At 42.5% G+C, this 72,089-nt stretch overlaps 2 protein-coding genes across 10 annotated transcripts in view; both read right to left on the bottom strand.

Annotated features, from left to right (window-relative positions):
* Positions 1–13,350: 13,350 nt before the first annotated feature.
* Positions 13,351–38,515, bottom strand: LOC106821914 (arylsulfatase F). Its single transcript, XM_044768207.2, has 10 exons — positions 37,832–38,515; positions 36,791–36,940; positions 34,845–34,966; positions 34,054–34,176; positions 30,633–31,056; positions 27,198–27,334; positions 19,556–19,690; positions 18,487–18,649; positions 14,266–14,387; positions 13,351–13,865 (listed from the first exon to the last, which is right to left on the bottom strand). Exons 1-10 carry the CDS (start codon positions 37,840–37,842, stop codon positions 13,351–13,353), a joined length of 1,902 nt encoding a protein of 633 aa, XP_044624142.2. The 5' UTR covers positions 37,843–38,515.
* A 29,598-nt stretch (positions 38,516–68,113) lies between these two features.
* The window catches only part of ARSH (arylsulfatase family member H), a 54,932-nt gene continuing 50,956 nt past the window's right edge, over positions 68,114–72,089 (bottom strand). For all 9 annotated transcript variants that reach the window (XM_014826784.3, XM_070501814.1, XM_070501812.1 and 6 more), the window contains 3 exons: positions 71,114–71,276; positions 70,179–70,300; positions 68,114–68,612 (listed from right to left, as the gene is read on the bottom strand). In XM_014826784.3, the coding sequence (XP_014682270.2) occupies positions 68,245–68,612; positions 70,179–70,300; positions 71,114–71,276 (653 nt within the window). In that variant the 3' untranslated portion in view covers positions 68,114–68,244. The remainder of the gene's footprint in view (positions 68,613–70,178; positions 70,301–71,113; positions 71,277–72,089) is intronic.

Genomic DNA, 72,089 nt, shown 5'->3' with positions numbered 1-72,089 from the left:
GATATTGACAATGAGGGAGGCTCTGTGTGTGTAGGGCAGAAGGCGGATGGGAAGTTCCTATATTTTCTGCTTAATTTCTCCATGAACCTAAAACTTCTCTAAAAAATAAAGTCCATTTAAAAAGATAATAAGCAATTTTATGATCTAGGAAAACCTTGATGTACATTAAAAAATGTTGTATTGCACCCTGTGGCAAGCAACATACGGATTATTGTCAGTCGTTTCAAATGATTTCTTTGTTCATTCAACAAACTCTACTTGAATGTCTGTTATGTGATATGAACCCCAAGTGCATGGGATCCAAGAGAGAAAATCCCCAATGTTTTCGCATATCTGCTTGGAAGCAAAGCTCTAAATAAATCAGAATCACACATTTTTTAAAAATTGCTTAACTTTTGAGTCAATGGCTGTTTTTTGTCTCAAAGCAACTGGTTCAATGACTCAATCCTGGTTCACCAAAAGTGATTTCTGTGCAAGGCCAAGACGTTGCACGTTTGAGTGTGTTCGCTTCAGTCTGGCTGCCTTGTGAATGCCGTTATGAAATACGATGCCCGATGTTGAACGGGACATTCTAGGAGGTTGGGGGAGGTGAGAAGGTTTGCTGAAATCACACCCTGATGGGGGAGCAGAGCCCACATTAAGACGCAGGTCTAAACCGCCTCAAAGGCCTGCTCCTTGTACATCTCTCACGGGGTCGTCAAGCTTTGCCACTGGCTGGATGGAGGAAAGTGGGGGTTCCTGGCATGCTCTTGTGACCCGTAAAGAACAGGAAGCCATGTGGAGGTGAGTAGGAAAGGCTGAGGTCACGCAGGGCAGAGACGCAGCCAGACAGCTGCCACTGCCGCCAAAATGCAACCCCTCCTTGTCCCCGGTCCACCTCATGGCAGCTTTTCAATTCTGCTTTTATGGTTGTGTCCTGACTGCAGAGGCCTCGGCATTGGGGCTGGCGGTTCTCGTGTAAAGATACCCCTCGCTGCAGAGAATGGTTAGGTCTCAGTGTGAGAGACACGGGAGTGAAAAGCCTGAGACCTCCCCTGGCACCTGAGAGGGACCACGGCTAGTGCTGTTTCCGATGCAGAGGGGCAGTTTAGGTCCAAAATGTTTATTCTGTCCTTCGTCCTGTTTCCAGACATTTTGCAATACTTATTTATATCTATTTATCATCTATCTGTCTGTCTGTCTATCTATCATCTATCTATGTCTATCTATCATCTGTCTATATCTATCATCTGTCTATCTACCTATATCTACCTATCTATCATCTATATCTATCTACCTATCCATCTATCTATCATCTGTCTATTTCTATCATTCATCTTTCCGTCTATCTATCATCTATTTATCCATCTATCAATCTATCTATCATCTATCTACCTATATCTATCTATCTATCTATCATCTGTCTATATCTATCTATATCTATGATCTATCTACCTATCCATCTGTTGATCTATCTTGATCTAACCATCTACTGATCTGTTGATCTACCCATCTGTCTATCATCTATCTATATCTATCTGTTTGTCTATGTATCTATCATCTATCTACCTATTACCTATCCATCTATCGATCTATTGATTTGTCTATCATCTACCTATATCTATCTATTTGTCTATCTATCATCTATCTATCTATCTACATACCTATCACCTCCCTCTCTCTCTCTCTCTGTCTGAGTCCGTTCCAGCTTCCATAACAAAATACTGCAGATTGGGTGGCTGATAAACAACAGAATTTACTTCTCACAGTTCTGGAGGCCGGAAGCCCAAGACCAAAGTGTCAGAATGGTCGCATGCTGGCGAGGGCCCTCTTCCTGGTTCATGGCCTGCCCCTTCTTGCTGTGTCCTCATGTGGCAGAAGGGATGAGGGAGCTCTCTGAGGTCTGTTTGACAAGTGCACTAATCCCAGTCATGGGGGCACAACCTTTATGACCTAATCATCTTCCAAAGGCCCTAAGTCACAACACTATCATATTGGGGGTTAAGATTCAACTTAAGAATTTTGGAAGGACACAAGGATTCAGATCATAGCATTATATGATCTCTCTCTCTCTCTGTTTCTCACCTATCTATATATCTTCTATCTACATCTATCTATCTATTTTTATCTCTATCTTTCTATTACCTCTCTATCCATCCATCTATCCAAGAATCCATTCAACCAACCACTTTCCCATCCATCCATCCATCTATCAACTATCTATCTATCTATCTGCAAGGTTTCATCATTTTTCCAAGTCGCCACATGGATGCGATGGTGTAAAACCAAGTAGCCACTACATTTTCAACAGAATGTGCTGTGTAGGAGGCATTTGCAAAGGGTTCACATTCCTCTCACTCCAGGAAGTGATCAGAGCCCTTTGACGTGGAGGCCAGCTAAGCTGTGATTCCATTTGGACTTAATCAATGTTTCCATGTAACTCTGCAAAAACAACAAGTGAGTCCAGATTTCATGCACAGTGTCACAAGATCTGGGATATGCATTAACCAGAGGCAATGATTAACTTAACATTTGTCTGATATAAATAAAATTTGCCATAGGTCTTTCTTTGTGTGTGATCCAACTATAGTTTCATCATCAGATTTTAAAATGACTCTCTCCTGCTTTTGATCAGGGTCATTGACCATATGGTTTGTGGTCTATCCATCTGTTCAGAATTTCTCCAGATTTTAACAATTTCCGTTAATATTTCAACTCTACAACAGATGATTAGAGAGCTAAAGAGTTTAGACTGAGTTGATTCCAGTGTGTCAAAAGCACCAGTTGGGCTGACACTATTTGAAGGGGAAGAACTCTTTTCATGGGAGTGGAATTTCCGCATGGTTTTAAAAAAGCATTTGGGATCCCTCAAATGCAAGATAATAGACTTCCTCTAGAATCGAGGTTGGGTGTGCACCAAGCGTTTGCAAACCCAGAAAGACACCGTAACAAGGAGTGCTTGTTTAATTTTACCGACAACCAGAACCGGTGTTGATGGGCATGTTTCTTCGTACGCAGAATTCCGTGTGGATGTGTAAAATGTGGATCCCTATGCATTTCGTGAGCTCCAACATTGCACAGCTCGATCAGATGGACATGACCGAAGGGGAGTTTCAAAGAACCATTTCAGAGCTGTCTTTTACAAAGATGCCACTTTCATATGTTCAGCCATACTTTTGCTGCCAATATTAATCGATTCACTCCAAATCTTAGAATTCCTTCCTTTACCAAAAAATGCATTTCACATTCCTTTATCTCTGAACCCACAAGCTTTGTTTTTAATGAAAGGAAATCTTGAAAATCACTCTCTATTCATTTTCTTAGCCTTGTCCATTCAGCCACTTTTTCCAGTGATGTCGATGTGTACATGGAAATGTGTTCTCTCAGAAATTATATTTCTTTTGCTGCTTCTGAAGCATTAAAGGCATCTGGTGAGCTGGGAGGAGGTAGTGAGGTTTTTAACGATTTTTAACTTTTCCCTCTAATTGATCCAAGTCTCAAACCAAACCTTTAACAGCCGATTCCCTGCTGTGCATTGTAAAGATTCGTTAAGCAAATCTAGGGAATTTTAACTTTGCTAAAATACCAAGTGGTATGTCAGGATTAGCAGTTTAATTACTGCTCCCTTTTCAACCTTTAAAAGCACACAGAAACCCAGTTTAATCCACTGGCCACTGGGCAAATACCTAACATAAAATCTATAGCGGGTTTCAGGGTGACTTCTAAAAGATTTGTCCAAGTCCTGACCCCAGAACCTTTGAGAGTGACATTACTTAGACAAAAGATTTTTGCAGATGAAATGAAGTCAAGGATCTTGAGATGAGGCCATCCCGGATGAGGGTGGCCCTTCATCCAATGACTACTGTCTTTAGAAGGGACAAAAGAGGAGAGACACAGAGGAGAAGCCACGTCAAGATGCGGCCACCAGCCAATGGACGCCTGGAGGTCTCAGAAACTGGAAGAGGCAGGAAGGACCCTCTCTTGGAGCCTCCAGAGGGAGTGTGGCCCTGTGATACCTTCATCTCAGACTCCTGGTCTCCAGGACTGGGGGAGAATGAATTCTTGTGGCTTTAAGCCACTCAGTTTGTGAAACTTGTTACAGCAGCCACAGAAAACTCAAACAGACGCTTCCTCAGGACACCTAGCTTCTTTTTAGCAGCACCTATCTCCTTGGTCCCTTAATGCAGGAACCACTCCTGGAAAAGGAGAAGTCTGGGCACCTGTGTGTGTGTTTGGAAGTGTGGCTATGCGAGCCCGGGCCTCATGTGCATCACAATATAGCTCTCAAAGAACGTGTGTGGGCATCCACCTGAGTCTTGTTTTCATGGCATGATAAAATTGTTCCTTGCAGCTGCTCCCCTCTCCACTATATCTTGCCTGCCTTGTCATCTCTACTCTAGAGAAAGCCAAACAATTGCACAAGTGAGAACAGAGTTGGCACACCCATCTACTGATTTTCAACTGTCAGAGTTGCTTCACGTATGAAATTAACCCGTGGGGTGGAACGTCTTCCCTTTATCAGAAAGTAGGAAGAGTAGAGGCATATGGGAAAAAGAATCCAGTTTAGAAATAGTAAGGATGCTGTGTTTAGCATAAGAGTGTTTCCCAAGTGAGTGCATTTTGGGGGAATTTATAGATGGAAATGACTGTCATCATGCTAATGAAAAGACTGGCTTTCAATCCAAGAGCAAGTCTGATTTTGAAACTACTTCATTAACGCTGGTGCACGCTCTCTCTTATTCTTGTGCCCGCTTGTGCTTGCAGCAGGACAATTGGAGGATCCTGCAAACCCTTCTTCAAGTTTGAGAGGGGCCCCCAAGTGGTCTCTCCTGGGCTCACATACACAGCAGACAGAGCTGTGAACATGCTCACAGAAGACAGATGAGAACATGCTCCTCTGTCTTTGCTGTTTGCTCTGTGAGGGGGCCAGGGGAATCTAGCCCAAGCCCAAGGTTTTGCATAGCTCTTTCTTCCCTCCTCTTGGTTCTTGCCTTTCCTCATGAAGCCTGTAGATGGATAGGTCAGAACATGTAGTAATGGGATGACCCCATTCGCTAAATATCTTGACAACGTAGCTTTCGGGATGTCCAAATGATTAACACTGCGGGGCGTTACATACACATCGGAGGCATAAAAGTCAAGGTACAACTCTTAGAGCCTCCTCACATTTTGGTAGACTCTTATTCAACATTTGGTCAAGGGCGGATGCCTCCTTTCAAGAAACAGTTGGATGGAGAGACTATAGAGAGAACACAGAAGAGGTAAAGAGGTGGAGAACACAGTTCAGAAGAGAAAGAACTCTGAGTGGCGAATGTCGCTTCAAAGAGCAGAGTCAAGCCATGTGACTGAGTCAAGAGTATCGTGTGAGGGCCATTGAGGGATGATCTTAGGATCATTATTTTCCATCTCCATAGGCGTTCGAGGCCGAAATGAGAGGAAGGTGCACTCTAGCACGAGGACGGAGCAGTCTATGGAAGCGTGTGGGTGATTTCCTCCATCCAAAGCGTTAAGTAGTGAGCTCCGCAGAGACCTTCCCACCGAACATTTCCGTGAACTTGCCTCAAGTCATGAAATCAGCTATAGAGCCAAGACTGGAGTTCACAGTGCCCCAGAGCCCAATTAGCTGTGCATTACAGGAAATGACAGCAGTCCTTGACTTGACATTTGGAAGAGAAATATGGTCCGAATTAGACTAACTACCGGTCCAAGCCAGAACTTTTGCTCATATCACCCTGACAAAATGTGTTATGAAAGGACAACCTCCAGATCTGGAAGCTGTTTCTCTATAATTCATTGGGTGACCACAGGTTTCATCACATCAAACTACTTTCCCTCCAGCATCCCACAAAATTCCCCAGGAGATGGGCTGGCCGCCGTGGTACAGTGGTTAAGTTCACGCACTCCGCTTTGGTGGCCCGGGGTTCACAGGTTCGGATCCTGGGTGTGGAGCCCCACATCGCCAATCAAACCATGCTGTGGTTGCATCCTGTATACAAAATAGAGGAAGATGGGCACAGACGTTAGTTCAGGGACAATCTTCCTCAAGGAAAAAGAGGAAGATTGGCAACAGAGGTTAGCTCAGGGCCAATCTTCCTCACACACAAAGAAAATTTCCCAGGACACCAGGGTGAGGATCAGCCATTTGCCAAGCCTTGATGTGGTTCCATATTGCCTTTTATTAATGGAAGAAAAGCTCAAAGGAGACCCCACATGATGGTACTAATCGCTTCTCAAAGACGGTCCTGAACAAGGAGACAGGAAAAATAATATTGAAGTCGATTTATCCAAGGATGTGGATATCATCTAATTGTGTTGCCTATGGCTTTAATCTAAATGTCTCCCTGGACCAGGCTACACCCTTCCAGCTCTAGTGCCAACACCCAGGTTGAAGGCTGCATCATCTCTTACTTTTCTGACTACAATGTCTTCCTAACTAGCACCTTTCCCCTGGCCCATCTTGGTCCCAAACCCACTCGACAGCCAGGAGGACGTAATTGTGGATCTGTCTAGGTTGCATTCTGTGTAAATACACTTCTCCCAACGCGAATTCAGGAGGAACTGCTGACTTCGTTACCATCGCTCCCCCTTATCCTGGGGGGTTACATTCCAAGACCCCCATTGGATGCCTGAAACCACAGATGGTACCGAACCTTATATAGACTATGTTTTTTCCTGTACATACATCCCTATGATAAAGTTTAGTTTATAAATTAGGTACAGTGGGAGATTAGCAACAATAATTCCTCTTTGTCCTATCCAAATTGCCAGCATCACTTCTCTTGTGCTTTGGGGCCATTACTAAGTAAAATAAGGGTGACTTGAACCCAAGCACTGCGATACTATGACAGTTGATTTGATAACAGAGACGGCAATTAAGTGACTGCGGGTGGGTGGCATCTACAGTGTGGATCCGCTGAACCAAAGAGATGACTCACATCCCAGGAGGGACGGAGCAGGACGGTGCGAGATTTCACCCTGCTCCTCAGAACGGCGCACAATTTAAAACCTATGAATCGTTGATTTCTCAGATTTTCCGTTTAAGATTTTCGGATCATGGTTGAACACAGGAAACTGAAACTGCAGAAAGTGAAACCTTGGGTACAGGAGGACAGTACTTGTCTGTTCCTCCCTTCGAATGTAAGATGAAGACAGGGATGATGTCCGCATCATCCCTCTCATCTTTCAGGGTCAGCCTAAAGACAGCTCTTCCCTTAAACATTAAGCACCTAAGGACAGGTTCATCCTTGTCCAGCCCCACCCAAAATTTCAGAGATGCTTTCGATAAGCACTGAAGCTTGTCCAAGAACGCCAGTGCAAGTTCAAGAAGAGATTCAGAAGGATATCGCCCAAAATTGGGGAAGTCTTCACGACGTGCTCCCTGATCTGTCATGCAGAGCCCTTCTCGTGGAAGGGATGACCACGCTTGGCTCAAGGCTCTGCAGTCACCAGCTCACAATTCTTAAGAATTTTGGAAGAAGGAGCCCGGCATTTTCATTCTGCACGGGGCCCCGCAAATTATATAGCAGTCCTGACCGCAGAAGAGACAGCCCCTAAACTGAACTCGCATAGGTCATTATTACCCAGACTGAAAACCCACAAGGGTGGGTTTAGATATACGAAGCACTGCTCTCAAATGTGCACATTTCTTGCATCTAGATATTTGGGACATTCCCTCAGCAATGACCGAAATTCGGCTCTCAGGGTGAAAGTGAGGGCGTCTGAATCAATGATTAAAATTCTGCTAAGAAGCAGCAAGGATTTCTTCCAAAGGAAGGATCCAAGTGAGGGAGATGTGGGGGGATATTTAGCATTTTCCTAGTGGAAGTTTTCTTAATGCCATGGAAAATTGAGTAGGGCATCCTTGGGGAGGCAGGAGCAAGCTGTCTGCATCAGAAATCTACATTTTTCTTCATGTTGCCCACCCTGCAAAATGCCACTGGAAAAATGTCCTTTGCTCCGTTACCATCACCCACAGCTTGCTGCACAGCTGTCCACACCCAATAGCTTTCACCCCGAGGTATCCGGCAACCCATGTAGATTGCACTTCTAGGAGATTCGAGCTGTCTACATCTCCCACTGTTTTCTGGAACCGTGTTAAGCAAACTCACTCTGGCCAGAAGCTGGGTTTCAGGAGCTCCTCGCTGACCTGAGTAACAGAGATCCCATAACCCTAGCCAGAGGAGTCTTTTACCATCTGTAAACCAGCCCAGTTAGCCTTTTCTCCAGAAAACCAGTAGCACCCATGGTCAAATTTCAGAAAAAAATTCTGATTTTAAAATGCCATGCTAGGGTGACGCACTGTTTCCTTAGATAAGTTATACCCAAGATTGAAAGCACGGGTGCTGTTGGCAGCACAGCATATTGAAATTATTAGCGTGCATATCTCAACTCTAATTCTCTTTTTATTTCCATTCCTGGAGGAAAATGGTCTCTGGACAGAAGAAACGATGCATCTTTGCTCCACAGTGAGCTCAATGCCTGAATTCTTCTATGTGTTCCATTAAGGCTCACCATTGATGGGATGGATGAGTAAAAGAGATCAAGCTGGAATCCACGTATTATTGCTTAGAAAATCCCAGGTGGTACACTGTGCGCTTTGATCGTTCCCTCTCTGTCTGTCTGTCTTTCATTTTTGCTTTCTGCTGTTCCCGTCAGAAAATTAAGGCTACACACACCATCCCATCGGTTTGAGGGGCGTATGTAACATGCTCACCCTTGGAGATGCGTAAGGCAGATGGGGGTGAATTCCTTGATCCCATCAGAGGTGATACATTCCAAAGGGGGTCGGTCCCTTGCAAATTCCTTTTTCAGGAATGGAAACTTAAACTTATGCAACTGTCGGGGCCCAGGGCAGGCCACCCCAAAATGTCCCACAAGAGCAGATTGATTGTTTCCAATTTAAGTTACCTAAGAAGCAAGAGGGGCATTCTGACCCTCCTGTCTCTGTTCCTTCTGAAAGCGAGAAATAAACCTCCCACGTGAAAGACGCTCTCTTTACATCCTCATCTCCTGAGCTGAGGAATTCAGCGCTCCGAAGTCTGTATAAATAAACCTTGCTGACGTACTACCTCAAGCCTAGATTCTGCTGAAATGCCTCCCTGATTACGTAACTCAAATCTAAATTTCTCCGTCCTGTCAATTCTTCACAAATTTATTGCTTCTTTGTGTAAAAGATAGATACACTCCTTGCTTTGTTCACCCTCCGAGCATCATTTCCCTACGGTCTCCAATATGGACGTATTAAACCGGGTTTTCCTTCTGTTAATCTGCTCTTGTGTCAATTTTATTACTAGCCCAGCCGTAAGAACATGAAAAGGGAAAAAAAAAAAGGGATTCCCCCGCACCCACGCACACTACTTTTATAAAAATGAAAAAGATGTATACATTTAAAACATTTTTTGGTTTTTAGAGATCTTGATTCAGCGGTGCACACAGCTATATCACTGTGCCCCCTCGTGGTTAAATTATTCTAATGATTAAAAACATCTAATGTTCAGTCAGCCTTAGATTATTAGATATTGGGATGGGAGAAAGGAAAGAATTTTTTTTTTCCTTTGTGAGGAAGATTCACCCTGAGCTAACATCTGATGCCAATCCTCCTCTTTTTTTTTGCTTGAGGAAGATTAGACCTGAGCTAACATCTGTGCCAATCTTCCTCTATTTTGTATGTGGGATGCCACCACAGCGTGGCTGATGAATGGAGTAGGTCTGTGCCCAGGATTTGAACCTGTGAACTCAGGCCGCTGAAGCAGAGCACACAGAACTTTAACCAGTCAGCCACAGGGCCAGACCCAGGAAAGAATGTTGTGTGTATACAAAGACTTTTTCTCAAAAGCAATTTCAGGTTTACCGCAATATTGATACTGCCATATACCCCTTGTCCCCACACATGCATAGCCTCCCCAAGTATCAACACAGAATTTTTTTTTAAGTAACTGCATATGTAGACAGAATTTTATCATTGATATCTTCCTTTGGGGACAATGGTTAATTAACTACCCAGTTTGGTGTGTTTTGATGAATGGCAAAGGTTTGTATCATCCTGATATTGATGCGAGATCGGTGAGCCGAGGAGTCGAAAGAAAGATTTCTTAGACTCTCAAGATCTGGCAGTAGTGCTCTTTTATTTAGAGAATAGTGTGGAATAGCATGGGGACAGGACCCATGGGCAGGCAGAGCTGGTGAGTGGGGACAAGACCCACGGGCAGTCAGAGCTCCTGCTGCTGCCCCCGCTGGCATGGGGACAGGACCCATGGGCAGGCAGAGCTGGTGAGTGGGGACAAGACCCACAGGCAGTCAGAGCTCCTGCTGCTGCCCCGAGTTGAGGGTTAGGGCTAATTTTATAAGGCATGGGTACGTGACTTATTTTTACTGGAAAAAAAAGAAAAGATGATGTAAAAAGTCATTAAATGATTTCAGTGCAGATGGGGTCTGGTTATTGTGCGGTCATATAACTTTAGATACGAATCTGGCCATATAGATCGGCATGTAGGTGAGGATGCCCTGGGCTTCTCTCCCTGGGGCGGTCCTAATTCACACCATTAAAAAAGTCCACTGGGTTGTATAGTTTGGCATGTAGGCCAGGTCACCTTGGGCTTCTCTAGCTGGGGCAGCCTTAATCCACATCAATAGGACATACCTTCCATTTGCAACTCAAGATAGCTTCAAAACAGCTAATAGCAAAGCAAAAATTTACCTAGTGTTCTACATGCGGCTGCGTGCTACGTCTTTTATAGGAACTGTCCCCGTGAACCTTCACAACAATCTCGTGATGTTGGTACAGTTATTATTGGGGGTTGACAAATAGAACAGTCGAAACAAGAAGTAGCCCAAAGATATCTAGCTGGCAGAAACACAACTGCTATTGAATCCAGGTGTCAAACCCTGTAGACGATTTTTTTTCATCTCTATAGATACTACTGGGCAGAAAAGAAAATGTTTCTTGGCTCTATATGGCTTGCTTTCCCTGATAACCTTCTGTTCAACCGCTGACTAGGGGAAGTAGAGTGAGTGAGAGGAATTTGGAATTAGATGCCAAGAAGCTGGGGTCCGGCTCACTGTACCACGTGGCCTGGGTTAAGCCCCTTCATATCTCTCCACTCTGTTTTCTTCATCCATAAAATAATGAGATGATCTCAGAAGTCTTTCTCAGGTTAAAATCCCAAGATTCTGCGCTGTGACATCCTAAATTCTAAAAGAATGCTCTCCCAGGATGCACATGAAAAGATCTTCAACGTCGCTAGTTATCAGTGAAATGCAAGTCAAACCCACAAGGTGCTAACATCTCACGCCCGTCAGAATGGGTATAATTAATGACGAGAAACAACAAATGTTGGAGAGGATGTGGAGGAAAGGGAACCCTCATACACTGCTGGTGGGAATGCCAAACTGGTGCAGCCACTATGGAAAACAATATGGAGATTCCTCAAAAAATTAAAAATAGAAATACCTTACGACCCAGCTATCCCACTTCGGGATATTTATGCAAAGAACATGAAAACCCGAATTTGAAAACATTTATGCACCTCTATGTTCATCGCAACTTTATTCACAATAGCCAAGACTTGGAAACAAACGGAGTGCCCTTCAATGGACAAATGGATAAGAAAGTTGTGGTATCTATATTCGAGGGAATACTACTCAGCCACAAAAAAAAAAAAAAAAATGAAATCTTGCCATTTGCGACAACATGGGTGGACCTTGAGGGTAGAATGTTAAGCAAAATAAGTCAGATGGAGAAAGACAAATGCCGCATGATTTCACTCGTATGTGGAAGATAAACAAACACATGGACAAAGAGAACAGATTGGTACTTACCAGAGGGGAAGGGGTTGGGGGACGGGAGAAAGGGGTAAAGAGGAATATATGTATGGTGATGGATGGAAACGAGACTTTTGGTTGTGAACACAATGCAGTCTATATAGAAGGTGAAAAATATTTAGTTTACGCAATATTATAAGCCAATGTGACCTCAATGAAAAAAGGGAAAAAAAATGAATGTTCTCCTAAGATATACAATAATGTAAGGGTGTGTTGAAAACCTTAGAACAAGGAGGGGTAGAGAAATGACTCAGCCTTTGTAAATAACCCTTTTGTGGACTAATAAGTTCTAAGGTGCTTACCAAGGATCACTTAGGAGAAAAAAATATCCTTGTTCAATATTCAATATTAATACAGTTGTTTATGTTTGACTTCAGGTTTTCCTGTTATTCCTTAGAAAAGAGAATCAAAGAACAGAGGTATGTTGAAAAGGGATCAAATGCACATAACTGTGTTGCTCCTGAAGTTAATCCTTGGGGATTTGGGGTTTGGTGTGGTCAGGGGTTCAATCGTAGTCCCAAAACTTATGAGCTGTGTTCCCTTGAGAGGGTGATAGAACATAGCCAAGCTGTAGATACTTCACCTGTTATATAGGGTGTAGTAGGTTTAATTACGTCCCCCGAAAAGATATATTGAAGTCCTAAATCCTGCTACCTGTGAAAGTGACCTTATTTGGAAATAGGGTCTTTGCAGATGTGATCAAGTTAAGACGAGGTCCTAGTGGGTTAAGGTGAACTCTAATCCAATGACGGGCGTCCTTATAAAGAGAGGGAAATTTGGACGCAGTTACACAGAGAGGGAAGACGGCCAGGAGAGAACGGAGGCAGAATTAGGGCAGTGCATCTACAACCAAGGAACGCCAAGGATCGCCAGCCACCCCTAGAAGCGAAAAGAGATGCAATCAAGGATTCCACCCAGAGCATCAGAGAGAACGTGGCCTCACTGACACCTTGATTTTGGACTTCTGTCCTCCAGAAAGGTAGAAGACTAAGTATCTGTTTTCAGCCACTACTTTGTGGGGATTTGTCAGGGCTCCCTGAGACACACATGCATGGGGTTCTCCCTAAACCGTAAAGGTGAAGTAAGGAAGAAATAAGACACTCCATCAAAGTTCGGGCATATCCCCCCAGGGAAAATCAATGCAGGCGCCTCTCCCAGGTTTCTAACTGTCTTCCTGCTGCTCTCAGGAATCTCCCTGCTCTGGACAGTGTTTTCTCAACTATCTGAGCATCTTCCAGGATGTCAGAAACCAACTGCTCTCTAGACCTCTTATCCCATTGTGCCAAAACATTGTATCACTCTTGATTCATTTTCTGTATTTTGTGGACAAAAATAAATCCTTTTGGTCGGCTTCCTGGCTGCTGAGACTACATACTTTCAATGTGTTATGATTTAAATGGTGGGTATTTTGCCCCTGCTGATCAATGAGTTGGGAGCACACAGGATCTTGCATGTGGAGTTTGTTCAAAGAGGAACAGAACCCATGGGACTAATAGCCTTCGAGTCTTGATTCTTAGCACTGAAAGGAATGTTTAAAAGCTTGGGAATTAGCTAAATACTTATCACCAAGAATCCCAGAAAAACCCCGCAATGGACATTTAATAATTGGAGATGGTAGTGCAATTTATTGACTCTCAAATTCATTCCTTGAGTATCGGAAAGCGCGTTGCGTCTCCCGCTCTCCATCGTTCCTTCCCATGATGAGCTCGTGGCTGAGGAGTTCCCCTCCTTGTCACACAGACAAAATGGGAACACCCCACAGCAAGGCTTCAGCCACACCTTCCCCTCTCTCGATCCTGACAGCTGCTGATGGATGGGTTTGATGCTTTCCTTGTGGCGCTTCACCGCGGCAGCCACCGTTCTGATGACTAAATCATAGAGGGGCTCCGTGTCCCGCGTCAGAGGTGTGGACTCAGAGGGGTCCCTGGAGAGATCAAAGAGCAGAGGGGGGTTGTGGGAGGTGACCAGTTTCCCTGAACATTGGCAGAAGATGGTCTCATAGCAGGCCAGAGCTCCTGGCGGCTGGAATACTGGTGTCACATAATGAGCCTCCCACACGGCCTCGCCTGGAGAAGAAAAGACACATCAGAGACATCCAGTCTATGTGCCAACTGCCCCCATCTCCTTCTACTTTCTCAAGCATTTTTCTGGTTTTTCTCTTGGCCAACAGGTGAAAGCTAAATATCATTCAGTCTTTAGAATATCAGAATCTCCTAGCACGACTTGACACATCTTTTGCAATAGACGTTAATTCTGTTTCTCCCAATTTTTATTCCTTAGAGATATCCCCCCGCCTTTTGAAGGAGAGCAATTCTTAGAAACTTTTCCAAGAAAGTGTTTTCAGTGGCAACCCTAGAAGGGAAGGACTGACGTAGGGGGATGAAAAGGAAGAAGCAAGTCTTGGGAATCCATTTGAGTGGCTCTACTCTTGGCGTCCTCGGAGAGCAGGGGCTGGTGGGTACTCACTGTCCTTCGGGTGCCAGCGCACGGCGTGGAGGTACACACCGCAATAGTGGAACAGGAACTCGTGCTCTGAGCGCTGAGTGTCACCCCGAAGCAAGGGCATGAGGTCTCGGCCATCAATCACCCTGCAGACACACACGATGGAGGGAGGTCAAGCGATGTTGGCCACCAGGCTATTTGAAAGATGCTCAATGCATTCTGTGACACTCCCTGGGCCCCAAGTATGGTGCACTGACTACTCAGGAAATCCGTGCGTGCTCTAAGGGACATTACGTTCCCGCAAGAGAGAGAAAAAAACCTAAGCTTTTATGGTGAAATGACAAGACAGAGGAACACATGCATGCACGCCCATCTAAAGAGCTACAGAAGGGCTCACATGCTCCGTGTTCCTAATGATTTCAGAAACCACAGTTTCATTCGCAATGGCATTGCTACCTTGAAAAGGGGTTTTGTAGAATCTCTCAAAAACCATACGCTTTTTATTTTATATCAGAAAATGTATCTTTTACCTTATTTTAGAAAACTATATTATAAAACCTGCCTCGTAATAGAAAATAGAATAAGTCCCAGATAATCCTAGAAATGATCATAAAAGAAATAAAACTGTCTTGATTCACAGGTTAAATGATTGCCTGCATTGAGAAGCCCTTCGGAAGCTACGGGAACGAAGAAGTAAGTTTAGCAAGGTCATAAGATACGAGACCAACTTTAAAAAATCAATTTTAATGCCCGATGACATCATCAGAGACATGTCAAGCTGCAAAAGAGGCTTCGACTCTGACATCTAGAAATGTTGACTGGCTGCCCCCTGGGCTCAGGAAATGATTTATAATTTGCTCCAACCATTAACCTTGTTTTTCTTTTTATTTCCATAGAAATACTTATTAAATACCTGATTGCTTGCTTCCAAAATATAAGCCTAACGTTGGGAGCGCACCTGCATCACCGCCTTCTAAAATGGATTTAACTGGACTGGTCTATTACCAGGACTGAAAAATGTGTTCAGTGAGATGAAACAATCTACCACTCAGATTCTGGGCCATAAAACTTATTAAAGTTTCAAAGGACTGTGAAACTTAAAACTTTCAAAGGTGGGACTGTGGGGGGGGCTGGAATTTGTCTTTAACTCAGGGTGGTATTTAAGGTGGTGGCTCACCACCTTTTTGGTGAGTTGCTCAGTTTGCCTGAGCCTCTCCCATGTAGACATGTTATAAAGCTTTGTTTCATTTTCTTCTGTTAAAAAAAATCAATTTTATTTCCATATATTAGCAATGAACAAGGACAAGTCACATTTTTTTAAAGTATCATTTGCTACAGCCACAAAACCCATGAAATATCTAGGGATTTCTTCTTTTTTCTGTGTGTGAGGAAGATTGTCCTTGAGCTACATCTGTTGTCAACCTTCCTCTTTCTGCTTGAGGAAGATTGTCACTGAGCTAACATCTGTGCCAATCTTCCTCTATGTTGTGTGGGATGCTGCCACAATGTGGCTTGATGAGTGGTGCTAGGTCCACACCTGGGATCTGAACCCACAACCCTCAGGCCCCTGAAGCAGAGAGTGTGTGAACTTAACCACTGTGCCACCAAGCCAGCTCAAATACCTTCTTGTTTTTTAAGGGTAAAAGTTTGTATGCTGAAAATCACAAAACATCTGATAAGAGAAATAAATGGAGAGATAAGCCATGGTCATGGATTGGAAGACTCAAAAGTGCTAAGAAGTCAATTTGCTGCAAATTGATCCATAGATTTCATGTGATCTCAATCAAAATCTCAGCAAAGTCTTGAGCCCAGCCTGGTGGCTGAGTGGTTAAAGTTCTGTGTGTTCCACTTTGGTGGCCCAGGGTTTGTGGGTTCGGATCCTGGGCATGGACATACTCTGCTCACCAGCCACGATGTGGAGGGGTCCCACATACAAAAAAAATAGAGGAACATTGGCAATGGATTTAGCTCAGGGCAATCTTCCTCAGCAAAAAAAAAAGAAAAAGAAAGAAAGAAAAAGAGAAGAAAAAAATCTCAGAAGGGTCTTTTGTAGAAATTCAGAAGTTATTCATATTTACATGGGAAAACAAAGAAACTAGAATAGCTTAAACAATTTTGCAAAAGAAATAAAACAGTTTCACACTATGTGATTTCAAAATAGACTACAAAGCTACAGTAATTGCGAGAGGGTGGTATTGACGTCCGGATGGCTATATGGATCAATGGAACAGGAGAGAGAGAGTCTGTAAGTAGGCCAACATGTATACTGTCAATTGATTTTCCACAAATGCCCAAGGTAATTCAGTACATGAAGGACAGTCTTTCAAAAAACGGCATGAGAAAAATGGGACGTCTTAATGCAAGAAAAATAAATCCAACCTATACCTCACATTGTATAAAAAATTCTCTCAACATGGTCTATAAGCCTAAATGTAAAACCTCAAACTATAAGACCACAAGACGAAACCCTAGGAGAACATCTTTCTTACCTTGGAATAGGAAAATACTTTGTAGATATATCACCAAAAGTCGCAATTTATAAAACAAAATTGATAAATTGGCCCTTATCAGAATTGAAAACTTGCGTTTTTCAAATGACAATGTAGGAGAATGAAAAGACACCCCAGGAATGGAAGATAATATTGGCAAAACACATATCTGATAAAGAACTTGTATCCAGAATATATAAAGAACTCTTATAATTCAACAATAAGAAAATAAAATGCCCCATTAAAAACTGGACAAAAGATTTGAACACTTCACAAAGAAGAGATATGAATGGGAAGGAAGTACATGGAGAGGTGTTTAGCATCATTAGTCACTAGGGAAACACAAATTAACACCACAATGAGATTCTAGTACACACTTATTATAATGGCTAAAATTAAAGACTGGCCATCTCAAGTGTTATCAAGGATGTGGAGCAACTGGAACTCTCAGATAGTGCTGGTGGGAATGCCAATTGGTGCAGCTGCTTTGGAAATCAATTTGACAGGTTCTCATAAAGTTAAATATATATGTATAATAAGACCCAGAATTCCCACACCTGGGCATTTTCCCAAAGGAAATAAAAAAATTTACGTCCACAGAAAGCCCTCTATGTGATTGTCCAATGCAACTTTAATCACAATAGGCAAATCTGTTTCTCCAAAGCAAGCATGCATTTTGGAATTCTGTGCAAGAATTTCCCTCAGTTTCCCACTGAAAAGTGAAATATGGAGGGAATGAAGATGTGACATTTTCAGAGCTAATTCTGGAAAAAGTAAAAATCAAGTCATTTCTACAAAGGAAAATCCTAATCAAAGCTCAAACAGCAATGTTACCAGAGACTGGGATTCTGCATAACTCTTGTGAGTCCAAAATATAGACTATAGCAATGTCCCAAAGTCAGTGCACCCCATCGATATCTTGAAAAATTACTTTTACGACTGTGATTGGCTCAGAAACTTAAAAAAAATTACACTCACACTAATATTATATATTTTTTTAAACAATGGGCCATTTAACTCAAAATGATAAATACTCTTCTTCTGAGTAGAAGGGAGCTCTATTCTGTAATTATTTTATAGAAACTTCCAATAAATCTACTTATTGGCTAAAACGAAGGTAAAAAAATTGAGGAGGTCTTTTTTGTTTGTTTGTTTCTCGTCAGCTTTGGGAGCCATTCTGTTTTCTTTCAGAAATAAGCGAGCTCCATTACACGAAGAAAGAAACATTAGAGTAACTTTGGGGGCTTAGAAGGGAGAAATGGCGTGGATCCGATCCATTGGATGACTTTACAGAGCTGGGATCAATTAACTCTCAGAAAATCAGCTTTAAACCTACCTGGGTCAAACCTACCTGGAACTCCTCTTGATGGAATTCAAAATATTTATAACAGAGTTCCAAGTATCCATCAAACGACTTACCTTCATCGCAGCCTCCGGATACGCACACCAGAAACTAGGAAACTGGTTTTTTTTCTCTTGTATGGAGGAATGAGTTTTACCGGTCATATTCTCATTCCCAAAACCGTCCCATCTCCATCTTCCTCACAAATGAAAACTACAAAGGGTCTAAGATGGGCCATGGTCGTGTAAGACCGATGCCTGGTACACAAATAACATGGCCATCTACAAAGGCAAAATCATCTAGGGATTGAGGAGAAAGTGTACCTCCCAAGACAGGCGTCGTCTCCTTTGTCCCAAATTCTCCCAAGACCAAGGAGGATCCAAAGGGACTTGTTAACAGATCATTTCACATCACCTGTCCTGAGGGACAGTTGCTCCCGCCAGTGCTGCGACAGTTGGCAAAATATCCATTAGATTCGTGGGCTCCTCAATCACTTTTCCAGCTGGCAATTTTCCAGGCCATCGCACAAGTCCCGGGACGCGGATTCCGCCTTCCCATCCTCCCATGCCTTTGCCACCTATGGGGAAAGACGATGAAGTTCCTATTAAAATCGTCACTGTGGCCAGAGTGTTAAAAAATGTAAATTAAGACCAGTACAGACAATCTTTGCTCAGTGCCTACCAGGTACACAGTCCTGATGGGGTCAACAGCACACGCGGATGGAATTATTTTTTCTTGGACTCTTGATAGGTTTTTGATCAACTAGTGAATCACATTCAATACGAGGCATTGGCACTGGCTATTTCTGCCTAGAATGCTATTATCCCCAGATACCCACCTGTTTCATCCCCGGCCTCTTTCACACCTCTGCTCAAAAGCATCTTCTCATTAAGCTTTGCAGGTACACTTATTTAAAGTGGGAATCCCATCCCACAATTTTTTTCAGCTGTATTTTTCTCCACCTTTGTTTCTGCTCCGTTTTTCTGTAATATTTACTACCTTATAACATATATGATTTCTGTTTTATTCACTGCTGAATCCAGCACCCTTAAAACTAATCGAATGAAATCACATGGGTAGATGCTAGTTTATTGTCCAAACCAGGCCATTACTGAGTATGGAAGGAAGAGGGAATATTAAAGACAGCAGGACAACAGTCTTGTAGTTGTAATCCATGAGTAGACATTCAACCCATTGAAAGACTCCCTTAAAAGCATCTGCTTATGTTAATATTCTGTCATCTCATTGGGTCACCAGCGAGGCAAATTTCTAGATACCCCTTCTAGCATTTCCTAGAACTGTTAGCAGATTGAAGGCCAATTTCTTTGGTTACCGGCCCTACACTTTATTTTTTATCAAGAGTAGAATATAATGAACTCGTTCAGTTTTTCATGCATTCATCTCTCCATTCCATGAATTTTCATTCTAATGAGCAAAAGAGCTTATTCACCGCCAAATCACCCACATGACTTCCTCTCCTCACCTTTGTATATTCCATTCCATCCACCAAGCTGGGCATGGCCCAGCCTCGCCTCCAGATGTCCTCCATGGTCTGATGTAAAGTAGACTAGAGTGTGGTCCCTTAAACCAAAATCATCGAGGGCATCAAGAATCTTCCCTGAAACAATAAAAAAAGGGACACATAAAACCAACGACTTTAGGAGCTTCAGCCATTCAGAGCATTCCCAATTGTCGTACGTTTACTTGGGATCCGTTGCAAAAATGCTTCTCATCTAAGAGGTACCATCTTGTACTCCCAAGCAGAATGTGTGAGTGGGCCTGTTTTCTCAGTTCTTCATCAGCATCTCATGTTTCAGAGGTGATTAGGTCAAATGAGGAATGAAAATGGATTTCTTCCTATGGCGACACTGACATCGGTACTTTTTAATCTGCTACTTCCGGGTAGCTCTTCCTGATTTTTCTTTTGCGGCTTGTATGTTTCCATGATTGATTTATCAGGACTCCTTTTTTAAGGAACTGAAACAATGTCACGTTCTTGTTCATATTTCCTCAGTTTACAAGAGGCCCTGCCTATGCTGTTTAAGTGTATATTTTCGATATTTTGTGAAATCGAAAGATCTTTGCCTTTATCACGACTTCTGTGGTTTTTACTAGCTCTGTACCTCATGCAGAGAAAAACTTAATATTTCACTGGAGTTTCTTCCAGCTTTTTTTTTCACTCCATTCAAGGTCCTTACTTTGCATGGGAAAGAATGCCCGTTGAATTGATGACAGTTTTTCCTTACCCAACTGTGTAGGTTTCCATGGGCTGCTGTGTCAAATTTCTATAAGCTTGGTGGGCTTGAAACAACAGAGATTTATTCTCTCAGTCAAGGCTCCCGAGAAGGATGCTTCCTTGCCTCTTCCTAGCTCCTGATGGTGGCTGTCAATCTTTAGGTCCTTGGCTTGTGGATGCATCATTTCCATCTCTGCCTTCATCGTCATGTGGTCTTCCCACCCCCGTGTCTCTCTGTGTCTTCACATGGCACGCTCCTCTGTGGTCTATCTCTGTGCCTCTCTTCTCTTCTTGTAAGGACGCCTGTCATATTGCATTAGGGTCCTGCCCTAAGGACCTCATCTCGACTTGATTACATCCGCAAAGGCCCTATTTCCAAATAAGGTTACACTCACAGGTTCTGGGAGTTAGGACACGGACATATCTTTTTGGGGAACACAACGTAACACAGAACACCAACTCTCCCCAATGTTGTCCATCCCTGCTGCTTCGAATTAGAAAGTTTCCTGGCTCCTAAGTCCTCTTCCTCACTGGGCCTGCTCCAAGGCTATCTATTTCTGCTTTTCTGACCTAAAAGTCACATCTTGCACATGTACTTCTGAGTTTTAATTTCCGTAGTTTTATTTTGGATAGTGCTTTCCTTGTGATTACAGAATACTTCTTTATCTTTTGTACCAACCTCGCTACCATCAGATATCCTTGGAAAGTTTCATTTCTCACCAGTTTGTGCTTCTAGGTGTATTTCCTCAACATCTTTATAATGAACGTTCTCCAGATAATAGTAATTGTCTTAATTAGAATCAAACGAGACCTTAAGGTTAATTTCAGAATGACTAATATTATAAGAGTCACTCTTCCCATCCAGAATATGGTATATTTCCATGTATTAAAGTTTCCTTTCATGAGTCAGCTGTCTTCAATATGATCATTTTTTTTTTGGAAACTCATCTCTAAATATTTAATTGTTGGTATTGGAGCTACCATGAATAGTATCTTGTTGCCTATTGTACTTTGAAAGGGGTTATTTTGGACACAAAGAAGAAGTGTTAATTTTGATGCATATATCGAACACAGAGAAACATTTTACAAGATATGTGTCTGTACCTATATTTAGGGTATGTATAATTAACTATACTGTTACACTAATATTATACTAATAGTATACTATATAATTATCTCGATATCTCATATGTTATCTCAACACACATTACCACAACTATTAGTATAATATATTATAATATAAAATATACTAACAATTTATGTATACATTATAGTCTATATAGCATGACCTATTATGTAATAGATACGTGTAAATGTATATATTGAGATAGATGATGGTAGAAAGCATGTAAACATTTTTGTGGTTATGCACTGCAGTCATGCCCCACTTCATGATGGGGAAACGTTCCGGGAAATGCGTCTTTCGGCGATTTTGTCATTTTGCAAACATCACAGAGCGTACTGACGCAAAGCTAGATGGTATAGCCCATTACACACCCAGGTTGTATGGCACAGCCTCTTGCTCCTGGGCTACCAACCTGTACAACATGTTGCTGTCTGAAGACTGTAGGCAACCGTAAAACGATGGTAGGTGTTGTGTATCTAAACATAGCTAAACAAAGAAAAGGTACAGGAAAAATACGGGATAAAAGATAAGAAATGGTACACCTCTATAGGCCCTCACCATGAAAGGAGCTTGCAGGACTGGACGTGGCTCTGGGTGAGTCAGTGAGTGAGGGGGCAGTGAACGCGGAGGCCCGGGACAGCCCTGGGCACCACTGCAGAATTTGTACACACTGTGCACTTCGGCCACGTGAAATCTATAAACAAAAATTTTCCTTTCTTCAATAATACATTAACCTTGGCTTAGCATAATTTTTTACTTGATAAACTTTTGCATTTTTTTGACTTTTTGACTCTTTTTGAAAAGCACTTCCTTAAAACACAAACACCTTGGACAGCTGTACAAAAATATTTTCTTTCTTTATAGCCTTAGTCTATCAGCTTTTTCTAGTTTTAAAATTTTTTTTTTTTTTTTTTACTTTTTAAACTTTTTTTGTTAAAAACGAGGACACACACACTCACATTAGCCTAGGTCAAGGGTCAGGGTCAGGATCGTCAATGTCACTGTCTTCCATCTCCACATCTTGTCCCACTGGAAGGTCATCAGGGGCAATAACACACACATGGAGCTGTCATCTGCTGTGAGAGCAATGCCTTCCTCTGGAATACCTCCTGAGGGACCCACTTAAAGCTCTTTTAAGGAAGTGTCACTCTTTTCAGAAAGATGTCCCTGGTGGTTTGGTTGGTTGGTTTCTTCTTTTCGTCATTGATTTGCTTATCAGCAGATAATGAATTCCTCTCAATCAATGAAAACCTTTCAGTGTTGGGATCCGTGTTTCCAAAATTTTTGAGGAGCTTGCTGAGGTCTGCAAAACCTTCTGATAAACCCTTCACTGTGAATTTTCTTGGGGGTTTTTCTTTCTCTTCTCTTGCAGTTTCCTTTTCTCTGGCTTCCTCAGCTCTGTGTTCCCGCTCCTGTTCCAACAACTCCTCATGAGTCAACTACTTAGGAACCACCTCTGGGAGCTCTTCAATGTCATCCTCACCCACACCCAGGTTAAAGTTGTGTGCCATCTTGTCCACAGCCTTGTTGATTTTTGCAACCTCCTTCTCTTTGGCAAATCCCTTGAAGTCATGAATTATTCTCCCTGAGTGTCATTTTCCAGGTGCCATTCATACACTCCTTGGTAAAATCACCCCAAGCCCAAGGAAGTTTCCTGATGAAGTCAGAGATGTTGTAATCCTTCCAGAACTGCACCAGTGCATTCCTCAGTTACAGCAATAACTTGGGCAAAGGTCCTCCTTAAGTAGTAGACATTAAAAGCTGCTATAACTCCTTAATCCATTAGTTGAATCAAAGAGGTGGGGTTTGGAGGGACAAATGCCACTTTGATATTGGGATGAAGATCGCCAATGAAAGGAGGATGTCCGGGAGCATTATCAACAATAAGCCAAATCTTGAAAGGTATGTTACTCTCCCAACACTACTTTTCCATTTCACTGGCAAAGCAATTCAGGAGGGCATCTTGGGAAAGGAGCTGGGTCATCCATGACTTCTTGTTGCTCCTAAAGTACATTGGCATTGTGTCCTTATTAATACGCCTCAAGGCCCTAAGGTTCTCACTGTGCCAGGTCACAAAGCATTTCAATTTATAGCCTGCCACTCTCCCCTTAAGCGGGACTGTTATCCTGTCCATAAAAGGCTTGAAATCTGGCATTGACTTGGCTCCTTATGGATGAAAGTCCTTCAGGCATCCATTTCCAGAATAGAGAGGTTTCATCCATAATGAATATTTGTTCTGGCAGGTAATTTTCCTCCACCCTCAGCCTATCTAGAGTCTCCACTTGCAGACTCATCGCTGACCTTCACACTGTTGTAATGAATAATGGTTCTTGAATTGTTTAAACCCCCCCCCCCCGAGGTAGCAGTAAACCCAACATCATAATTGGGCCCAAGCTTTCCTTTCAACGTCGCAAACAAACTTTGTGCTTTGGCTGTGCTCATCACGGTGCAGAGAGAGACCAGCTTCTGCGTCTGGACTTCAATCCAAGTCATCAGAAGTGTCTCCATGTCTGATACAGGCCCTGCTCAAGTTTTTGTTAGTCTCATTGTCTTCAATGCAGCAGATCCTTTAACAGCTTCCGTCACTTTATTCCAGTTCTTCAAGATCATAGCTGTGGTGGAATGGGACATGCTTGACTGGCGATCAAGAACCATCACTGATTTTCCAGCTTTGTTGTCCTGAACCACTTTTCATTCTATTTCCAGGTCAATTACTCCATGTGGCCTCTTACTGGCAACATGAGCAGTAGCGTTTGTACACTTAGGGGCCATGATGACCAAAACAATACAAAATTAAATCAAGCACGAGAGAAAATGTTGTAATCAAGAGATGTGGTAAACATGAGATGTATGAGGCTGTTGCCAGGGTAACAGGGCATGCTGTTTTACAATAAACTTGTTTTTCCATAAGTAGAAAGAGTGCATAATGTGTTTATAACATTATATATAATGATAATTATATACATTATTAATTATTATGATGCATAACTGAAATGTACTATTGTATAGTAATATTCTAATAATATAATTATATTATATGTTAGATGTGATACGACATAATTATAAGTATTTTACAAGATATGCAATATATATACTAATGTTTGTTTTATTAGACTTTAGGATTTTCAACATACAAAATTGTATTCTTTACAGATATTAAGTTACTTTGAGGTGTTTCTATTCTTAATAGTTAGAGAGATTAAAAAAATAAGTAGATAGTAGCCATGGAAATGGTTAACGCTTTTCTATAAACATAAATATTATAAATATTACATATACTTCTAGCCTCCACTGAAATATATATAAATTTATATATATTATATTTATAAGATATTAAATTTATATTACATATTATACATGTATTATATATTTTATATAGCATATGTAATATAAACTTATGTATACAACATAAATTTCAGTTGATGCTAAAAGATATGTTACCCTTTCCATGGCCACTGTCTAATTACCTTTTACTCTCTCTAGATATTAAGAATGGAAATATCTCAAAGTAACTTGATATCTGAGAAGGAAATAATTGTCTATGTTGAAAACCTTGAGATTTCAGTTAATGCTAGAAATCTATATTGTATTTTAAATATATATTGATATTTAAAACGTATATCTTTAATAATTTTAATAATATATTTCGTAATTTTATTACATGTACAATTGATAATTGTTTATTATTAATATTATATAATATATAAGTACATACTATTCTATATCTCTCTTTCTAAGACAGTTTTGCACTCTGCTGGGCACCGTGGAGGTGCCCCAGCGCTCCTGTGACACTGAGACACCCCTGCCTTGGAAACACATTTCAACCCTCACAGCCGCCGAACAGGTCCAGCCAAGATTCCCCGGGCCCCATCTCCCATTTCCCTTCCTCATGTTGGACACTCATCCTCTTTTCACCGTTTCTGAGAAACCTGCTCTTGAGAGAAGAGCTGCTGAATTCTCACCCACTGGGGATGGGGACGCATGACCAATGAGGCACCAGAGATGTTCCCCTGCCTGGGGTGGGAGATGTCACTTGCAGTGGAGGCCTTCAACGGGGTATGAGTCAGCCAGAAGCCAGGCTGGGGGCGAGTTTCTGGAGCTTTCCTGATATCTGTGAAATGACAGCGTGTGGGAGTCTGAGGGATTAGGAGATACTTCCAAAGAACGCAGCTCTCTTCCCAAATCTCTGTTCGTAACCTCTTTGCCCTACGCAAATGGCCAGTGAGCTACAGAGCCAGTGTCCAGGTTCCAATCCTGGCTCACCCGGACCTGTCCTGTAACCTTGACCAAGCCACCAGGTGTCTTGTGCTTTAGTTTCCTCATCTCTTAAGGAAGATAATGATGATGACGAAGATGGTACCCATCTCCTAGAATGTTTACGACACTGGAACAGCACACGTTCCATACCAAGTGCCATGTGTGGGATTTGCAGTATTGTTATAGCTTCCAGGGTAGATATTTTGGGGATAAGTAGACTTTTTAGCATTTCTGAAATTTCACCTTGAAGCAGATGATTATTCTTCCTAAAGGTTCGATTCTGAATTTGCACACCTGTGCCAGGTGAATCTCTGTTGCATTTTTTTCAAAATACGGCTTTCAAATATTGTGGTATGTCCACCCATACTCAACACACCACTTCTTTGTGGAACAGGATCTGAATGCCACTGGATCAAAATCCCACTGAAGGCAGATCACACCCAAAGTGCCTTATTTGGCACCTTCATGCCACATCATCAATATTATGAACTTAGATATTTTGGAAACTTTTTATCAATTTTAAATTTTAAAGCAAATAGTAATCTCATTTGTTTGTTTTCACTTATCACATCCTGAGTTGGAATTAGCTACTTCATTCCCCTTCAAGAAGACACAATGACGAGCAGGATGGCCAAAGTTTTTGAGGAAGAGCGTGATGTTAGGGATACGCATTTTAAGCGCATGACGTGGTGTCTTGTCCTGGTGGAAGTATGAACTGGGAGAGGGACACACACACACACCCCACAGGCACACCACACACACACACACACACACACACACCACACCCACCACACACACATCACAGACACACACACACACACACATACCACATACACACACATATGCCTACATAAATGTACGCCTTTGTACATATATCTGCTTAAAATAGTATTTATACTTAAAATAATTTTTAAATATTTTCTACTTTTAAGACGGCGTGGAGGGACAGTGTTTGAACGGCTTCCCCTTGGTCAGGCTTGATTTCCCAAGTGTCTCTTTGTTTACTGAAATCTTTCCTACCGACCTCCCTTATTTGGAGAATATTTTAACTATGTTTGGGTCCCACAAACCCGTGAGACCCATCACGCTCTTTCGTCATTCCTGTTGGAAAGTCGAATCTGTTTCTCTGACCACTATGCGTACCGCGGAAGCACCAGGAATCCACACTTCCTACTTGCTCTCTCTCCCTCTCCAGTCTGAGTTTACCGGGGTTCTGGATTCTGACTCACCCCTGTACCCCGACTCCAAACTCAGATCTCGGTCCTCAGCAGACCTGAAATAAGGTTTTGCTGTTTAACCAACGAGCGCTGACATCTGATTTGAGGTCGGACCTGTTACATCGTTTACATGGAAGACCAAGCCTCCCTCCGTGGCAGGAATGATTGATTCTCTTTGTACTTCAGAGGATCATCCGAAGCTTTTCCTTCAGAAGCTGGCCAGGGGCCGTGTCCAGGTGTCGGAACTATCAAGACATGGAGGTCTCGTCTACTAGGTCTGGCCACTTACCCAACATGGAGTCCATCTCCTGCACATGATCACCGTACAAGCCGTGTTTGCTGGTGCCTATGAACTCCGTCGTCGTGGGGAGGGGTGTGTGAACGTGGAGAAAGGAGAAAAAGAGGAGGAAAGGTCCTTTACGGTTCCTGCGAAGACATCAACCACATTGCTTGAGTTTTCAACGTCTGGGAAACTGAACAACATTGCTCCCTGTCACTCACATACAGTTCCTTGCTCTCCACGCCCCATGAGAGGGGACGCAGGCAAGAGGCAGCCCCTTGGAGAGACCATCCTGGTCGGAGTGGCTTCCGGGATCCTCCAGCATCTGGACAGCTCCCCCCAGTTTGGGGTGACACCATCACAGTTTCTTTGATTCTCAGACGTCAGGACACACGTGGGACCACTTCACCCAGAATTAGCCCCGCCTGTGGCCACAGAGCTGAAACTCAAATCCAGCCCTGCCTGGCACACTTGCCCATGGCTCATGAAGTCTCAGACTACAGTCATGAGGCACCAATGAATAGTGGCACAGGAGTGACTACCTAGAAACTTCACTCCTTTCACAACCCTCGAGCAAGCACGGACAGAGACCTCTTGGCAAGCTGTCTGGGAAGCTTTGCTTATCATCTGAGGTCACAGGGGATGAGGCTCACCTACTTCAAGTTCTGACAATCCGTCTGCGTGAAAGCTACATCCTCAGCTAACCAGGGCAGCACACGCCATAAAGCCCACTTTTTGGGAAATGTCTGCTCTGATGAGACACCAGCGAGGATGTGGAAACACGGTCTTTGACGATATAATTGGTTAAGAAGAGGTCATGTGGAAGGAGAATGGGCCCAGAATCCAATAATTGGTGTCCTTCTAAGAAAAGGCAATTAGGAGACCCACAGACACACACAGAGGGAAGATGGCCATGTGAAGACAGAGGCAGAAACTGGAGTGACGCATTTATAAGGCAAGGAGCAGCAAGGATGGCTGGTACCCCCCAGAAGCGGGGAGAGACAAGAAAACACCCTCCCACAGAGCCTTCAGAGGGAGCACGGCTCTGAAGACACCTTGATTTTGACCTTCTGGTATCCAGAACTACGAGAGAATAAATGTCTTTTGTTTTAAACCCCTCATAGTGGCACTTTTTTATGGCAACCCTAGGAAACTAATATTCGTGGTGATGGAGAATGAGATTACACACTTTTCTATGACATATTTTAAAGGGGAGACAGAAAATAATAATAAATGGGGAGGCTGGTTGTCAGAGACAAACAAGATGGACCTGAGTTCTGTAGTATTTTTTCACTCTATGGCTTCAGAAATGTTGACCAGGGAAGATAGTTTTCCACGTCAGAGTTGACTGGGTTGCATTCAATGTCTTTCAGAAAATGTCGTTCTTAAAACCTAAATTAGGAAGACAAGGGTGGGGGCAGGGTATCTCACACCTACAGCACTTGCAAGTGTTAGAAGCACTTAGCGTCGCAAACTGAGCTGCCAAAACGAAGAGGGATGCTCAGGGTGGTTGGCGGAATAACGCGTCAGCCCGAAGATGTCTGTACGCTGATCCCCAGAACCTCCGAATATGTAGCCTTACTCAGCAAAGGAGGCTTTTGCAGATGGGATCCAGTCACAGATCTTGAGAGGAGGAGGAGACTCTAGATTATGTGGGTGGATTCAATGCAACCACAAGTGTTCTCATAAGACAGAGACAATCGGGTCAACACGAGGGGAAAAAAGAGGATTTGTTTCAATAGAAGTGCAGGTGGGAGTGACACAGCTACAAGCCCAGCAAGACAGGCGGCCTCTAGAAGCTGGAAGAGACAAGGAACAGATTCTCTCCGAAGCCTCTGGAAGGAACCCGCCTTGCCAACACCTTCATTTTCAGCCCCAGAAGATTAATTTCTGACTTTTGACCTCAAGAACCTATGACAATAAATGTATGTTATTTTAAGCCACTAAATTTTTGGCTATGTGTGACCATAGCCATAGGAAACACATACAATGGGAATCCAGAAGAAAACAATTTCTAGCCTTTGTGAACCTGAGCCACCTACTTTTGGTCAAATTGTTAATCAACAGAGTTGCTCCCAAATCTTTGGATTCCCAGCTGACCGTTCATTGCTCTTCCCGTTCAATATTGTGTCACTCTGGATCCCACAGAACTTTTGAAACTCAACAGAGCTTTTGACGATGAAAGTACGTTTCCACACCAGCATTTGTTCTTCAAATACACATGGAAAATAGTAAGGCACGAGGTGTGGAGTATGTAAAGACTTGCGCTGGCTGACAGAATGGAACAGGATGGCTCATCTTTAAATTTCAGAGTGGCGCACGCCACAACGTGCTAACCTTCCCTTTGCTAAACTTCCTAAACTCTGCACATTTGCAAAGGTTGCAGAGTCTAAGAGAGTTTGCCTTAGGTGAAACCAGCCATTCATTTCTCTCTCTCCCACACTCTGAATTTTGATGGTCTCCACCTGAGCTATGGGTTAAGGACAAAGCTAGTTATCAGGTTACACAAAATCCTTTACGACCTCAATTAATCTTGCTCATGCTTGCACTTCTGCAAGTAATGCCTGCCTGCCCACTCCTTCCTTCATCTTGGTATTACTTGCCTTTGAAGATTCAGCTAAGATTGCATTTTCTCAAGTGTGGTTTCCCTGAGATCTTGCAAGTTCCCTACCATATGGAAAAATACCACCCTGGACTTATGCCCATTGACCTATTTCTTATCATGTGCTTGCACATCCAGTTGTCATCAGTAAATGTGAACTCATCCTTGAGGTCCAGATCCCAGGACGGCAATTGGTAAAGAGAAAGCCCCAGTCAGTGTTGAAAGAGTGAAAAACGTGTTCACAACTTTGTCCTAAAAGATGGTCCAACGGCTAGAGGACGGTAAATGTGGCTCCTCGGAAAGTTTCCAGCTGTTGTGTTCTGGGTACACTGGGCTTTACAAGGATCACCATTAACCTCATCCACATAATGTCCCTTCCATATCATGTGCTCATCTGATCAACTAGCCCTCTGATTTTAACTTCTCAAGTAGCTTTTTCCCGAACAGGGGAACAAGGCAATAGCCAACTTATTCCATTGCCTAGTTCCCTGGAAAATATATTTCTCTTTGTAAGTTAATAGCCTGACAATATGCATTATAAATTAATAAGCCCGATTTATGAGTCTGAGTCTAGTGTGAGACTGCCTGCTTGGTCTAACCAAATATGAATTTCAGGGCCAACAGAGAGGCTATGATTTTAATAACAAGGACTCAAACAAGATACCACCTCTTTAGCACTGTCTGAAGCACCCAGCCGGCTTCCAAAACACTTCATCTCCTTGTCTAGACAGTGTTTAACAATATGGCACTTCTTGACTCAATATCATTAGAGTCGTCACCCCCATTTTTAAAAAATACTCATTTTTAGCATAATTACATGGATTTTAAGAAATTATCTTTACCTTTCTAAAAATGAAACTGCCTCCTTCACCATGATGGACCCGGCTCGTTCTGCCTTCATGGGCTGCTCGGTGATCTCATGGTCTCGCATGAGGAGGCAATCCCAGTACAGAGGAGATGTGTAACTGGAGAACCAAAAATAGCTCAGGAGGAAAATAAAAAGAACCATGGAGAGGATGAGGGACCAGGGAACAGAGACCCAGCAACTCAATTTCCCAATGGTGAAGGTAAGCACAGCAATGGCGACCAGCTGCACACAGAGCCAGATTTTGCTCTCAATGGCTAATTCTGTGTCACGTGAAGGATCCGGCCAGCAAGGTTCAGTCAGAGAGAGTGGCATGCCATAGAAGTAATCAAACCCATAATTATGTGGATGGTGGCAGTGGTCGCTTCGAGATTGGCAATTTAAGCCTTGATGCCATTTGCCTGAAATTAAACACACACACACAAATAAAACATAATATGCTCACACATCTCAAAGACCATGTGATCATTTTTCACTGGAAACAATCAGCTAATGCACAAAAATGGTGCAGTAAATATTTTTCCTTTGTTTAAAAATCTGAGTTCGGCATAGCCTCATTTTTCGCTCTTCTTTAGTTCACAGAAGCTTGTGTTAAGATCTGGTTTGAGTGAGCAGATAGGATAAAAAATAAAAGGAGGATGATAGAATTGTGAGTTCGTAGCAAAGATATGAACTGGGCAGCTTCTCATTCACAGAGAGGACAAAGTCATAGAAACAAAGATAGATACGTGATAGAGACAAGGGAGATTATAGATAATGGATAGGTCATAGGCAGACAGATAGTAGATTATGAGATAGATAAGCTAGAAGATGATGAATGAGTGGGTGAATGGATGGATAGATAGAAAGGTGGATGAATGGATGGCTAGATGGATGGTGGGTGGATAGATAGAAAGATAGATAGTTAGATATAAATTATAGCCAAAAGATAGATAAATGATAGAGACAAGATAGATGATAATGATAAATAGATAGGCAGGCAATGGATGGATGGATGAATGGGTGGATGGATGGATAGATAGATGAATGGTGGATGAATGAATGTATGGATGGATGGATGGATGGATAGATGGATGGGCAGATGGATAGATAGAGAGATAGATAGCTGTAAATTATACCTACAAAGATAGACAAATGACAGAGACAAGCTAAATGATACATGATGAATAGATATATAAATGATGAATGGGTGGATGGATCAATAGAAAGATAGATAGGATAGATCCAAATAAATGATGGAAGATAGATGGGGCATATTTGGATGTATGGATGGATGGATAGATGAGTAGATAGATATATGATAGGTAGATATATGGGTGGATGGGTGGGTGGGTGGATAGTTGGGTAGATAGATAATACACAGATAGATGACCGATATAGATAAATGATGGAGGATGGACTGAACGTGGGTGAATGGGTGGACGGATAGCTGGCTGGCTGGAAATCCTAGAGTCTCCCACTAGAGTTCATTGAAATAAGGGATTTATTCAGTAAAACTTACCACACCTTGGATGGTAACCAAAAGATGCATATGAGTTCTGCTGGCATGCGAACTCTAAGAGAATGTAACAATGTGTATCTACCAAAATGTTAATAATTTTCTGCATGCAGTCAAGGCCACATCAAAGATGCACATCCCCAAATCTCTAGGTGATGAGGGGCGATGCTGCTGGCTTAGGTTTTTGTGCCCTGCAACTCCACTAAGATCGTCTTCTCTTATCGATGCCAAATGGATTACAAAAATCAAAGGAGTTTAAAGTAACTTGTTATTCTCATGCCATTTGAAACCTAGACCTCTCAGCGAGGCCCAGTAGATTCAGCTCCAAAGGGTTTCATCATTAATTTACTTCTATCATCTTTGGCAGTGAGAAGAAGGACATCCACGTGGTCCAGTTTTAATAAAATAATGAGGTGGGCGAGAGAGCATACAGTCAGTGAACATGCAAGGCACAGAGAACCTGACAAGTTTGATCTTCTGATTGTGCAACACTGGCTTTCATCCATCACATAGGTCCCTCAGCCTCAGGAAGAATCAATTTCCTGTCTCTAAAATCAGGGAGATGGGTTCTGTCGGACATCCCTTCCGCTCGTAATTATCAATGTTTCTGTCGGTGTCCAATGTCCTTTCACTGCAATGCAACTAACCAGGGACTACGATCGTTGTCAAAAGGAACGCCAGGATTCCTCCCCTGAGCTGACCTTCATGCAGCAGCAGCAGAGAAAGGGGGAGCTAAGACAGAAGGACAGATGGGGAGGAGCGAAGGGGAGCTTTCAGAGGCAATGTCCATGCTCCTTGCCTTGGTTGGGTGACAGAGTTAGGGTGTAGACATTTTTCGAAAGTCTTTTTCTTTTTGCTGTTCGGGTAATGGATAGAGGGTGCAGACATTTTCTATGGAGTCAAAAGTTGACACTCCATAAAAAGTCAGTGATGCAGAAAGCTGTGCATTCTTGGGAGCACTTGTTACATTCCTTGAAGTATGCATAGTGGCTGAGGTGAAGGGTTTCAGAGTCTGCAGAGAATAATGTAGAAACAGCACATCGTAGGACAGTGGGGTCTGTGGAAAGATGAAGTGATGCAGAAACAGGTCGGAGGGACACCAGGCAAGACCTGGGGCTCAGGCGGAAAGTAGTATTCAGGCATGCCTGACCTATGTCAGAAAAGGATGGATAGATGCCATTTAGGGAGGAGTGTGCATGTGTGTGGAGGGGGATGGAATTGCAACACAAGATCCCGTGTGAGCAATGACGACAGAGAGTTCTGGAGGACGCAGGGGCACATTTGCCTGCAAAGGATCCAATGAGATAGAAGCAGCTTAATTGTAGAGATTCAAGAGACAGGTAGGAGGTGGCCACTGAAATGGCAGAGGTGGAGCCCAGATCTCCTAGAGAGCAGAGGGTCTTATCTGTCATAGCCAAGACGCAAACTTGTTTTTTCCCTTTTTTGGTGAGAAGGATTGGCCCTGAGCTAACATCTGTGCCAATCTTCCTCTTTTTGCTTGAGGAAGATTCTCCCTGAGCTAACATCTGTGCCAATTTTCCTCTATTTTATATGTAGGTGGCCACCGCAGTATGGCTTGATGAGTGGTATAGGTCCATGTCCGGGATCTGAACCTGTGAACCCTGGGCCACCAGTGTGGAATGCATGAACTTAACCACTACACCACCCGGCCAGCCTTAAAGTCATTTTTTTTTGGTGAGGAAGATTGGCCCTGAGCTAATGTCTGTTGCCAATCTTCCTCTATTTTGTATGTGGGATGCCACCACAGCATGGCTTAATGAGTGGTATGTGGGTCCATAAATTCATTTTTAAATAGTTTCCAAGAAAACAATAAGCAGGGATAGAACAATGCCTGTCATTAGTTTAGCATGAATGAGTCACACCAATGACGGTTACTTACCCATGAGACCGGTGGTGTATCCCTGCTTTTTGAGTAAAGCAGCAAATGTCGTTTCATTAAGAGGGAGTCCGGAACAGTCTCCAAGCGTTGTGATGACACGGACCTCTGTATCAGAAACCATTCCTAAGTGTAACGTAAAATAGAACACACAATGATGAGTGGCTGCTGGTCAGCTGAAGAGGGAGTCGTGGAGAGTTCACGGCTGGAAGATGGAGAGATGAGGTGCCATCTTGGAAGGAAGAGAAGACCATCCTTCGAGAGTCAGCTGCCTGGGTTTAAATATCGCCTACGATGACTCAAGACGTGAAACCCTCTACATCTCCTTCTATGAGTAGTTTTACATAAAGTCAGCAGCGTTTTCTTCCTACTACAAGAAAAAAAAAAGAGAATAACCAGAGGTTTATTGGACCTCCTCGACCTTTGCATCAGCCAAGGCAGATACTGTAAACCTCATAGGACATAAAAGTTTACCTGACGCCCTCAAGAGCTGAAGGGAACCCCCAATCCTATTTAAAAGTGGACACAAATAATGGTCTCTCTGAATCGTAGGCCTTACTCTTAAACTACAGAATCTGTGCCCGGAAACCAAGACCTCTCTGCTCACCTTTAAAAATACAGCCATACGACCCAGCCATTCCGTTCCTGGCTATGTACCCAAAAGAATTAAAAATGAGTGTTGAGAAACAAACTTGTACAGACATGTTCACAGCAGAAAGATTCATAAGAGTCGAAAGGCAGAAAGAACCCACGTGCAACAGCAGGACTCAGCCGAGCCTTCTCCACGTACACACCTGAACGGACTGGGTACCTTCCCGTCAGGAAGGCCGACCGGCTCGGGGTGCACATTGAGGCTGCAGCGATGTTTTGGGTCAGCCGCACACCTTCCCTGGCTAAGCGGTCCACGTGAGGCATCCTGGAGGGAGAGAGAGAGAGGGGAAAATCAGAGAGCGGGGGGCAGGGAGGGGAGAAAGAGAAACGCAGAGGAACAGGGAGAGAGCTGGAGGTAAAGAGGACCTCTTTCCTCAACTCCCTGAGCTCAGAACCGGAGAAAAAGAGCCTGCACACAACGCCCCTTCTTCTTTTCCTGCCCACGCCTGGGTGCAAACACAGCTGAGCCTTCAGGCAGCTCTTTGCTGCCGGATTGGTACAATTTGGTAATGTGTATGGCGTCTATCGAGTATAGGACTGCCCTTTAAAATACACACATAAAATATTTGTGCTCCAGACTGCGTAATTAAGGCCAATTACTTACGGACCTTAGTGACAACTAGCTACTGACAGACCGAAGGATGAGTTCAACCCACACGTTGGAGTGGTAAAAGTCCTTGCTCTACACACAGATGGTCCCCCAAACTGCCAGATGATTAAACATAAAGATATGCGGGGGCTCAAGGGAGTTAAAAGAGAGACTTTTAGAGAAGAGAGACAGCCGGCTCCTTGGATGAAAATGAAATAGAAAGAGACTCAGATTCATTCATGAGAGAGATTACGAACAGCAGCTTGCTGCGTCAAGTTCCAGCTTTAGCAACGCATTTCTCTGATTCTTTGTTGAAATGTGAAAAATCAGCTAGTGTCTTTTAAAGTAGGGTTCCATTTGCAAAGGAAACACTGATTTGTAAATTGCATTTCTGGCTCATACCTGCCTCATAAATCTTGCTTCTCAAGCAGCTAGTATTTTCAGCAAAATATTTACACCTGCCTCTACACACTGTCTGCAAATCGCTGATATTTATTTCCTCAAGCATCTTTTTGCGACTTAACTGCTTTCATCAGATGCAAGAATTAATTTGGACCCCTACGTTTTGTTGACTCACAATTTCTGCGGTGGAAAGCAGAAATTAGTAGCTTTGGCATCTATTGGTAAAACAACAGAAAAAGTTTCTAAGTGTACAATTCACATGTTTTATGGTGATGTATAATGACGTCCAAAGCTTTGTATGAGCACAGCTCCTTACCTGGTTTTTATAATCGACCAGAACACTCTGAGTTTCAGTTTCATATTCTTTTTCCTCTTTCAGAATGTCCGTTATTAAGATAGAAGGACATCGGGGCCGGCCCCGCGGCCAAGTGGTTAAGTTCACGCGCCCCGCTGCAGGCGGCCCAGTGTTTCGTTGGTTTGAATCCTGGGCTTGGACATGGCACCGCTCATCGAGCCACGCTGAGGCGGCGTCCCACATGCCACGACTAGAAGGACCCACAACGAAGAAGATACAACTACATACGGGGACGGCTTTGGGGAGAAAAAGGAAAAAAATTAACTCTTTTAAAAAAGAAAAAAGATAGAAGGACATTGCCTTAAAAGGGCTGTTGGCTTCGAAAATTAGTAAGCATGAAATGACTAATTCTGCCAAGTCAAAATATGTGGAAGAATTACCACTCCTCTTGATAGTCTATACCATAGAGAACTAACTCACTCTGTGCCATGGCACTATTCTGCACGCTGTGCTTATTATATGAGCTCAGATGTATATACTATTCACCTGGGCTCTCAACGGAATAGAAAAGGAAGACACACTGAGGTCACGGAACTGGTCCGAGATTTCACTGTTCCTAAGCACAAAACCAAGATTCAAATCCAGACAGTCTTGATTTTAATATTATTTACTTCTTTAAAAAAAAAAATCCCAACAAATCCATTTGGTTTTGCATGTGGATGCAGTCCTGAAATGTATCAACTTCCAAACAGGAGCGATAGGTAAAAAAAAAAAAAAAAGTATGATTCAATAGGAAGCCGTACCTCATTGTACCATTGCCATAGCAACCCAGATCTCCAATCCCGAGATCATCCACCATTATCAGGACAACATTGGGCTTGTCATCATTCGCCTCCCGCGACTGGCATGTGTTTAAGAACAAACACATCCAAGACAGGGAGGTCAAGAGGCTCCTGTAAGGCAAGCATGGATTTCATGGTAAACACACGGCTCCCTCAGGGTGGCTTCAGGAGCCACGTTCCATTCCAACGTCGTCTTTCAAGAACGCAGCGGGGCTCATTGGAAACCAGGCTCATCTCCCAAAAGACAGGCACAAATTTCTCTTTCCAAGGATTGACCATCTCTGTGGCGTGGTCCCAGCGGTACTCAAGGGGCTCCACTTCATCATTTTGCTCAGTCCCAACTAAAGTCCCGTTTTCTCAAAGAAATATACAATAGATATATATAATTCTCTTCCCAGTGGATCCCTACTCGATTATCAGGGGATGAACATTCGACTTGCGAACGATTGGTTCAATCTCTCTCTCATCTTTATTCATATTTTAAGACCCACCTCAAACATTTCCTCCAGGAGGGATGAAAGAAATAGTCGCGACCCCCATCTGTTCCCAGAGCGCTTTACCAATACTCTGAAACAATGGTGACGCTGTGAAATTGCAACTCTTTGCTTTACCCAAACATATCCGCCGAGACTGTCAACTTCCTGAAGGCGGGCACTCTAGCCTAGGGCTTTTCCTATTGCCAAATCGAGATAATTACAGATATGGTTTTCATTGGCCCAAAGTTGGTTGAACTGTTTTTCCCACTTTCTATTTCTACAATATTTTAAAATAACACAAGTGGGTTGGAAATTTGCAGTTTATACTTGTATGAATTGCCTACATCGCTCCTACTTTATTATAGACTTAGCAAATTCAGACTATCAATTCAGACATCTTATGGCCAATCATATAAAGAAAAAATGGCGATATTGATGCCTCTATCTGTAAAGCTGAATCCACAAATGTCACAAAATTGTCCATTAGATTCAATGCGTTTGCAATATAGCTTATTACTTCACTTACCTGAGCTTCATCACGTAGCCCCGAGTGGCTTCCTAGTTTCTTTGGCCAAAGATAAAATGTCCGGAAAAGAAAAATGTGTTTATCTAGTTAGTTCTCACTGCAAAATTCTCACAAGATTAAGGACACTTATCTCCACTTCCCTCTGCTTCCAATATTTCAAATCTGGCTTTCCAAATCTGTCATGGCATAAACCCTGCTGTCTCGATGACTTGCTCTGTTGGCCCGTTTTTAAAGAGCTCACGCTCTGCCAGCTTCTGAGGCCGCCTGTCTCTTTTTGGCTCTTGAGTGAACTGGCTCAGTCTGTATGATGTGGATTAAGGCTGCCCCAGCTAGAGAAGCCTAAGGTGACCTGGCCTACATACCAAACTATATGACCCAGTGGACTTTGTTTATGGTGTGAATTAGGACCGCCCCAGGGAGAGAAGCCCAGGGCATCCTCACCTGCATGCCGATCTATATGGCCAGATTCGTATCTAAAGTTATATGACCGCACAATAACCAGACCCCATCTGCACTGAAATCATTTACTGACTTTTTACATCATCTTTTCTTTTCTCCAGTAAAAATAAGTCACGTACCCATGCCTTATAAAATTAGCCCTAACCCTCAACTCGGGGCAGCAGCAGGAGCTCTGCCTGCCCATGGGACCTGTCCCCATGCCAGCGGGGGCAGCAGAAGCGGCGGCAGCAGAAGCTCTGAGAGCCCATGGATCCTGTCCCCATGCTATTCCACTCTATTCTCTAAATAAAAGAGCACTACTGCCAGATCTTGAGAGTCTAAGAAATCTTTCTTTTGACTCCTCGGCTCACTGACCCCGCATCATTTCTGGTGGCCCGTATGGGGACTTGCTTCATCGGCTTGTGAGCTCGAGTTCTGGTAAGTGCCCTTTTCTTCCTTGTGCCTTTCTCTTTTTCAAGGATGGATCTAAATTCACTTCTCCATCGGGAACTTTCTCGGACAGCAGACGTTTGCTGCCCATGGGTACTCTATGGGGCAAATTGTGGCATTCAGCCTGAAGAGAATCAGTACCTTAAGCCTGAGGGTGATGGAAAATGAATTAATCCATTTCTTCCTGCTCTTTTTCAAGGATGGATCTAGATTCACTGCTCCATCGGGAACTTTCTTGGATGGCTGTATGAGTCCACGTTTGCTGCCCATGGCTACTCTATGGGGCAAATTGTGGCATTCAGCCTGAAGACAATCAGTACCTTAAGCCTCAGGGTGATGGAGAATGAATTAATCCATTCCTTCCTGACTCTATCTCTAATAGACAAATTTTACGTGGGCGCGGGTCGGCCACTTAAGTCATTAGGACGGCCGCCAATCTCCAAGACTCCCATGGAAGGTTTCTTTTCCTAAGGCTGGATTGGGATCCCTCCCTCTGGCACCTGACCACGCTCTGAACTGCGAGGAAAGTCCCACTCGGGACTCCAGTTCAAGGAAAGTACCAAACTCTAACCTTTGGTGGAGTATGGGAACCCCTTCTTGGGAGAATGGCTCCAGGATGCAATTGGGTAGAATGTCCTCCAGACTGGCGGAAAATTCCTCACTGTCTTTGTCTTTCTCACTGTCTTTGTCCTTTTATCCCGGGGACCATTCACCAGGCAGCTATTCCTGCCAGGCAGAATAGGGAAGATGTTCAAGGGATGCCCCCATCATCCCTTGCTACAGGAACCCCAGTGGGGGGATTTTCAAGGTAATGGCTCCTTTTCTCTCTCCTTTTCTATCGGGGACCATTCACCAGGCCTATGCTGCCAGGCAGAATAGGCACCAGGCACCTGTTACTGCCAGGCATAACAGGGAAGGTATACAAGGGATGCAATGCCGGGGGACGCCCCCATCACCCCTTGCTATAGGAACCCCACAGTAGGAACAACGGGTAGGACGCTGCCCTAGGTTCAGGGGGGATTTTTCACGGTAATGGACCCGTTCCTTTTGTCTCTCTTAAGAGTTTCAATGGCCATTTTCGTCTCCGTTTGAGCTTTGCAACTGGGAAACAAAGAAATCTTTAAAGAGTAAAAGGCTCCACCCCTGGGAGCCCCAACTTTGGGTTTCTGGGCCTGATCACCCCAGCAACCCTAAGTGGGGGTGCCCTCTCTTGACAGTTGACTCATTGAGTATTTTAGTCACCTAGTGAGTCGGTTATGAGGGTAGGAGACCTGTGATTTATTCTGTGAACTGTCGTGCTAGCGTAGTGTGCCCCAGCATGGGAACTGTTGTGTGACTCTTATCTTGATAACCCTCTGGAAGAGGCCATGAGGGTGAAGGTCTGATCTCTTCTTTTCCTTTCTTTGTCTGTTTTGCTCATCATCTCTTCTGTTGTCACCAAGTCGAGGTTAAGTTCAGGCTGGACCTGAGCAGAACCTTGACCTTCTGTAAAATTGGAAAAATAAGCCTTTTGCCAGGGATTTAACTCTCAAACCTGGCTCTGGGAGCCCCAGCCTCCAGCCAGTTCCAGGCCTTTGCCTCCTGCTTCCCTACCTCAACTTTGCTGGCTCAGAGACAAAGTGCCCAGGCTGAGTGGGACTTGACTAAATCTTATAACTATGTCAACACCTGCAATCGGCCTCTGCACACCCGCAATCGGCCTCTGCACCCTTTCTCCAGCTGCTGTCAGTCAGACACTGGCTTTACCCCCACGGGGAAGGCTCCTAAGCATCCCCAGAGACCCACCCTGTGGATGCGTTCTAACTCCATCTGGGAGAAAATTTGAGGGGTTTCTCTGTGCCTTTGTGATGCAGTTGGACAGGTAGATCAACCTGGAATGTAATTTGAGTTACAATCCAGTTTCTGGGAAATCAAGAGCAACTGTCCTTAGAAAATCCTTGCAAGACTGGAAATACAGCTCTAGAGGCAGTTCGGACTCCACCTAGTTCCTTTATCTCGAAAAGGATTATCATCTCCCCTCTCCAGGAACTACTATCTAACCCATCTCTAATTCCTAAGACTGAAGAAAAAAAAAGAAAGAAAGAGGAGGGGAGAGGAAAAACAGCCATAAGCGTGCCCTTGCCCAAAAAATCTAGCATCTTGAGTATCTTCTCCACAAATATTGGTAAAAAAACCAATAGCTGTGCAGTCTCTGTGTACGTATGTCTTATGTATGTTATATGTGTGACATTTTTACCTTCGGATGGTATGGCCAAATTAAGAGCTCGGTTTAATTGGCTTAAAGTAAGCACTTACATAAATTCTAAATGTAGTAGAAACTAATCCAATGTCTTTCAAGTTAACTTGACGTGAATTAACCTTTGGTAAATGAAAGCTTGTTTAAGTTTGTTGGTTTGATTGAAAATGGTCTTCTTGTCAGAGTTGTCAGTATTTGCATATGATGCAGGCATGCAGCCTGGGTTTACTAGTCAAATAAGTTCACATTGTCTGTTAAATTTGTCAGCAAAATAATAGCTTTAAATGATGACCAGTTTTGTCTAATGTCTCATGAAGTTTTTGTGGGTACAATAACTGTTTTATGGTCTGTATACTTGAAAAAAAAAAAAACAGCTTCCAAATTGTTTTGATAACAATCTTGAGTTTTGCCAAGTTAAGTTAAATGATAAAAATCTGAGCATCTGGGTCATTTTTGGATTGGATAGCACACAAGCATTACAGCTAAACTTCTCTAAGTTATCTACTTTTGGCTTCTTATTGCAGAGAGGCTAAAAGTCTTTGGGTCTGTTATTGTAAAGCAGCATGTTTCTAGAAATTATGAAGTGTTTAGAATGCTGGTATAAAAGACAATTCGTAATTGCTTACCTTTTTAGTGTTTACTATGGTCTGTTAAGGGTTAAAAGTTCTTATTAACCTATATAATTAAAGCTACTGGAAATTAATAAGGAAAACAGCTCTGTATTCAAGGAAAGTTAAAATGTATGTTTTCAGTAAAGAGGGTATAAAGAATGGAAGTATTTTTGTTTGATGGGTTAAGAAAGATAAATTTGCCCTAATGTACTAGAAAGGAAAAAAGAAAGACTTTGGGACATATTCTGAAGGCAAAAAGAAAGTTGTAGAAGGTTTGTGAAGGAGAAATTCTGAAAGGAGTTTTATGACTGGTGAAGCAGACTAAGATTAAAGTAAATCCAATTAAGTGAATAAATTTTAATGTTAAAAATAAGCTGGTACAGAAATTAAAATTTGGTTTTCTCTCAAAGCATAATTTTCTTGAACTTTTGGCCTGCTCTAACTCTACCTAAAAGACAGAAAATCTATGTTTTGTTAAAATAATTTCCTATATTCAGAAAGAAAGAGGTCTCTTTTAAAATTTTTTGACGGTGTTGTTTGCTCTTGACTGTCTCTGTTGTCACTTTGAATGGATGCCTGAGCATTGTTTATTAATATACGTGTCTTAACATTATATAGCATTCCTAAAATTCTAATCTGTTCTGGTTATCAGTCATAATTCCAGTTATTATCTTAAAGTGTTATATGTCACAGAAATAGCCAAGTTTCTTTGTCAATTGCCCTTTTGAGTCCTTTGTCCATTTGCAGATAGTTGTTTTACTGTGATGCTTTTTGCTTTTGCAAATGTTTTGTCTTCAGAGAAATTCCTGGAAAGGATTATGACAAAGGTTCTAAACTATAGGTTTCTGATAAACTTTCAGAGTGTAAAACTGAACTGGGTAAGAAATTACAGAATTCTAACAGAAACTGAGCTCATAGATCTGCTAACAGAACATTAAGCTCAAGAACTGATTATATAGGACTGTGTGAACTGAGGAGGATGATTATAATTTTTTATGACTTCTGTTTGAAATATTGCTGAGTTTTGATGTTTTGTTTTGTTTTCTCATGTTTAAGGAAATCTTTCTTTCTTTTCTCTTATGCTAACTATGACTTACAGCAATTTAGTGAAATACATCTTTATGAGCAAAACTGAAACATTTGTCTTTTTCTCCCGACCTGATCCCTCCAGAATTTGGAAACTCTTTGTGAGTACGGTTATTTCGTGGCAATATAGTTATTTGCATAAGTTCAATAAGAATTTGGTCTCCTTATAACAGGACACATTGGTTATCTTACCAAGGCTTTGACTGGAATGTCATATTTGAGAGAAATATACAGGCTCAGATATGACAACACAGCTTTTCAGGAACAAAGATTGGACTTTCTGGAACTAAAGCCACTTGGAAACATGGGCCTGGTACCTTGTTTACAGAGATTCTGGCAATCTTACCCGGTAAGTAAGGAAGCTTGCTTGTCTGGCAGGTGCAAGGAACCTCAAAATGTTTTGGGGGACCTCGAGAAGAGAGGAGTCCACCCAAACCTGTAGGTACTGCAGGCAAAATCTGATGGCAAGTCCTTGGCTTGGCTTTTCTGGCCTCAAGAGGCCTTTACAGTTCAATCTGAGATTCCTCATAAAAATTCCAGCAAAGCAGATTTTAAAAAGCCTGTATAATCAATTGGTATTCTTGCTGCACTTATGTAAATAATTGGCAGAGCAGTTAATCTTAATTTGGCTAACTTTTATAAAAATGAGGGTGATTTTAGAGAGAAAAAATTATGTTTCAGTAGAAGCTATAGTACACATTCATGGATATTAGACTCTAGCTCTTCTCTTCTGCAAGATTCATCTGTTACTAATCATAATGTCTCCTTGTGGCCATCCATCTCTGATCCCTGGGAGTTCCCTGGCCACAAGCAAACCTTTTCCTTCAACACTACTGCCCAAATACTAACTAGATTTGCCTTGTCACAGGTGGATCATAAACGAAAAGTTCCAAAGGTAAAGTCCCCAACTTATGGATACACACAGGATGGACTATATCAAATTTGGGACGAATATATTTGGCTCACTCCTACTAGTGGTCAACTCAGTCAAAAGGCCACTATATGTTGGGAACAAAGCAATCACACCTGTGATACATGGCCTAATAGCACCCGACCTATGGGACAAATTCCCCGTCATATGTGTTCTCATATCATAAGCTTAAAAAATACTGATTGGTTTGGGACTGACTGGGATAGACGGCCCAGCGTACATTGGTTAGCCCCTAATGGCACTCAGTGGCTATGTGGCTCCAACTTATGGCCTTGGCTGCCACCTGGATGGATTGGACGATGCACCCTAGGTTTCGTCTGGATGCAAGGTAGAACTACATTTAGTATATCTCCCCCTGCTAACCTACCCAACCTGCAACAGCGCTGGACCCGCTCTGTCTTCCACTGGTATGACCACGTTGCCTCAATTTTCCTTCCCCAATTAGGAATTGAAAGTGTCATCTGGCCCATGGAAGTCCTAAACAAATTTACTATGAAGGCATTAAATGATACACAACATAGCCTTTCGCTGCTCGATTTAGAAGTGTCCCAAATGTGTAAGGCAGTCCTCCAAAACCGAATGGCACTGGATGTCTTGACAGCAGCACAGGGGGGCACTCGTGTCATTATAAAAACCGAATGTTGTGTTTATATTCCTGACTACCATCAAAATATCTCTGGCTTCCTGTGTGATATGAACCATCAAATTAAGTCCATGTCTGACCCTCCCCTATCTCTAAACGATTGGTTGAACTCCTGGTCAGGACCAGGTTTCTGGACTGCTATCAAAACCTTATTCATTGGGTTAATCATACTGCTTATATTTCTTATTATAATTTGTTGTCTGTTTTATTGTTTGTCTTCCGCATGTCAACAAAGTTTCACCTCCTGGACCACCTCTCGTCAACTGATTCTCTCGTCCCCAGAGGGTCTGGATGCCTTGTCAGCCTTGGACTCCACGGGTGCAGTCTTCCGGTCTGCTGAACCCCCTACCTATACCTATGGCCCCATTTAGGGACAGCTCTACGACCTTGTACAGCCGGAAGTAGTTACAGAAGATTGACCGTCGTCCATATCCGCAAAAGATTTTGGGGCCAAATGGGTTCAGGGGGGGTTTATGATGTGGATTAAGGCTGCCCCAGCTAGAGAAGCCCAAGGTGACCTGGCCTACATGCCAAACTATATGACCCAGTGGACTTTTTTTGTGGTATGAATTAGGACCGCCCCAGGGAGAGAAGCCCGGGGCATCCTCACCTACATGCCGATCTATATGGCCAGATTCGTATCTAAAGTTATATGACCGCACAATAACCAGACCCCATCTGCACTGAAATCATTTAATGACTTTTTACATCATCTTTTCTTTTTTTTCCAGTAAAAATAAGTCACGTACCCATGCCTTATAAAATTAGCCCTAACCCTCAACTCGGGGCAGCAGCAGGAGCTCTGACTGCCCATGGGACCTGTCCCCATGCCAGCGGGGGCAGCAGAAGCGGCGGCAGCAGAAGCTCTGACTGCCCATGGGTCCTGTCCCCATGCTATTCCACACTATTCTCTAAATAAAAGAGCACTACTGCCAGATCTTGAGAGTCTAAGAAATCTTTCTTTTGACTCCTCGGCTCACCGACCCCACATCACTGGGACCTTGAACATTATCATATAGGACTTGGATTGTAGCTCACAGAAGAGGAGAGCTACTCCATGATTTATGCTTGGAATGAACATGCTCTGACTTGTGTTTGGAATAAAGATGTTTGAAGCAGGGCCTGGCCCGGTGGTGCAGTGGTTAAGTGCACACGTTCTGCTTTGGCGGCCCGGGGTTTGCTGGTTCGGATCCCAGGTGTGGACACGGCGCCACTTGGCAAGCCATGCTGTGGCAGGTGTCCCACATATAAAGTAGAGGAAGACGGGCACAGATGTTAGCTCAGGGCCAGTCTTCCTCAGCAAAAAGAGGAGGATTGGCAGCAGATGTTAGCTCAGGGCTAATCTTCCTCAAAAAAAAAAAATATTTGAAGCAAGTGGAGCATGAATTGTAAGGGGTCAGGAGAAGCAAGTGTTCTTTAATGTGAAAGCAGGGCATGCAACTGAAATGAATCTGGAAGATGTTGGGCAACGTCAAGAAGCACCATCCTCTAAAGGAGGGATGTGTGAAGTCAAGATTTCTCAAGGGTACTGTAGGAAGAAACCATTTGAGTCTCTTTTCCATCCGTAGAAGGGTGTTCGATTCCTTCCAAAGGCAGAAGAGGTCCAGTGGACGGGCTGAAGCTCAGAGGAGAGATCAAGACAGAAAAAGGCAGGGATGTTTCTGAGGTGGAGTCCTGGCTTCCAGACCAAACAGTTAGGGCAAGGAAGTCTGTTACCACAAAAATCAGGCTCTCAACTCAACTGTCCTCATCTGATGATGCTGCAACCCTCACCTGGGCTTCCAGTCCTAGAGAGGGTGGCAAATGGACCACCCGTCTTAGGAAAAGACACAAAGTCATGCCTAATGAAGCCATCACCGTCCATGGCGCCCCCAGTCCATGCAGTCTCTCCAATAGCACTAAAGGGGTTATTCTATAACACACGAGCTCGAATCCCACTCTAATAGGGTTGCCACATTTAGCAAATAAATGCCCAGTTCATTCTGAATTTCAAGTAAACCAGCAATATTTAATTTTTAGGCTGAACATGTCCCAAATATTACATGCAAAACTTCTGTGGAGAGCAACTGTTTTTGGCTTGTCTGGAATTCAAGTTTCACTGGGCCGATGGGTATCACGCCTGCAACCCTACGCAGCGATGAAGAAAGGACGTAATAACTGAGATCAGGTCTAAGAATCCACTGACAGGTAAACACCATAAAACTTGTTAATGCAATCCCTGACCTTTTGGGGATGAAGCCAGTGAGGTCACACTGTCAGGATGGCTAAACGCATGTGACACCACTGAGTAACCATCCGTCATTAAAAGAAATCTCAGCAAACTACCAATAGAGTGTCTTATCTTCTTTTCAATAGGGACAATGTATGTGTGTGTAAGTGTGTGGGTGTCTAAGTCCGTGTGTCCATGTGTCTAAGTGTCTGTGTGTATACAAGTTTCTGTGTATGTGTATGTATGTGTGTGTTGTGTGTCTGCCTATGAACGTGCATGCTGTGGCTTTGTACGTGTGTGTCCGTGTGTGTCTGTATGCCAATGTGTTTGTGTGCTTATGTGTGTTTGTGTGTCTGTGTATGTGTGTGTGTCTCTGTGAGCACATTTGTGTCTGAGCGTGTGCACATGTGCCTGTGCATATATGAGCGTGTTTGTATTTGTCTTTGTGTCTCTCTATGTGTGCATGTGTGTTATGTCTGTGTGTCTCTCGGTGCCTCTGGGCATATCTTTATATACGTGTGTGTGTGTGTGTGTGTGCACACTCCAGTGAATGGCCAGCATTGTGCCGAATAGCAAAGCCCCAGAGGCCGCCCCACTGTCAACAAGGCAGGGTCTGGCACCAACCTGCATCTCCGCTGACATTAAGCTTCGGTATTAGAAGCTCTGGCCAAGGAACGTGATGAACTCAAGGTGGAAAGGAGGAAACCGCGTTCTTACCTATAAAAGAAATGTTGGCAGCCTGGGACACCAACAGTCCACGGGGAATCCGATAAAACTAACAAACAAGAAGTCTTAGGAATCTACACCAGCGTCTCAGATTAAAGTGGTGTGTTGCCGTGTCATGGCCGACCCCGCCTGAAGCAGAGGCAGGGATGCGTCCCAAATGCCAGGGGACAAGGACTGACAGGGTCAGGGTGCAGAGCCCCGGGGACGTTGGACCATCACAACCAAGTGGGGAAGAAAAAGAAGCATTGGCAGCCGCCCATGGGTGCAGTGGCCGATTCTTCGGAAAACCAATTCCCCCACTGCTCATGTCCCACTCACCAAGGGGGCACCCCTCCACCTGCAGGGAGGACGATGTGAGGCAGGGCAGAGGTGACACTCCATTCTCAGGCATCACCCGGAGCACGGGAAAACCACCGCTCCGAAGAACCAGCTGAGTGCTCTCTGTTTCCCGGAACACAACCCCTTCTCAATGCCGCACCGCAAGACGGACCCATCTACTCAACTCCATCCTGAAGAGAAGCAAACCTTCCCCTTTTCCCTGTGACACATAATCTCAGGGAAAACAGAAATGCCCAAAGTTCCCATACAAGGAGAACGACGACCCGACATCTGGAAAGATCCTGTAGTCCAAAACACAGAAGTCCTTGTAAACATTCAGAATACACCACGAGACAGAACCTCTCCATGCAACAGAAGAACAGGATGCTAAGGTGTATTATCAGCGAAACTTGAAAGGGCATTGCCTACGGCAAAGGGGGACCATCCAAAAGCAGGAATGACACTCAATGATGAAAAACGATGACGGAATTAAAAATGGCAATGGAGGTAAGAAACACCATTAAAAGCCACAGGACATGGAATGGAAATTTTTGAGAATGCCGAGGGAAAGAGCAAAGCGTGTGATGGATAAATGTTTAAAGATACAGGAACTCTGTTACAAAAGGAATTCCAGAAAGAGGAGGAGAAACAGACAAGAAAAAAGTAATAATCCAAGAAACATCAAAAGGCTATTTTCATGAGCCCAAATGACAGATTAAAACCACTATTGCCTAAGTATCCAGTAAAATGATAAAAAAAAAAAAATGGACATATTCTGATAATTTGCTTGTTGGCTTGTCCCGAATTTCAAGTATAAACCCAATATCATAGAGATCGAAAAGAAAAACAAATTCAGTGCAAAATTAGTTAAAATTTATTTTGTCATTGGACTTTCCCTTATGGAGTAGCATACGCAGAATTTCGGAAGCTGGAAAATACAGCGATAAGTAGTGTAATGGTTTCCTGGGACTCCTGCAACAAATGACCACAAGGTTGCTGGCTTAAAACAACACAGATTTATTCTCTTCCAGTTCTGGAGACTAAAAATCTTAGCCAAGGTGTAGGCACGGTTGAGTCCTTCCAGAGACTCCAGGCGAGAACCTGTTCCATGCCCTTCTCCCAGTTTCTGGTGGTTGCTGGGCATCCTTGGCATTCCTTGGCTGATAGAAGCATCACCCACATCTCCACCTCCATCTCCACAGGGCCTTCTCTTCCTTCTCTGCATTGTCTGTGTCCAAATGTCCCCTTCCTATAGGGACACCAGAAATACCGGACTCAGGTCCCAACCTACTGCAGTGTGACCTCACCCTAATTTAGCTGATTATCTCTCTCTGCAATGACCCTATTTCCAAATAAGGTCAAATTCTGCTCTGAAGTTCTGAGGGGTTAGGAATTTAATTTGCGAATGGACGGAACACCATTTAACCCATCAGACACCCTTAATTCTAGCTCGTTATTTCCTTGCTGGTCACAGACACATGTGCATGCATTCACCTCTATCCTCTCTGATGCTCGTGCCTGAGACCCCCCCATGGCCAACCCTCCTCTCCTCCCCAGGTTCTGTTCCACCATCACATCACCAGAATGGCCCTCCCTAACCACTCCCTCCCTCTTTGGTTCATTGCATTTATGCCTGCCTGGCATACACTGCACACGTGCACTTTCTTCCAAATGCCTGTTGTGTCCCACTAGTATGGGAGCGACAGGAGAATAAGCACGGGGTTTGCTTGGCAGCTGTCTTCACTCCCGGCACACAGGAGGCCCTCCATAAATAAACCCAGCTTCCCAGCTTGGAAGCTCAAGACAAAAACGTGAAGCCGGGCCCTTCTTTAAGACATCACACCACGACTCAGCTGAGGCCCCTTTCATAATGTTAAAAGATAAAGTAAGACGCATTAAAATGTTGAAGAGTTTATTTGAGCAAACAGGGGTTCCAAATGGGCAGCGCCACACCTAACGTGGTTCCGGGGGGCGGACAGGCCAGGGGAAACGTTTTATAGGGCAGATGCCGCAGCAAAGCAAGGAGATTATTCGATAGGCGATGGCATAAGCGGATGCCTTATTTGGGAAAGGCTGGTTGGCTGTTTATGAACGGCTGTTTGTTTTCTCAAATTTGGGTGCATTTGCAGGAATCAACTCTGACTCAGGGTTGGGCTTGCTCTTTAGGTTATCAATGAGAGTCACCTCATCCTGATGGACTTCTTGTTTAACTAATTACAAGAGTATCTTGCTGGCCTCGGTGGTGGTTTTGCTGAGGCCACATTTTCATGTCACGGTGGAGACCTACGTCCATCTCTCAGGAGGTCCAAAGCAGCCTGTTCTTCCTTCGTCACTCGCCAGACCTGCATCCCCAAGAGAGAACACGAGCGGAAATAGAAAGTCTATCTTCTGAGAAAAGTATGTACCTCTCAACACGAGAATCAAGCTCAGGGAATCCCATGGCTATCGCGGATGTAGTTGATAAATGTTTCTGTGAGCAAGGCAGGATATAATATCATATATTCAATATCACCTCGTTTTTGGAATAAATACACTCAACATTTTATCCAAGACACGAGGCATTAAGGAATGTGTGTTTGCTTTCCTTTTCCTTAAAATATATATACATATTTTACTTTCTGTGATAGGCATACAAAATTAAATCTTACTGAATAAAACTGAGCTTCTTAGCGGAAACTTTGTTTCTGAGTATTGAGTCACCCAAGTCAACTTTTTGTTCCTCCTGCTCTTGATGCAGCCTATTAATTTGAACATGGATGCTTTCCAGCGGCTCCCTTGGATTAAGATCCTATGACGTCCTCAAACTGAGATGTGGGAAGAACTGTCTGCTAATACGTTGAAATAATCTCTACAATCTATGACCCTCTCAACGAAAGTACAGTGAAGGCTTGCTGAGGAAATCACTGTCGTTTGTTGAAAGACTGTCGCACGTCAGACGTTGAGATCCATGCTGGGGATGGAAAGATGAAGAGGAATAATGTCCCAGTTGACCTGGGATCCAACTGGGGAAACAGACGAGTACCAAGTGTAACTGAGGCTTCCAACCAAACATTTCTTAACAAGGATAGTCAATAAAAATCTCTCTGTATTAATATTAAAAAGAGCATCCAGAAAAGAAGATACTTTGGTTAACGTCTACTCTATCCCTTAGACAATCAACGTTATATTCCATTACATCCTGTCAAAATAGCCTGTGAATAAATTATTATTTTTATAGTTTTAGGACAGTAAACAAACGATGTCCAGGTGAGTGGCTTCTTCAACACTGTGCAGGCACCAATGGGGAGGAAAAGAATCTTAAACAAATTCATTCTGGGGTCAAGAACCCACACCCTCGCCTCTGTAACAGAAAGGTCTCAAGTTCAAAACAAACATAGAGATGAATAAAATAAACGGCTTCATTAGACTTTTAGCGCCCATTAGATGTTTATTTTTGTTTTTCAATCAATTCTCAAGCAGGATCATCTCCGTGGACTTCGTCACTCCTGCATATGACCTCCTCTGAATCTCGCCGTACGAGGGCAGCTTTATGAACCGCGTGCGGCATTCCTGATAAAACTCACTGGGCATGTATTACACAACACACTGTAACGCCCGGGAGAGGCATTGAAAGCAGACAAGCCAAGGATGCTTGACTTGCCCCTGAAATAAGCAGGTTTGCAAGTCACAGATAAATTAGCCTTAGAGATGCAAATTAACTTCCTCACAATTTCGTTCAGGATGCAAATGAACAACAAAGGCATTTGTTCGCTGAAACTTTGGAGGACGCACTTCGTGCCAGTTGGATGAGATTAGATAAAAAAACAAGATATAAGTTGTGTCCTCGAGAAGTCTGGAGACGGCAGTGGTGTGACCCAGAAGCTGTAGGATGATCGCCGAAGATTGTTTTACTATCTTGACCGCTAATCTCACTCGCCCAAAGTTATAATTCAGTGCTAGGTACAGCATTCCACTGCCGAACATTCGTTTCGTTAGAGAAATGATCTCTCAGGGTACGGTTAGAAATGAAAGATGTACAAATTGTTATCCACGGAGGGGCCAGAAGTATGAATGTCATGAACTTTCTCGTGATGTCATGCAACAGAACATTGCTTCCAGAAAAGTAAGTTCCTGCAACGGCCTCACCCTTGTGCAAGAATTTGCAAAGTTGCAGCCTCTTCATTTCTTCCGAGGAAGCTGGCGTTGCCCAGCTTCAACGCTGCCTCATCCAGTCTTTCTCACTGACAGTTATCAATTTTTATTATCAGTTATCAATTTTATCTTCTCAATAATAACTAGTAATTTTGATAGCAAAGTTAGGCTAGAGGGATGAGCTCCAGAGAAACAGACTGCTAAGAACATTCTAGGGGTTGTTTTTATTTTAAAAAATAACCTTTCTAAATTATTTTTAGCAGGTGGTGGGTGAGAAAGAAAAGCAGGTTTATGAAAAGGAAAAACGGTTGTCATTAGAGAGCTATGTTTCCTTGCTTTGCACTTTTCCCGTAATACAGTGTTTGGTTCTGACTTCTTAGAAAGTATTCTTACCGTAGAGTATAGTTTTGAGCTATTCCTTTTCAGTGGGTGAATTGGTAAACTATAGGAAGAAAATGACACTGGAGTGTTAGGTGGGACTTTTAAGGCTACCTTTAAAGAAGCATATTTTGTAGATGACCAGAGGCAATGCTCAACTACCAATGCAGAAATATGAAGGAAATGACAAAAAAAAAAAAAAATGAAGTAATCTCCAAGTGTTTGAATTTGACCAAATGTGGGTGCAAGTGTTGAAACGCTGAAGACTAGAAGGAATGCTTAAATCCAGCTAGACATAGAATCTACTGGAGAATGTAGGTAATTTAAAGAGCTGTGCATTTGTCCTGTCTCAGAGGAAGCTCGGTAGAGACACACGCTGTCGGTGAGAAAACTTCCCTTTTTAAGGAGAACGTTGGAAAGAAAATTATGGAGAGTCAGAACAGTAAGCAATTATAACACAGTTAATTCAAAAGATGCTTACTGTCGATGATACAATACAGGTCCTTTTGAAATCTTGAATCAAGAAGAAAAGGAAATTATATGCGATTTCCACCTCTCCACCAATTTGCTAGCCAACAGGAATGAAAATGGCGGCACCAAAGACTCTGGGAAGCAGAGAGCCCTTCCTCGTTATCCATGCTTATGAAGAAAGAGACACGATGGTTCTAGATGGAGTGCTCACTCTCTGCTCAGGAAAAGTCACAAGTGACAGGTGACACCTGGAAATGGCCTCGAAAAACCACATCTGTGCCACTGGCCTTGAAGTCAGACCATCTCTGCTGTCTCTGCTGGGAAACAAATCTGTATCCTTGGACACGCTCCTTCCAGTCTCCCAGCGTCTGTTTCCACATATTCAACCCACAGGCAGCGTGTTCACCATCTCACTGGTGTGAGTGTGAGAAGTGACAGAGAAGATCCAGTGCCAAACTTGAAATAGGGGTTTATTGATCCATGTCTGCAGAAATCCCATCTTCCTTGCAGAAAAACCTCTTTGTTGCTACATTTTTTTTTTGCTGTTTAGCGTTTGAGAGTATGGAGTTTGAAGACCTGAGGGGCTAGATTCTTTCTCAGCTTCACCACTTATAGCTGTGTCATCTGGGAAATTTAGTTAAATAGAAAACGAAGATAATAACCACTCCTACTTCACAGGTTATCGTAAAGAATAAAGACAATGATGCTTACAAAGCCTGAGATAGATAGATAGATAGATAGATAGATTCTAGTTTATCCAAATTTACATATATGTAGATAGACCTTTAGCTATAGATATAGATATATACATGTATGATATCTATAAATATTTTAAAACATATAATATCTATAATTCCATATTTGTCCAGATTTATATACATAGACATCTCTCTTTCTATATATATCTCATATATATATTTGATAAATATATACCATATACATCTATAACATTTATATACCATATATATACACACCATATATATACTCTGTATATATACCATATATATACACACCACGTGTATATACATACACGCATAAATATACATACAAACCATGTATCTATACCATTCATACACCAAAAGTATAATGTACACCCACCACATAGATACACACTACATATCTATACCACATATGTACTCCATATGTATACATATATGCACACACCCCACATACCTGTATACCTCTCTCCAAATGCTATATGTGTGTGTGTGTGTGTACATATATATGGTTAAATATATATTATATATTAAATTAAATATATATAAATTTATATATTTTATAAAATATATAATAAATTTATATATTTATTTATAATTTATATATATTTAAATATACATACATTAAATATATATTATAATTTTATAATATAATTATAAAATGTCAACTCATCTTAGGCCTTACATTATCATTCTAGAAATCTTTGACTGATAGCCAAATCCACTATTCACAGCACATCTCTCAGACATTCTGACTTACAAATCGTTAAGTGGATGTCTGCTTTGAATTACGTGTCTACGAAACGGCTCTTTTTGGGGGGAGATAAATCAACATGAGAGGGCTTTTTTCCACTCCTCTGAAGATGGATCACGGATACTTCATTTCCGGCTCAGCGAAGTTAGCAAATATGCCACTCGGCGGTGAGACAGGGCCAAGACAAAACGGTCAAACATCCATCTCTGCAGATTCAACGGCCCCCTGATGAGACGTGTCACCATGCAAACCAGGAAATCCAATGACAGTCACCAGATGGAGCCACCAAAGAAATATTGATGCATTTATTGGAATCACTACTGGCACTAACCTTTAGATTCGTAAACGAGATGTCCAAATTAAAACGTTATTCTTAGGGTGTTCACTGGTTATTGAAAAAGCCGCATAGCTAGGAGCTCCAGTAAGCCACGCGACGAGTTTGCCCCTGAAGGAAGTGACCACAGACTTAGTGGCTCAAAACACACGATTTATTCTCATGTTTCCAGAGGCCATCAAAATTACAAACTTTCTTTCTCTGACCTAGAACCTCCTCTAGGAGGTGAGGTGCAGACACGTTCCCCTGGGGGAGCTGAGCTACAGACAGTCCCAGGTGTGGGAAAGTGACATGTGTGCGATTTGCTGACTGAATCAGTGATTTAACAGCATAGGAGCAGAAGTAATCTAAATGCCTGTCACCCCTGTGTGAGTTACACCAATTTGTGTTTTTATACATTTGTATTGCAAATACATGTGTTCAACATCTATGTGATTACACGCATGCATGTATCTATGTAGAGAGAATATACACACTATGTAGAGTACATATACAATTGCTATACATGTGTTATGCTATGTACTCATCGTCTTATATTCTATTCTACAATATTGGCATCTATATATGGATCTCATAATATATTTTATATGTATTTTAATACACTATCTATTACATATGTTATAATATTAAATATTTATATATAGATGCATGTATATAATATATGGCATATGCTATATTTATGCTATATAGTATGACTATATGATACATACATCATATATTATGTACCTATATATAGATTTTATACATTTTTATATATTATGTGTTACTCATATATTATAGTTATTAATTTATGTGTATTCATATATACATGCATATATGTAGCAAACTATTTATACTCTATGTACTGGAGATGGCATTTGCTAAATATAATATCTTGTACATATAGCAAATATACAATATAATATTACTATATAATATATACTATATAAATGCACATATATGCCATATACAGAGAAAGAGAGTGTGAGAGAGAAAGAGAAAGTTATGTATAAAGAAGATAAAATTGAGATATTTCTCAGGACATTGGCAAAAGACATGTAGTGTGAAATATTAAGTAAATGGGACGTCACCGAGTACAGCATTTGGATCAGGGAGGCAGCAAAATTTACCCCAAGAATACAAGGAAGCGAAATCCTAGAACGGGGGCCAGCTGACAAGCCTGGAAAGCAGTAAGCCCCATTTTAGGGAACTCCATTCTGTGCAGAACGTCCTCGAGGGAAAAAGTGAATTCTAACACCCGAGTTGTGCAGTCAAGAGTGGGGAAGTGTTTACCTGGAATTAGGAAAGAAAATGATTATTTGCAGATGTGTGAGTAATATATCTTAAAAAAAAAAAAACCACAAAGAAAATTACTAGAAATAGGAAAATTCAGTAATTAAAGAGTAAGAATATTAAGGTTAAAATCAGCATCTTCTATATAATGAAAGAGAAAATACAATGAAAAAATAGCTCCAGATAATAATGGCAACAAATAGAAAATATATAGGAGTGATATAATCTATATTAAACAAACAAGTCAACAAAAGCAATAATTCTACAGATGGGATTTTTTTAAGTTTTCAATAAAGAAAAACATACCCTTTCTTGAATGGAAAAATTTCATACTAAAAAAATGTGACTCCTTCCGACGCTAACCCATGTTTCAAATGGAATCCTGTTAACGAGGAATTTTTTTTGTAACTTGGCAAATTGACCTTGAAATTCATCTAGAAAAGTGAGCACAGGAGAACAAGAAAGAAAAAATTCCTCCAAAAAATTATAATAAGAGACAAGCTGACCTGACAATTGAACGTGTTCTAAAACTACAGTAATCCATTCACTACATAAAAAAGAAAGAGGAAACAGTACGTAAGGTGACAATTGTGCAACTATATAAACACACCCAGGACAGTGAATGGAAAAAAAAATATGCCAGTTTACGCCAATATGCTGAGGTGTATTTCTGGATGAACGTATGCAGATTATATTTGTTTACTTAATTTTTATTTTTATTCTCCAAAATATGCATTGTAGTCATACTTGGAGGGAATGCCATTCGTTAGAAACCTAAGATTTCTCCTACAGGCGGGGTAACTGGATCAGATCTACCTTTCCCTCCGTCACTTGAATGGGGTGTAGAGGAGGAAAAACGATTCCTCTACCTTCTAGGTTCTTCTGGCTCATCTAAGAACTAAATTGGTGTGAGACAGAATAACAGGAGAAAAATCAACAAGTAGATTAATTAACCACCCAAAGAGAAGCCAGGCGATACCCACAAGTGCTGGGCTCAGGGCAGTGTTTCTCCATGAGTCACTCAAAAGGCTCTTCGATGAGTCTTATTGGCTGAGAGAGAAAATCAGCATCAGTTCACGCTGTCCATACAGTGTTGAATTACCTAGGTGTTGACAGCAAATACCTTTGTGCTGCTAACATGGATGGGTTTATAATCGGGCGTTGGGATAGTGTCTATAACAGAACTTCACACGTCCACTTAGAGGAAAGGGCATGCCCTCACAAACCTGACATTCCAACGTTGTATAATAAAACCTTCGGAGAGAAGCAACGCAATCATTTAATATTTGGAAGATAGAAAGAAACACAAAGAAGCAAAAGTTATTACCGATGACTCCATCACACAAAGATTTGCATATTTAACATTTACTTTAAAAATTTTTTAGTCCTTTTGCTGTGGATTTACATACTTAAAAATAAACTTCAGGGGCCAGCCTGATGGCACAGCGGTTCAGTTTGCACGTTCCGCTTCGGCAGCCCTGGTTCACCAGTTCAGATCCCGGGTGGGGACATAGGCAGCACTTGGCAAGCCATGCTGTGGCTGGCGTCCCACATATAAAGTAGAGGAAGATGGGCACAGATGTTAGCTCAGGGCCAGTCTTCCTCAGCAAAAAAGGAGAAAGATTGGTGGCAGATGTTAGCTCAGGGCAAATCTTCCTCAAAACAAAATAAAATAAAATAAACTTAGTTGGACCACATTTTCATATTACGCTACAACCTGCCCTTTTCTTTTTTAACTGAGGTAGAGATGAGTTGACCTTGTGGAAACAGAGAAAAGTTTATGAAACCATCTCCCACCATTCAAAGCCCCTGCCTTTTCTCTGTGTAGCGGGAAACAGTCAGCCCCCATCCCTGTTACTCTTTGGTCCTTGAAGTTGCCTATCTATAAAATGGTGCAGGTATGCCAGTGGTTCCTAACCAGGGGTGATTTTGATCCCCAAGGCCATGTGGCAATGTCTGGAGACATTTTTGGTTCTTACGACAGCAGAGGGGATGGGTATTACTGGTATGTGGCAATTAGAGTGATGCGGGGTCGGTGAGCCGAGGAGTCAAAAGAAAGATTTCTTAGACTCTCAAGATCTTGGAGTAGTGCTCTTTTATTTAGAGAATAGAGTGGAATAGCATGGGGACAGGACCCATGGGCAGTCAGAGCTTCTGCTGCCGCCGCTTCTGCTGCCCCCCCTGGCATGGGGACAGGTCCCATGGGCAGGCAGAGCAGCTGCTGCAGCCCCTGCTGGCATGGGGACAGGACCCATGGGCAGTCAGAGCTCCTGCTGCTGCCCTGAGTTGAGGGTTAGGGCTAATTTTATAAGGCATGGGTACGTGACTTATTTTTCCAATTTTACAGAAGGTCAAGGTTCTGCTCAGGTCTAGCCTGAACTTAACCTCGACTTGGTGACAACAGAAGAGATGATGAGCAAAACAGACAAAGAAAGGAAAAGAAGAGATCAGACCTCACCCTCATGGCCTCTTCCAGAGGGTTATCAAGATAAGAGTCACACAACAGTTCCCGTGCTGGGGCACACTACGCTAGCACGACAGTTCACAGAATAAATCACAGGTCTCCTACCCTCATAACCGACTCACTAGGTGACTAAAATACTCAATGAGTCAACTGTCAAGAGAGGGCACCCCCACTTAGGGTTGCTGGGGTGATCAGGCCCAGAAACCCAAAGTTGGGGCTCCCAGGGGTGGAGCCTTTGACTCTTTAAAGATTTCTTTGTTTCCCAGTTGCAAAGCTCAAACGGAGACGAAAATGGCCATTGAAACTCTTAAGAGAGACAAAAGGAACGGGTCCATTACCGTGAAAAATCCCCCCTGAACCTAGGGCAGCGTCCTACCCGTTGTTCCTACTGTGGGGTTCCTATAGCAAGGGATGATGGGGGCGTCCCCCGGCATTGCATCCCTTGTATACCTTCCCTGTTATGCCTGGCAGTAACAGGTGCCTGGTGCCTATTCTGCCTGGCAGCATAGGCCTGGTGAATGGTCCCCGATAGAAAAGGAGAGAGAAAAGGAGCCATTACCTTGAAAATCCCCCCACTGGGGTTCCTGTAGCAAAGGATGATGGGGGCATCCCTTGAACATCTTCCCTATTCTGCCTGGCAGGAATAGCTGCCTGGTGAATGGTCCCCGGGATAAAAGGACAAAGACAGTGAGAAAGACAAAGACAGTGAGGAATTTTCCGCCAGTCTGGAGGACATTCTACCCAATTGCATCCTGGAGCCATTCTCCCAAGAAGGGGTTCCCATACTCCACCAAAGGTTAGAGTTTGGTACTTTCCTTGAACTGGAGTCCCGAGTGGGACTTTCCTCGCAGTTCAGAGCGTGGTCAGGTGCCAGAGGGAGGGATCCCAATCCAGCCTTAGGGAAAGAAACCTTCCATGGGAGTCTTGGAGATTGGCGGCCGTCCTAATGACTTAAGTGGCCGACCCGCGCCCACGTAAAATTTGTCTATTAGAGATAGAGTCAGGAAGGAATGGATTAATTCATTCTCCATCACCCTGAGGCTTAAGGTACTGATTCTCTTCAGGCTGAATGCCACAATTTGCCCCATAGAGTAGCCATGGGCAGCAAACGTGGATTCATACAGCTGTCCGAGAAAGTTCCCGATGGCGCAGTGAATCTAGATCCATCCTTGAAAAAGAGCAGGAAGGAATGGATTAATTCATTTTCCATCACCCTCAGGCTTAAGGTACTGATTCTCTTCAGGCTGAATGCCACAATTTGCCCCGTAGAGTACCCATGGGCAGCAAACGTCTGCTGTCCGAGAAAGTTCCCGATGGAGAAGTGAATTTAGATCCATCCTTGAAAAAGAGAAAGGCACAAGGAAGAAAAGGGCACTTACCAGAACTCGAGCTCACAAGCCGATGAAGCAAGTCCCCGTACGGGCCACCAGAAATGATGCGGGGTCAGTGAGCCGAGGAGTCAAAAGAAAGATTTCTTAGACTCTCAAGATCTTGGAGTAGTGCTCTTTTATTTAGAGAATAGTGTGGAATAGCATGGGGACAGGACCCATGGGCAGTCAGAGCTTCTGCTGCCGCCGCTTCTGCTGCCCCCGCTGGCATGGGGACAGGGCCCATGGGCGGTCAGAGCTCCTGCTGCTGCCCCCGCTGGCATGGGGACAGGGCCCATGGGCAGGCAGAGCTGGTGTGTGGGGACAAGACCCACGGGCAGTCAGGGCTCCTGCTGCTGCCGCTTCTGCTGCCCCCGCTGGCATGGGGACAGGTCCCATGGGCAGGCAGAGCTCCTGCTGCTGCCCCCGCTGGCATGGGGACAGGACCCATGGGCAGGCAGAGCTGGTGCGTGGGGACAGGACCCACGGGCGGTCAGAGCTCCTGCTGCTGCCCTGAGTTGAGGGTTAGGGCTAATTTTATAAGGCATGGGTTCGTGACTTATTTTTACTGGAAAAAAAGAAAAAGATGATGTAAAAAGTCATTAAATGATTTCAGTGCAGATGGGGTCTGGTTATTGTGCGGTCATATAACTTTAGATACGAATCTGGCCATATAGATCGGCATGCAGGTGAGGATGCCCCGGGCTTCTCTCCCTGGGGCAGTCCTAATTTATACCATAAAAAAAGTCCACTGGGTCATATAGTTTGGCGTGTAGGCCAGGTCACCTTGGGCTTCTCTAGCTGGGGCAGCCTTAATCCACATCAAGAGAACAGGGATGCCGCCCAATATCTTGCAAAACACAGGACAGCCCCCACCACTACAGAGGACTATGCTGTCCCAGAAGTCAGCGGTGCTGAGGTTGAGAAAGCCAGATGTTGGGCAAGAAATGGCACAAGTCTGCCCAAGCAGGCAAATATATTTCAAAATAGGATGGCAAGTTTCAGTTGCATTACAGAATTTACCTCCTCCCAAGTGCGCTGGAAAAAGAATACGAAAAACATCCTGTGCCTAAGACAAGAAGGGAGCGAGAGGACAAGGGCACCCACACAATACAAGGTATATGGTAAGAAAGAAAGTTCAAAAATAGGTGACACCTGAAGGAAACTGGAAATGCTCCCGTGGGCTGGAAGGCAGAGCCGAGGCTTGTACAGACGTTGACCTGGTGACAACAGTATGCCAAGAACACACACCAATACTTCTGAATCTGGAGGTAAGCAATCTTTCCTCTCATTGGAGCAAACATGGAAGCATCTGGTAAAACGAGAAAAACGGCTATTCTCAACGCAAGTGAAGGCTCTTGGATGATCTTTGAACCTGCAGAAGGTCTGAGGCCAGAGGTGTTCCTCCTGTAACAATGGCATTCGAGTGTGAACCTGGTAATGGGGTGTTTGACAGAATCTCCAGTCACTTGTGAGCAGAAGAGATGAGTGGAACCATGGTTGCCTCGTGCCCACGAAAGAAATGTCACTGTGTAAAATCCGAAGATGCTTTTGAGTCGTCACCTTGGTGCTCTTTCTTCTGCATCAGTTGAACTCTAGGAGGAAGACGGTAGTTTTAAAGATATACTGCTGTTTGGGGGTTTTGTTTATTTATTTATCTTTTTTTTTTTTTTTGGTTTTTTGGAGACAGTCCTGCGGTGGGTGCATGCTTCTCTCTCCCGTCCATTCACAGACAATGCTGTAGGGCTCTTGTTGAGGTCGGAGCTGAGCTCCACCCTGATGCCCACATTAGCTGAAAGCATAGAGACCTCCTCCATATTGGCTCCCCCTCCACCCCTATTCCAGTCTAGGGTCTCGTCCATCTCCTTCCTTTAGATTCTTTAGATCCAAAATATACTACCGGCAGGTTGGGACAGTCACTATACGATTATCTGGTGAATGACTTCACCGTAACACAACTCTCCCCATCTCTATTCATGGATTTTTGAAAGTTTTCCAAGAGCTATAAAAACGAAAGCTAGCATGAAAGTGATGCTGCATACTGCCTTGTTCCGGCATTAAATAAGATTCACCTACAAATACAGGAATTAGTTGAAGGAACATCCTGCCCCATATGATTAACACATACGTTTCTAACAAAATAACAGGTTTTGTTTATACTAGTTACCAAAATGGGCTATACATTTTATGTGCATTTTGATAAATTATATACCTTAATCATACTATTGATAACCCAATTAAGCAGACATATTTCTTAACATTTATAATCACGGGAAGCAAGAAATAATAATTTTATAACTATTTTTTATTGTGAAGAAACATGATAAAGTGGCTATGAGAAGAATTTCAAGCTAAAAATATTAGGAGAAAATTCTGCGGAGGTGGGGAACTGGTAAACAGAAATAAAATTTCACAAAGAAAGAAGTGATTCAAAATTTATCATTATTGAAGAAAAGCCTTTTCAGGTTTTTGTCTTTTTTTCCAACATGGATGAGATTAGATCTCAAGTTACTAGTAATTAGATACAATTGGAAATATTTAAAACGCTGGTATAACAGTTTTATCTTTAAACATCAGTAGTTACAATGTGTCAAAAAGGCCAAGAATTTCCCATCCTCCCACCAGAATGAATCAAAGAAAAGAGTCAAAAAAACACACAATGCTTGGCAACCTGACACACAGCAGTGCGGTTTGGTGAATTTGAAAAGACAATGAATTCAAATACTCTCTCTGCAATGAACATCTGCATAATTGCAGGCAATTACTTAAATACTCCGAAACTCATTTTCCTTGTGTGAAAATGGAGATTATGGTACTTGCCTCGTAAAGTTTTATGGACTGTTAAGAAAAAAAAATACCCACGCTATAGTAGCTGTACTGTAATTATGAGTTTCTGCTCTCCCAATTTGGGGACTGCCCATACTCTTTGTTGTGAGAAACAAAAAACTAACCGAATTCCTCTAAGTTCCCATTTATAGCCTTAAATTTCTTTACGGTTGCTGAGAATTATGTCAACATGTTTTGCATTTTTTTATGGGAGACGCATATATGAGCGTAAATGAATATATCACTGCCACAGCCAAAGGATCTTTTAAATGTAATTCTTTATTGAAAGACACATATAGAAAGGAGCCCACCTTGTAACTGTCTTCATAAATTCCCGCTAAGTGAAGATAACAGTGTAAACAGGTGGTAAATAAATGACAAGCAACAGGATATACTGGAGTGTATGAGGAAGCCCATTTGGGTTAAAACTTATTTGGCCCGACCTTGTTTTTCCAAAAGGGGCTGACATGGCCATTGAGCATGCATACCCCAAAAACAAGAACGATGCCCCCACATTGGCATTTTTTTAAGGATAAGCATCTCTCCCTAAACTAAGGATTGATTGCTGACCTGCCACACTCACCTTATGACTGTCCAGCTTGTGACAACCAGCCTGGCATGTTCATCGAATTGCTATGCCAGCAAAGCCATCTTGTGACTATTGTAAAAGGGACATTCCAATCATATGTGAATCTTGGTCTTTGATGGTCTGCAACCACTTTGTACGCCCTATTTCTTTGGAGTGCTCCATTCCTTTGTGGAAGGACTCTCCTGGGCTATGTGCTCCTCTGGGTTGGATCATAATAAACTCAACCCAATTTTGATTGATAGGTTGGTTATAGATTATCTGGATTGACACAACACACAGAGCATCAAATTGCCAAAAGTATTGGTTTTTCATTTTCCCTTTAATAGCTGTAGGATTTCCAGCGATGTCTCTTCTTTGGTCCTGATAGTGATCATTTTGCACACTCTCGTTCTCTAAGTGAGTGATCTCCATAAGATTTTTCAAGAGGAAACGTATTTCTTAACAGGAGAAAATTCGGTGGGGAAAATGGAGATGGAAATCGGAGATCTGAGAGAAACTACATGAATTTTGGTCTCTTAAAAAAGAGTTTGTTCAGGCATGTATTACATAGCCAAGGAGGTGTGTCCAAACCTTATGGCATTTAGGGCTGGCCCCGTGGCTGAGTGGTTAAGATTGTGTGTTCCACTTTGACAGCCCAGGGTTTCGCCAGCTTGGATCCTGGGCGTGGACATGGCATTGCTCACCAAGCCATGTTGAGGCAGCGTCCCACACAGCACAACTAGAAGGACCTACAGCTAGAATATACAACTATGTACTGGAGGGCTTTGGAGAGAAGAAGAAAAAAAAAAAAGAAGAAGAAGAAGATTGGCAGCAGATGTTAGCTCAGGGCCAATCTTAAACAACAACAACAAAAAACTTTATGGCATTGAAACTGAATTAAATGCATTTTAAAGAGTAATATAATGGTTTTATTTATTTATTTTATTATTTTTTCGTGAGGAATATTGTCACTGAGCTAACATCTGTGCCAATCTTCCTCTATTTTAGGTAAGATGTTGCCACAGTGTGGCTTCACGATTGGTGCCAGGTCTGTGTCCGGGATCCAAACTGCAAACCCCAGGCTGCCGAAGTGGAGTGTGCAAAGTTAGGCAGTATGTCAGTAGTCTGGCCCCAAAAGTTTTATTTTTAAATATTGCTTTACAAAAGCAATGTCCATCGCAATTTAAACCCCCAAGGAGAAACCTACAGGTCAATTTGTAGAAGGAAAAGATATCATAATGACTGAGAACACTGAGATATCTGTAATGAAGAAACAACTATGTATTCTTTTCTTTCTTTTTTTTTTTTTTTTTTGAGGAAGATTAGCCCTGAGCTAACATCTGCTGCCAATCCTCCTCTTTTTGCTGAGGAAGACTGGCCCTGAGCTAACATCTGTGCCCATCTTCCTCTACTTTATATGTGGGACGCCTAGGACAGCATGGTGTGCCAAGCGGTGCCATGTCCGCACCTGGGATCCGAACCGGCAAACCCTGGGCCACTGAAATGGAACATGCGAACTTAAGTGCTGTGCCACCGGGCTGGCCCCTGTCTTCTTTTCCAAAACATAATAATGATTAAAATGTAATCCTCTGAGATCAAGGAGCAAATTTCCATACTTAATGAATGTGAAACTCTTACGGTTATTACAATGTCAATAATACCTGTGTGGAATTTACATCATAAATACATTGCTGATGCCTATCATTAACTTTATGAGGAGGATTGATTATCTACATTTGCAGGTGAGATGTCACAGGGTTACCAACAGGTGACTTTCCTCACAGATGGGGTAAGTTTGGGCTTAGGGCTTAGTTTACTCAGTAAAGCTGGCCAATTTATTTCTCACAAGCAAGAAATAAGCCTGTTGTCCCACCCAGACAAAGATCCTTAGAAGCAAGAACACACTCTTATCAGTTCATGAGCACTTAACTTCCAGGATTTACCTATGAACTTGAATTACAAAACGTAGTAGCAGCATTGAGGATGATTGAGCTGAAGTACTCGATGTCTAACGCCCAAAACCGTTGGCTCAAAAACATTGCTCTGATGTCTACTTCAAGAATGGACAAGTAAGCTGCCACCAGACCTATCTTCCCAAAGACGACTATAACCTCTACAGGAAATACAAAAAGGAAGTAGTGATGGCTCTGAACAGTGAACAGAAACAGACAGATTCTAGAGGAGAGTCAATATTTGGGAGAATGGACCAACGTGGCACGAGGAGTCAGTTTTCAAGGTGTTTAATCTGAGAGTCATCTGCAGATGACACCACAAGGGACCGCTAAAACTCAGAAAATCTGCAGTCACTGTTGCATGAAGGATTAGAGGACAGAGTTCAACGCAGCCACAACTGCTGAAAAGGGAGGTGAAAAATCTCAGAAAGGAAAGAACCTGAGAGGGAGGGTGGCCAACCCTGTATATAAACTTTGCTCCAATCTGTGTCTGACATCTGAACCACACACCTGAAGGGCAAACACAAAATTACCAGCTAAAGATAAACCATCTGAACTGAGATTGGAGCCGCTATCTAGTAGCCGAGATTACAATTTGAGTCCAACCAAGTTTATTGCTTGCTAAAACACTCTTTGGAAGAACATAACAGAAACCAGAATCCCTGTGCATGATATTCATCATGTCCAAAATAGAGCCCAAAATTCCTTGATCTATGGAGAGTCGGAAAAATGTGACCCATTCTTAAGAATAAAACAAACAAATAAAAATATCGACAGAAACCAACTCCAAGATGATCTACAAGGACATTGAGGCAACTACTCTCACAATGTTCAATGAGATAAAGAAAAGTGTGTTCATAATAAATAAAAAGATAGTGACTCTCAAGAGAGAAATAGTAATGATAAAAATGAACTAAATGTAAATTCTAGAATTAAAATGTAGACTTTAAACAAAAATTTACAGTATGTGCCTAAGAACTAAACAGAGTACAAAGGGGAGAGAGTTAACGACTTGAAAATAGATCAACAGAAATTATCCAATTTTAAGATCAGGAAAAAAGAATAAAATTAAATTAAGTCTCAGGGAGTTCTAAGGCGACATCAAATATTTAAATTAGAGTTACAGAGGAGAAGGAGAGAGAATAAGATAGAAAATTATTTGGAAAAAAATTCCAAAATTGTGTGAAAGATATAAATTTACAGATTTGAAAAGCTGAGCACACCCCAAGTAGGATATATATGAAGAAAAACCCATGTAGGCATATAAATAGACAAAAATAGACACACTGATGAAAACAGAAAGCTAAAATAATAATAGACAAAATGCTAAAAACCAAACAGAAAAAAAAAATCTTGAAAGTAGCCCAAGAAAAATGACACATGAGGTAAAAAGGAATATCAATTCAAATGAATGCCACATACTCTTGGAAAATACAGAGGCCAGGACACATGAGTCAACATCTTGTAAAAATCAACATGTAAACCTGGAACTGGTGAAAATGTCTTTCAAGAATAAAGAGGGATAACATTTTCAGATATATATATATTTTTTAATTAAAGCTAAGGGAATTCATCATCTAAAGACCTGCACTGTGAAAATGCTAACGTAATGTCTTTAGTCTGAAGGGAAATGGTGCCAGATGAAAGCACGAATCCCCAGAAAGGTATGGTTCAGAACACGAGAAAACAGTAAATATTGAGCTGAATGTAAAAAATTATTTTTTTTTCCTGATTGCTGTAACATACACAGGACTTGTATAAAGCAAAATTATTATACTCTCTGGTGGCTTGACAACATACATAGACATAATACATGTGACACCTACAGCATAAAGAACAATGGAGTGTTTTAAATAAACCCATGGAGTACCAACGTTTCTCTATTTTACGTGAAGTGATACAATATTAACTCTTATTAGACCACAATAAGCTAAACTTTTACTTTATAATTCCTAGATCTACCGCTAAAAAAAATGCAAAGAGGAATAGCAAAAAGACAAAAGATAGAAGAATATTCCAACAGAAAAAAATCAGTGAGCCCAAAGAAAACAGAAAAGTAGCAAGAGATGGGGCACAATTGAAAGACCAAAATCCAACCATATCAAATATCACACTAAACGTTAATGGATAAAACATTCCAGCTAATACCAGGGATTACCAGAAGGGATAAAAAAGCAAGACCCAATTATATGATGTTGAGGAGTATAAAGCCACATAGAGGTTAAAGTGAAGGGGGAAAAACGTACATTATTCAAATATTAAGCATAGAAAGGCTGAAGTGGCTATGCTCATTTCAGCTTAACTAGACTTCAAGAGAAACAGTATTACCAGATATAAACAGGTAAGTTGCCTAATGATCAACGGTTGGATTCATCAGGAATAGAAACCAATTTTTTACGAAGCTTCTAATACCAGGGCTTCAAAATACATGAAAGTAGAATTAAACAAAGGAACATAAAATTCCACAATAATAGTTTTCCGTGTTGTTAATCATTTCACTGCCATTGTTGAATAACTTAGGTACGTAACTCTGGGTTGATAGTTTTCTCCCAATGGTTTGAAAAGATGACCGTATTGTCTTGTGGCTTCCCTTGGAGCTGTTACCAAGCCAACATTAGTTTAATTATTTTTTAATTAGTTTTAATTAGTTTAGTTTTAATTAGATTAGTTTTTATTTTGCACTCTGTTCCCCTGTGATAATTCAAGTTGTGAATTTGTTTCTGTTTATCTTGCTTAGAATTATGGTGCTTCCTAAAAGTTTTTCATCAACTAAAATCTTTTTCAGCCATTTTTGTCTGTTTTGCTTTAAAAATTGACATCTTCTCCATTCTTCCTATTCCATACTTCAGGCAATATAATTAATTGTGATTGAGAATTATAACATTCATAATAATATATCGAGGGCTTATTGTCCACTAGGCAATTTCACATGAATGAATGCATGCAATGCTCACAGCTACTCTGTGAAATAGACTCTGGTTTTCTCCATTTTACACATGAAAAAACCAAGACACAGAAATTTGCCCCCAATCACATGGATAGCAGGAGGCAGGGTGAAGACCCGTAGCCAGCCACTTTGTCTCAAAACCCAATGTTTGCTACACAGAAAAAGAAGAAAAGAAGAAAAAAGAGGAAATCAAGGAGTCAGGATCCACAAGTACAACCTTCTAACATAACCATGTAAAAACAATGACATTGGACCTGCTACTTTTCATTATCTTTTAGGAACTGCAGATCCACAAGAATCTGCAGAAGGTCACCTTGGTCTATTTTTTTCCTCGAACAATGACACAATTATACAAAAACATGATGAAATAAATGCTCCACTTCAGGCCCATTGCTGTATGGTTTCACTTTCATTTCACTGAGCTCCCGGACATGACTTGAAGAGAGAACTGAGATCTGAAGCTTAAAACAATGGTGGAGGGCATCATTTTTTGATCCCCAATGGAATGAATGAATTAGCTGAGCCTTGCTCCTATGACCTTGGCAATAGTATGTTGGTGGTTGGTAACAAGTAGTCCCTTTCTGCTCACCAAGCAGTGGATAGGATGTCATCTTCCTTGTCGCACCCACAAAAGGGGAAAGTCCCACAGCAGGGCTGCAGCCATGGCTTCCAAATGGTGTTGAACACAGACAACTGCTGCGGGACAGGTGTGAGCGTCCTTCGATGCTCTTTTATGGCTGCCTCGATTTTCTTGACCACGGAGTCAAACAACACTTCATTGTCAGGGTTAAGAGGTTGGGATTCAGAAGGGTCTCTTGAGATGTCGAAGAGCAGTGGAGGGTCGTGGTAGGTGACATCTCCAGTACATGAACACATGCCACTTCCGTAGCAGGCACCAGCTCCCTCTGGGGAAAATTTGGGAGTCACATAATGAACCTTCCACACAGTTGCACCTGGAAAACAGAGCTCCGTTGGAATGCCATATTTGTTACTATGTTAAGGCTCTTTCCATTAAAAACATATTCCTCCGATGCTTTTGCTAACAATTGAAAATCTTCTGCACAGAATTACATAGCAATAATAGCATTTCCTCAACTATAAGGACAACGCACGATTTTACTGCAACCTTGTGGACTTTCTTTTTGACTTAACATGAGAGCATTTGGAGACTAATAGTTATTGAAATGGCTGCTATAATCATGGAAATTTTAATTCAAGTTGCTACCTTGATCTGACGTGGCATAGGCAAAATGGAAACATTTTTAAGGCTGTATATCACTTTCAGGTGTGAAATTGGCAAAAGTCATTTGGCAAGATCAACCATTCTTTGTTCTTTTACTCCTCCTTCCCTTCCTCTTCCTTCCTTCCTTCCGTCCTTCCGTCCTTCTTCCTTCCTTCCTTCCTTTTCTTTCTTTCCGTATGAGCAATTAGCAATTCTATTTCCAGAGGTCAGTTTTAGACAGAAAACATCACAAGCATTTGCCAACCTCTGGTCAATGAGGTTTATGCAGAAGTCCACTGGTGTGGTCTTGCAGAAAAGCTGTGCTTTCCTAAAAGATTGGATTAAATGATCTGATTGGATCCTTCACCTCCTTTGCCCTTCCTCGTCCTTTCTGTGTGGAGTACAGAAGCAATGCCTGGAAAAACAGCAGCCATTTTGCAACCATGGGGTTAGAAGCCTAAGAATGAAAGCTGACGTGCCAGAGATGGCCAAGTGGAAACAGCAAAGGAGCCCAGGTCCCTAATCATGGTGTTGACCACTGTACCAGCCCTGTGCTTCCACCTTCTGGAAGTCTTATTATGAAAATATAAGTAAATTCTATTTGTTTAACCTTCTATAGTTAAATTTGAGAGGCTTTTGTTGTTTGCCGTGCTGTTTCCTTTTGTTTCTTACCATTGAACGTGTCTTTAACTGATACAGAAGCTAAAAGGAAGAGATTTTTGTTTGCTTGTTTTTGGTTTATGTGGGAGACATCCATATTGACATGGAGAATGGCTCGCCCTACAAGCGACGGATTGCATGGGACACCTTGCAAACTAAGTCAAGTCCAATCAAGAATTCTGGAAGGTTATCTAAATGCCCGTGAAAGAGCTTGCTTTACAGATGTAAGGAAATCATTACCATTTGCTAATTTATATTTGTTTACAAGAATCCTATAGTGTGAAGGTGGGACAGAGACAATGACTTGAACGGAGGCAGTTAGTGACTGATGTGTGCGTTAGACTGAAGTTTACAAGTGTTGCTAACTACTTGAGTGAACTTAGCTGTGAATATTCATTTTCTCCTTCTTTCTCTCTCTGACTGATTCATACACATGACCCTACACACACACACACACACACACACACACCCATTGAAAATCCTACTGTAGTGCAATGGCTGCTTAAGTAACTTTCCTAAGGAAAAATAACGCCACAATTGAGTGTTATTTGCACCGGGTGTAAATTCCCCAAAGAGAAAAAGGAGATGGGAGTGTGTCCTTATTGTGTTCCTACGTGTCCGCCAACATCATACTCACAGTCTTTCTGATGCCACCTGGCTGTGTGCAGGTAGACCCCACAGTAGTGAAAGAGGAACTCATGGTCCGAGTGGGAGACCCTGCCTTCCAGCAGGGGCATTAGGTTCCGGCCGTCAATCACTCTTAGGAGAGAAGGAGAAAGGCAGAAAGTGGTGAGAGAGGTATGGTTTCGTCACATATGTCGTAACAGAGACGGAGGAGAAGGTGGCGGAGGAGCAGGGGGAGGAGGAAGAAGAAGAAGAAGAAGAAAAAGGTGAAGAGAAAGAGGAGGAGAAAGGACTTTTTTAAACTTTCTACACATCTTCACTCATAAAAAAAAAGAAAAAGAAATAAAACCTACTATACATTTTCTAAGACAATGGGAGGGTGAGCAGCTGGAACTATGATACCGATACCCTGCAAGACACTAGGAATGAGTGTCACGGATTAGAAAATTGAGCTCTTCACACTCATTCAATTCAAGGAAAACTCAACTGCAGACAAAAACCGCCCCCCCCCAACACACACACACACACGGAATTAAACGCTTAGAGCGTGTAACGCATTTATTGATTTTAAACCCCATAGAGAAATATGGCATAATTCATCACAGGTCCATTGATGCACACTTAGGTTTATTCAGTAATTCACTTAATAAATATTTGTTTAATGGTCTAGATGCCATGAGGGATATAAAAATGAATGACGGTCAGATCCCACCCATGAGGACAAGCAAGCCCATGCCTGGATAAGTATCATATGAGAGAGAAAATAACACACGTTCTGAGAGAGACAGACAAGCCTTCCGCCATGAACTAAGGAGAAAGCTGTCTGGTCGTCTTGGCAAAATATTGAAAATTAAGCAATACGCTTCCCACACACGTACAAAATTATCTAACATATCCACATGCCTGTCCAATATCTCCCCAGATTAGGAGCAAGCACAGCTTCCATACCTGTCCTGGGGCGGGATCCCTCCGCCGATATAAGACAGCGTTGGGTAAATGTCCATCAGACTCGTGGGCTCGTCAATCACCTTGCCAGCCTCCAGGACGGTCGGCCACCGGAATATTCCCGGGACACGGATCCCGCCTTCCCATCCTCCCATCCCTTTGCCACCTGCAACCAGAGATGAATTCAACTCAACCACATCATTCTCCACGGAGTCGGAAATCAAATCTAGAGGCAACATTTTTTTGCTTGCCACATCCATACCCCATTCACGGAGAGAGAAACGCAAATAACCATGAGATATACTTCCTGCCTTCTTCCTTGAAGTGACAACTCTAGTTATGAACGTCTAGCACTCAAGTGAGAAGCCAGTAATAATAAATCAGAACAAGTGCTGTCCTAATACGGTACATTATTATGTGTCAACGAATGCCATGGACTTTCAGTTGCGTGAGAGAAGAGAACATCCCGTCAGCGGGCAAATCTTCAATCTTTATTGGGATCAGATTGGGCTCGAAAAGATGGAAAAGTAAATGAAGTTCAAACCAAGGCTAGAAAACAGGTTCTACCTTGGTTATGGTGATCCTTGAGAGATGAAGTAAGGCATTTGGACTTTATCCAGTGATCTCCCATATGGAAGAAGGAAGAGGTGAATACAGACAGGTCAACAGGGCAGAGGAGGAAAAAGCATTGAGAATCACTTCTTAAAGGACGCTTTGGGTGTGTCTGAGTACAAAACAGATGATGAATGCCCACGGTTTAGGAACAAACCTGAGATCAAGATGTTCATCGCAGGATAGAAATATGGCGCCAAATGAAATGACACAGTCAAGATCATTGACTTAAGGAAAAAACTGAGACTTTCTGGGAGGAGTGGAAAAAACTCTTCCAAAGTTGAATGATATGAGATGTCCATTGAACATCTGACAGTATGAATTACAAAGAAAGCACAAGGCAGGCTCTCTCTGGATGAAAGTGAGG

Source organism: Equus asinus, chromosome X (genome assembly GCF_041296235.1).
Source record: "Equus asinus isolate D_3611 breed Donkey chromosome X, EquAss-T2T_v2, whole genome shotgun sequence".
Lineage (NCBI taxonomy): Eukaryota > Metazoa > Chordata > Mammalia > Perissodactyla > Equidae > Equus > Equus asinus.
This window is presented reverse-complemented; position numbering and strand designations above follow the sequence as displayed.

Bases quoted from the DNA above. Each gene is read 5' to 3' on its own strand.
- LOC106821914 (XM_044768207.2), bottom strand. The intron at 18,650-19,555 runs GTGAGGAGAGGA...CTTTCCCCATAG, and splicing joins ATGGAATGGAATATACAAAG to GTGGCAAAGGCATGGGAGGA. The intron at 14,388-18,486 runs GTGATGTGAAAT...GTGTGTCTGCAG, and splicing joins GCAACTGTCCCTCAGGACAG to GGTGATTGATGGCCGAGACC.